The sequence below is a fragment of the Bos taurus genome, chromosome 21 (assembly GCF_002263795.3).
Source record: "Bos taurus isolate L1 Dominette 01449 registration number 42190680 breed Hereford chromosome 21, ARS-UCD2.0, whole genome shotgun sequence".
NCBI classification, from domain to species: domain Eukaryota; kingdom Metazoa; phylum Chordata; class Mammalia; order Artiodactyla; family Bovidae; genus Bos; species Bos taurus.
Window position 1 is genome coordinate 13,971,211 of NC_037348.1, and position 65,983 is coordinate 14,037,193.

Consider the following 65,983-nt stretch of genomic DNA (forward strand, 5'->3'; position numbering starts at 1 on the left):
AAGTACTGGAGTTTCAGCTTTAGCATCATTCCTTCCAAAGAAATCCCAGGGCTGATCTCCTTCACAATGGACTGGTTGGATGTCCTTGCAGTCCAAGGGACTCTCAAGAGTCTTCTCCAACACCACAGTTCAAAAGCATCAATTCTTCTGCACTCAGCTTTCTTCACAGTCCAACTCTCACATCCATACATGACCACAGGAAAAACCATAGCCTTGACTAGACGAACCTTTGTTAGCAAAGTAATGTCTCTGCTTTTGAATATGCTATCTAGGTTGGTCATAACTTTCCTTCCAAGGAGTAAGCGTCTTTTAATTTCATGGCTGCAGTCACCATCTGCAGTGATTTTGGAGCCCAAAAAAATAAAGTCTGACACTGTTTCCACTGTTCTATTTCCCATGAAGTGATGGGACCAGATGCCATGATCTTCATTTTCTGAATATTGAGCTTTAAGCCAACTTTTTCACTCTCCACTTTCACTTTCATCAAGAGGCTTTTTAGTTCCTCTTCACTTTCTGTCATAAGGGTGGTGTCATCTGCATATATGGGGTTATTGATATTTCTTCCGGCAATCTTGATTCCAGCTTGTGATTCTTCCAGTCCAGCGTCTCTCATGATGTACTCTGCATATAAGTTAAATAAACAGGGTGACAATATACAGCCTTGACGTACTCCTTTTCCTATTTGGAACCAGTCTGTTGTTCCATGTCCAGTTCTAACTGTTGCTTCCTGACCTGCATATAGGTTTCTCAAGAGGCAAGTCAGGTGATCTGGTATTCCCATCTCTTTCAGAATTTTCCACAGTTAATTGTGATCCACACAGTCAAAGGCTTTGGCATAGTCAATAAAGCAGAAATAGATGTTTTTCTGGAACTCTCTTGCTTTTTTGATGATCCAGCGGATGTTGGCAATTTGATCTCTGTTTCCTCTGCCTTGCTAAAACCAGCTTGAACATCAGGAAGTTCACGGTTCACATATTGCTGAAGCCCGACTTGGAGAATTTTGAGTATTACTTTACCAGCGTGTGAGATGAATGCAATTGTGCGGTAGTTTGAGCATTCTTTGGTATTGCCTTTCTTTGGGATTGGAATGAAAACTGACCTTTTCCAGTCCTCTGGCCACTGCTGAGTTTTCCAAATTTGCTGGTATATTGAGTGCAGCACTTTCACAGCATCATCTTTAAGGATTTGAAATAACTCAACTGGAATTCCATCACCTCCACTAGCTTTGTTCGTAGTGATGCTTTCTAAGGCCCACTTGACTTCACATTCCAGGATGTCTGGCTCTAGGTGAGTGATCATACCATCGTGATTATCTGGGTCGTGAAGATCTTTTTTGTACAGTTCTTCCGTGTATTCTTGCCACCTCTTCTTAATATCTTCTGCTTCTATTAGGTCCATACCATTTCTGTCCTTTATCGAGCCCATCTTTGCATGAAATATTCCCTTGGTATCTCTAATTTTCTTGAAGAGATCTCTAGTCTTTCCCATTCTGTTGTTTTCCTCTATTTCTTTGCATTGATCGCTGAGGAAGGCTTTCTTATCTCTTCTTGCTATTCTTTGGAACTCTGCATTCAGATGCTTATATCTTTCCTTTTCTCCTTTGCTTTTCACTTCTCTTCTTTTCACAGCTATTTGTAAGGCCTCACCAGACAGTCATTTTTCTTTTTTGCATTTCTTTTCCATGGGGATGGTCTTGATCCCTGTCTCCTGTTCAGTGTCATGAATCTCAGTCCATAGTTCATCAGGCACTCTGTCTATCAGATCTAGTCCCTTAAATCTATTTATCACTTCCACTGTATAATCATAAGGGATTTGATTTAGGTCATACCTGAATGGTCTACTGGTTTTCCCTACTTTCTTCAATTTCAGTCTGAATTTGGCGATAAGGAGTTCATGATCTGAGCCACAGTCAGCTCCGGGTCTTGTTTTTGTTGACTGTATAGAGCTTCTCCATCTTTGGCTGCAAAGAATATAATCAATCTGATTTCGGTGTTGACCATCTGGTGATGTCCATGTGTAGAGTCTTCTCTTGTGTTGTTGGAAGAGGGTTTGCTTACTCATTGTTTTATTCAACAAATATTACTAAACAATTCAAGATCAAGATAGTTCCTTGCTCTTATATTACATTACATTTACTGGGGTGACAGAGTCTGGGGATTGGATAGCAATGAATAAATTAGTGAGAAAACTATCAATTGTGATAACTGCTATCAAGAGAATTAAAGTTGGTGACTTCATTAATGGGCTTCACTGGTGGCTCAAACGTTAAAGAATTCACCTGCAATGCAGAAGACCTAGGCTCGATCCCGGAGTCAAGAAGATCCCCTGGAGAACGAAATGGCTACCCACTCCAATATTCTTGCCTGGACAATCCCATGGACAGAGGAGCCTGGCAGGCTACAGTCTCTAGGGTCTCAAAGAGTGGGACATGCAGGACTTAATAAATAGATGTTTCTGGCATTTTATACTGAGCTCTGAATAACAAAGAGGAGGAAGTGATGAGAGCACCCCAGGCACAGAAAACAGCTAATGCAAAGAAGGCCCTGGGGCAGAAGCAAGCTTTAGATGACTTGAATGGCTACAGCTGGGCCCTGCAGCTGAAGCAAAGTGTAAGAGGGCAGAGCAGTAGATGAGGTCAAAGACAGAGCAGGAGCTGGGTCTTGTGGGTTTGGTAAACCAGGGTAAGGAGCTGGGATTTGATTCTGTGTGCTGTGGGAAAGACATTGCAGGTCTCAAACAGGAGACACAATCTCGTTACTGTAGCTACACTTTACTCTGACTGCTGTGTGAGAATGGATTTGAATGCATGAGCAGAGGCAGAAAGCCTAGTCACGGGCTGCTGTGTTGGTTCAGCCAAGGCGTGAGGGTGGCCTGGACTAGGCTAGGAGGTGGAGAGGGAGAAAGTAGGTGCCGTCAGGACTGATTTTGGAGTTAGTACCAACAGGACTTGCTAATCGATGGCTGACTCCTGGAATTTCCCTCTTTCCTCCTGTTCCCATCAAATGCTTCCAGCTCTAATTCTGATCCTTTTCTACCAAGGTTCATGTATACTTCCTGCATTTGGGTTCTGTGGGATAACTTGGACCATAAACTAAATCTCCCTTTCCTCAAATCTAGCTCAAGCTGGTTTTCATTCCCTGCAACCTTGACTGAGGCCATCGAGCAATAAGAGGGGCACAGCAGTGGAAATAAGCAAAACTCTGAGAGATAAGGCAGCCTGTCCAATTAGGAACAGCAGAGCGAGGATTCAAACCCAGGTATTTGGAGCCCACAGCCAACACTTCCTTCTCTGTGCCATGTGCCAGACTGACATGGTGCTGCTAGCTGTTCACCAAATACCGCCAGTTGTCCACCAAAACTGAAGCTCCCTTGTTCCGTGGAAACAGAACAGCTGCCTAACTATATTAATTTCCCAGCCTCCCTTGCAGCTCGGAGTGGACCTGTGACTTCATCCAGTGGCACATTAGGAGAAATGATGATGCAAGCAGAAACCATTTATTTATGGCTTTGATTATGCAAGTCACCAAAAGGCTCTGGGGGGCATGGAACAATGACTTGAAAATAACCTGAATCCCAGAATGCGCACATGGAGTCTGAAGCGCCCACCAGGACTGTGCGAGAAAACATATATAAATTTTATTCTTTAAGTCATATTATTGTTCAGTCTCTTGATTACAGCACTCCAGCCTTAGCCTAACTGATCTATATGTTTTTGAATGCCAGTGGCCTCTTCTGTTAAAAAATAATTTAACCCCATAAACAGTACCTCCAGACAATGGGAGATCCTTGAGGGTCCCTACTCCAATCTGTGTCTGAATTTTTCTTTTTTGTGGACTAGATTCAATACCTGGTGTGCTCTCAGGAGTGCCTTTAAAACCCAGTTTGGGTTGGAAAACAAAATCAACAAGACCTCCACGCATGAGGTAGAATTTCTTTTTCTTTTTTTTTTTTAATGTACTATTGTTTATTTGTAAAAATATTTGAATTAAGTGTTGTATTCCTTGTTCTTTTTAAATGCTTAACAATTGATAACGCAAAGTTTAAAATCATGAAAGTGTTAGTCGCTCAGTCGTGTCCAACTCTTTGGGATCCCATGGGCTGTAGCCCTCCAGACTCCTCTGTCCATGGAGTTCTCCAGGCAAGAGTGCTGGAGTGGGTTGCCATTCCCTTCTCTAGGGGATCTTCCCGACCCAGGGATTGAACCTGGGTCTCCTACACTGGCAGGCAGATTCTTTACCATCTGAGCCACCAGGGAAGCCCCAAATCATGAAATCTAATATTAATTCAGCTGGAAAAGAAATAGATTTTTAAATTAAGTTTATTCCAGGAGGGCCAGGTTCTGGGAGGGTCAAGAGATCTGGCTTTCACATGTTAATGAATCATTTTACTGAAGATGTTGGTGAGTTAGTCAGGGAGCAAGGTGAAAACCCCAGTTGATCAATGAGAATTTATTTATATCAGTCAAGGAGCTCCTCTCCAAAGGATCCAAATGTGAACACCATCCTAAGAGCCACAGGGATGGCTGTGACTCAGTTACATCCTGGGAAGCACATCTGAATATTTAAAGGAACCCAGCAATCTGGCTGCCCTTCCCCTTGGTTCACAAACTAACAAAGACTTCCAAAACCTACCAGAACAACATCCCATCAGCAGATCTTGCTCGGTGAACATTGAGTGCATGTGGCTGGAGTGATAGCACTACATATTTCTCCACCAGCCTTGGCAGTGCTACCAAAAGTAGGCCCCAAGCTTGCTCTGTGGAGTTGTGGGCACTGACGTTTCCAGCTTAAACCTGAGCAGGAGAGGTGGAGGAGGATGGTCGGGAAAATGGGACACATTCTTAGTGGGAAATGCACTGTCTGGGGACTTGGACATGGATTCAGATCCTGACTATACCACGTGCTCATTCACTCATTGACTTCTCTGAATCTCAGTTGTTGATAAAATAAGAATATCTGCACCCTCTCAGAGGGTTGCTATGACAAAAAGCTATGACAAACCTAGACAGTGTATTAAAAGGCAGAGACATCACTTTGCCGACAAAGATCTCCTCAGTCAAGGCTACGGTCTTCCCAGTAGTCATGTTTGGATGTGAGACTTGTTGGACCATAAAGAAGGCTGAGCGCCAAAGAACTGATGCTTTTGAACTGTGGTGCTGGAGAAGACTCTTGAGTCCCTTGGACAACAAGAAGATACAACCAGTCAATCCTAAAGCATATCAACCCTGAGTGTGCATTGGAAGGACTGATGCTGAAGCTGAAGCTCCAATACTTTGGCCACCTGATGTGAAGAACTGACTCACTGGAAAAGACCCTGATGTTGGGAAAGACTGAAAGTTGGAGAAGGGGACGACAGAGGACGAGATGGTTGGATGGCATCACCGACTCAGTAGACATGGGTTTGAGCAAACTCCAGGAGATAGTGAAGGGCAGGGAAGCTTGATGTGCTGCAGTCCATGGGGTTGCAAAGAGTCAGACACGACTTTGCAACTGAACAAAAGAGAGCACTATGAGGAGGAAGGAAGCATCTATAACATAGAATGTTCTGGCACGGTCAGCATTCAGTAAACAATAGCAAAACCAAACCTGAACTGATCCTGCCTTGAGACAAAGAAATTGGCAAGCCTTGCCCTTCTGGCCATGTCACCATGAGGAGCTGCAGTGCCAGCTGCTCCCCACTTCCCCCATTTCTGAACTGTCAAAAACAGGCTTCTGTGGATGCTGTTGTGGGGTGGGTGGCTATGCTCGCCCACCACATTCCAGCTGTTCTCCTGCAGCTGTGGCTGCCTGAACCCTCCAGCTCTCCTCCTGGCTAAATCAGTCAGAAAAGCCTGCTTTTCCCACCACCTTATTCCATTGTCCCAAGGCACGAAACGACAGTAAAGAGAGGTTTTGTTTTCTTTCTATTCCTGAGCTGATGGTGTTTGCTTACCTAACCAAAGAAAGAAAAAACAACCTTTATTTTGCCTTACTTTGGTCCTGACAGCGGTGGCTGAGACGGTAAAGAATCTGCCTGCAATGCAGGAGACCGGGGTTTGATCCCTGGGTCAGGAAAAGGAAACGGTTGCCCACATCAGTATTCTTTCCTGGAGAATTCCATGGACAGAGGAACCTGGCGGGCTATAGTCCTTGGGATCGCAGAGTCGGACACGACTGAGTGACTAACACACCATCAGGCAGCAGTGACTGGCCTGTGGGGAGAAAAGCTGCAGAGGAACAATGAACTAACTAGGGCTGCTTTTCTTACAGTGAGCGCAAGCACTGGGTTTTAGTTTAAACTTACGTACCTGCTGTCAAATATGGAAAACTAAGTGATTTTCTCTATGGAATTTTGGGGCTCCCCCCCCCATGCAAAGACAATGGTGATTGGCCCAATCGCCATCTACCCCCTCCCAAGTTTCTCATAACTTCCCAGTCTCTGTAATGAGAACTCACCCCATCTGACACCGACCTTGATACTCCTCTGTCATCCACTTCTGCAAAGCATTTGTGTCTTCTACAGCTCTGTACCTCCCAGTACAGTCTTAGCACCCTGGGTCATGCTCCCGACAATAATGTGTCAAGATTCACAGACTCTTCTGGGTGGTTGCCCAACTCTTATCTCTCCAAACCATCTTTCATTGACCTGCCTAAAGTGAAGCTTCACTTTCGTTATTTCTCTACTCAGTAACCTTCGTGGTTTCCTATTAGCCCTTCTGCAGCTGAGCTTCCCTACATGGTGGCCCTAACCTCCTTCTCCATCACATCTCTATTCCAGCCCATAAATTCCAACTAGACTTAACCATTCCTTATTGAACTTCCCACATTTTGCTATCTCCAGGACTTTATTCATGGGGCTCCCCCCAACCCTCCGCCTGGAACACTCTCCCTGCTCCCCTAACATCCAGACTAAAATCAAGTCCACCCATCGGAGACCATCTCCAATGACACCTCTTCCATAAAGACTTGCTCCCAATCCTTCCAACCAGTGATGAACCTACCTTCTAAATCCTATGACACTGTCCACCCCTTACCTTGTAGTGTCAACTCCAGAGAGTCTATAGCGACTTATGAGCAGCAGTCTGGTTGGAAGGGAAGGCCAGAGTCTGGCCTTAAAGCTGCATTTTCACAAACACTCTGTGTCACTATAATTATATGAGGACAGAAGCTGATGAAATGAAAAATGGAGCTGCTGAGGCTCCGCCCCCCGCAAACCCCAGCTACTGAGACTTCACTGCTCCGCCTTCCTTTCTCCTGCTGGACTGCAAGTGTCTTACGGGCAGAGGCTGTGTTCCTCAAGTAAGTGCCTGCTGCAGGGTCCAGCACAGAGCCAGCTGTAGAATAACTGCTTGACACAAAACGCACTGGGTTTATTAGAGCAGGCAATGCCTCTGGGATGCAACCCACCCCGTGCCGCTTCTTCAGGTCTATGCCAAATGAATTAAGTCCTCAGCATCCACTTCCTCCTTGTGTCTCACTGAAGCCAGGTGTGGGACAGCCAGTCCCTCTCTCTTTAAGAGGCTCCTATGACAGCTCCTGACCTGCTTCTCCTTTAAGCTTCACTTTTACTTTTGAACCTGAATTTACCCGGAAAATCATGATGGAGTGGTACTCAATCCAAAGTGACAGTCAAGGTGCCAGCCCTCAGTGGAGAGTCATGCCAGTTCACTTCACACTGCTTTGCCAGCTGGGAAGAAGCCTTAATCAGTTTCATCGGGAATTTACTTTCAGAGGGTGCGCTCTTTCCTACAGGTGCCACCGCTCACCAGAAACAGCTCCGTGCTCCACACCCCAGTAACACAGGGCTCCCTGCACTGGGGGGTGGCGCCTCCACCCAAAGGCACCAGCCTGATCAGCCTCACCCACACGGCACACTTCCCAGCAGACTAAGGCTCACTGTGGAAACCAGAAGCTTGTGCAAGGGACTTGGGTTGAGCATCCAGGGCTGTACCTATCCCTTGAAAACAAGAGAAAAGAAAAAAGTAGCCGAGAAGGGGTGAAAACCACACCCCTCTCATTTTCCTCTATAAATGTAAAGCCAGATTTTAACCTCTCCCAGCAACTCTGTACATGGAACAAGAGAGAAACTTACAGATATTAGTCTCAGGCTGCATTAGACCTTCACTCCCCTCTCCACCCCTTTTTTCATAATGGCTTTAATTTTTTTTTAACTCTTGGACCCAGGTTAGCCCATTTCCTGTTCATCTTTTTTAAGGAATTCAGATCCTTTGCAGTAAAGAAAGACAAGCATTCCCTGGAACTTGATATCAGGAGTGTTTTAGATGGTTGGTTGAGAGCATGTACATTTGTTCAGTTGCACCCTAAACACACCCCATGGCCTCATTTAAGTCTGACTGCTCGTGTGTGCATTGCGACTGCCTTTGCCTGGTTCCAACTTAATCAAGCACTTTAATGAGTAACATTCATATTCGTTGTTGCCTCCATAGGAGCCGGTGCTCATCAAGGTAAATAGCAGCTAGCTGTCTCCACGACCTTTGGTTAAGCTGAGGATCGTCTGTCCTCATCTGGACAGTGAAGTGTTTGTCCCCCAAGAAGGGAAAACCCTGCTGGGTCCTTTCCAAAGGTTTCATTTTAAAATGTTTCCACTTACAGATCTTTGTAAAAATGACAAGGGAGTTGGACAAGCAATAAGAAATTGTCTATTTGGGTGATAGTGATTCAGAGATTCTTGTGGCATGCCTGTCAAGTGCTAGGCACTGTAGTAAATGCTGGGGATGCAATGAGGACCCCAGTGGTCCAGACTCCTGCCCTCAGTGTGCTTACAGTCTGATGGGAGGACACACTATGTAAGGGTCATGCTGACCAGTGCATAACTGCGAAGTGAGATCACTATTAGGAAGGGAAACATGTGGTGCTGGAATAGCCATCCCTGAGGAGAGGTTAGAGCTGAGTTGAAAGACAGAGGAAGGAAGAAATCAGTTTTCACCAACTGTTAGGGCTGGATCTCTCCCCCTCCGGCTCCCTCTCCCAACATCTAGCACAACTCCTCTATTTATAGGTGAGGAAACTGAGGCCCAGCAAAGCTAAAACTCTTGCCCAAGGTCAGAGCTAATTATAGAAACCAGCGATCCCAACACCCAATCTCTTCCTGCTAAATCACATGGATTTTATTTATATCCCAGCTATAGACTATCTCAATGCCAATAAAACACAGAACATAGAGTTCAAACCACATCCCTCAGGACCACAAGCATAAACAACGATCACGTTTTAATGTAGATAATACCTTTTTATTTTGCAAATCCAAAGAGGTCTCATCACATCCAAATCCAAAGACAGCTTGTTTTCTGTTAAAAAAAAAAAAAACACCAAGGGCATCACCCCGTCTGAAATGCTCTGGCCAATTTCTCCAGCCGCGCAACGCTAACAGGGGCGTGAGCTGTGTGCTCCGGCTGACTTCAGGGCCCAGCTGCAGTTTCAGATTTTGCGGGCGATGGGGTGGCTCCTTGTGTGTCACTGCAGGGATCCGGATCTTTCTCCGGATTCCGGAAGCCTCTGGGGAATTTATCGCAGCTCAAGTGGCCGTGTTCTCGCCAGTGTGTGCGTGCGCCGCGCGGTGAAACATTTCTTTTGAAAAGCCCGTGAGAATCCACTTGCAATCCGCGCGTGTGCGGGTAAAAGGGCAGAGCAAGGAGGAGAAAGACCCGCAGCGGAGCACACCCCGACCCGAGGTGACCGCTGGGGAGCGGCTGCAAGGTGGAGGGGACGTAATACAGTCGTCTTTATTCTCTAGATATGCCTCAGCTTTGTACGCAACAATGTATTCGTGCATTACACATTTAACATACGTGTGTTGGTTTTCCAACAGAAGAGTCTTAAACATCTCAGTCTGCAACAAAGGTGTGTCTCTGGAGACAGCAGCGGCATTTCTCCTGGAAGCGAAGGTCTATTCCAGAAACCTCAGAGCAACTGCCCCCGACCCCGCCCCGGTCCCTGACCCTTGGACCACCTTGGAAAGGATGATGGAAACGTGCTCTCCCGGGCATCCTAGAGGGAGATTAGGAAACTTGGAGGCGCCTCGAGGGTCGCCGCACTTGTCGCCCGCTCCCCCCTGACCCGGGCGCGGTTTAGGGAAGTCTCCATTTGCAGCGTTGCGCACCCCCAGCCCACCCCTCAACCGGTGCTGATGCGGGAAGGTGCGGCCGCGGAGGACAGGGCAATCTGAGTCCGCACCTCCGCCTCCTCTCCCGCCCCCTCCCCGCCGGCCCCGCCCGCCTCGCCCCCCGCCCGCGCCCTGGGCGCCCGGCCCACCCCCTCCCCTCCGCGCGCAAACGAACCTCGCGACGCCGAGCGCTCGGCTGCGGCGGCGGCGGCGGGCGGGGGCCGGGCGAGGGAGGGGGCTGGCCCGAGCAGCCCGACTCGGCAGTTGTCTCCCGAGCGCCGGCTGCGCCTCCCGAGCCTCTGGGCTGGGGAAGCACTCGCGGTTCGCTCTCGGGCCGGCTCCTCCAGGCGCTCGCAGGCATGCAGCCCGGGAGCAGGCGGCGCGCCCCGGGCCGCTGCTGAAACGGCCGGGGTGGCGGGGACCAGCGCCTGCCGAGCCCCTCCCACCTTGCCCCGGGGCCGAGAGCGGCGCCCCGGCACCCCCTCTTCTCCCGCCGCCCGGCCAGCGCCACCCCCCGCGGGCTGCAGGGGCTCATGCAGCCGCCAAGGTAAGCGCGCGCCGGGAGCCTGACCAACCCGGCTCTGACAGCCCCGAGGCGCCGCCGCCGCCACTTGCCCGGGCCACCGCACCGCTTTGGTTCCCACCTCTCCCCCCGCTCCAACCCTGCGTCTCATCTTGCTTTCATCTTGCCCAGATTTGGAGCTTTGCTGCGACTCGATCGCTTGAGCTCTTGGCAGCAGTAAAGTTTTTGTGGTTTGGTATTTGTTCTTTTTTTTCCCTAAAATGCTCTTCCTCGGCAGCCCGCAGCGCGCGCGGTTGGGCACACCCGGCGACCGTCTGTACCACTGTGCGCGTGCTGGGAGCTCCGTTTCTCCCGCGCTGCCACCTCCTCCTCGGGCGGCCCTTCCGATCGGCCCGCGGGGCCTGAGACCGAGCGGGCCACCCGGCCGTCCCGCCGTGAGCCTTCACTGGCCGGACTCGCCCGGGCCGCGTACCCCTGCCCTGCGCCAGGCTACCTAGTTAGAGCCGCGGCTCGAGTGCCGGCCCCGGGGGCATCGACGCTGCGCTCCGTGTGGGCTCGGGTCCGAGTGGTCCCTTGCCTGGAAGGGCAGGTGCGCAGGAAAATGAGGGGCTTGGGCTGAGTGCTTAAGGAGTAGGATCCCGGGGGGCCCTGGTGTTCCTAAGCGGACAGGTGGACCCGGCGAGCTCCGAGCAGAGAAGGCTCCGCGCGTGGTTCGAGCCGTGGCCCATCCAGCGGAAGCGCTGGGGCAGGGGAACAGGTGTACCCAGGGGGAGGGCCGATGAAGGGGGCGCCCCCGTGCAATTCTTGATTGCAGCCTGTTAATGTGATTGCGTTAGATTTGCTCGGACGTAGTCAATTCCCCCAGATTTAGTTTTTTTTTTTTTTTTTCTGATGGGAGCCTGCGAGCTGCTATTATGTGATGTGGTTTCGGAAGGCGTCGGATTGTATTTATTTTTATAAATCGGGTGTCTTGCGGACGGATTAGGGGACATCGCGCCATCTAGCGGAAATGATGAGCCGCGCGTTTCTTTTAGGCGTCGAAGTTGAATGTTCTCAAAGTGGGATACTCGGGGCGTCTCTCTGGGCGGCAGGAGCTAACCCAGGGACGAGTTTTCCCCGCTGTATTTATTTACCTTCCGGCTGAGCTGAAGCGCAGCGGCGACAGAGCTCCGCGCGCCCAGCTCACGGGTCAGAATTGCAGGTCGCACTGAGTGTGGCAGGCTTTCACCTGGAGAAGATCCATCACCTTCTCCTTCTGGCTTTAGGGTCCTCTCTCACAAGCACAGGGCTTCCCAGGTGGCTCAGTAGTAAAGAATCCACCTGCCAACGCTGGAGGCGCACGAGACATGAGTTCCATCCCTAGGTGGGCAAGATCCCCTGGAGGAGGAAATGGCAACCCACTTCAGTATTGTTGCCTGGACAATTCCCTGGACAGAGGAGCCTGGCGAGCTAGAGTACGTGGGGTTGCAAAGCATGGGACATGACTTGGCGACTGAGCACACAGCACAGACATGACCTAGAATGTCACCAGAGTGAGCCTGCGCATGTTCTCTGGACACGTGTCGCAGAAATTGGCAAAACCTGTGCACAGACTGTGATCTTCTCCTGTGCATCACAGACATGAATGATTTGTCAGGGGAGTCTTGAGCCCTAACCCCGTAGAAAAGAAGTGGGCTGTGCTCTGGAGGGCAGCTGAAGGAGAACTGGAAAAGAGTCTGGCACAAATCCATCCAGGAGAGGTATAATATACATAAATGGCTTTTTTTTTTTTTTGCCCAGAGACTTCCTGCTGTTCCACTACCAGGGCAGGCAACAAGCAGGCCTCCCTTATAAGGGACACGATCGCCAATTAGCAACTGGGGCAGACTTTGTTGGATGGCAAACAGAGCGGACAAAGGCTGTGGGTGGGGCACCCACACAGCCAGGCGGGCTCCACCGTCTGCCGGAGCCTGGTTTTTGCTGCCACCTTCCAGGGCAGATGATATTAGCAATGCGCTGGACTCTCCCTGTTCTGAAGAGTCAGCTGGTTCCTTGTAGAGCGGTGTGGTGCTCTCCTTGTGGGAAGGGTCCTTGCCCCCTCGAGAGCCTCTGAGCTGTGGTGGTGGTGAGGGAGGTCCCCAGCATCCTTTTTTCAATAACCCTGCTCCCACCCTTTCCCTCTCAGGTGGCAGACAGGGGCCTATGCTCTGAGCAAACATTCCAAACGAGAGGCGGCTTCTCCGCCCACTCCCCACGCTATCGCAAACTGTGTCCCCCTTTGCGGGTGTTTAGTTAATAACTAGATTTAGGACAAAAAGGGTCTTGCCGTAACCTGGCATCTTATTCAAAGAGGGCTTCTGTGATCTTCGCTAGGAAACCTCAGTCTGCTTTCTCTCCTTCCAAGCGTCTCTGAGGCCTGATTCAATCCCTCCCCAGTGTGTGTAATAATACACAGTGGAGGATGAGAAGCCCCTAGTTCACATGCCCCTTGACTTGGCTGTTAAACCAGCCTGTGGGGGCCAGATAGAGGAGTCCTTAGGTGAGGAGATACGAAACAAAATGATTAGGCACGGAGCATTCCTAACACAGGGACGGGGCGGCGGGGTCTCAAGTCACTCTCACAGTGATGCTGGCTGCTTCTAGGGAAGCGGTCAGGAAGAGGTACTGGCATTTCCGCCTCTCAAAACTGATGCCTAGCGAGGTGGAGAGGTGGAGCCAAGGTTCTGCAAGTTTAAAGGGCTTTTTTCCCTTCAGCCTTGCTACCAAGCGAATTAAACTCAAGCACTTGCTTTTGCCAAGTGTGGCCCCCAAATTAAGTCATGTCTTAGAGGGGTACTCTCTCCCAAAGTCTGCTGCCCAGGAAGAGAGGCAGGATATACCCAAATGAAACTGAGCTTGAACAGAGTGCAGGCTTATTGCCACCTCTTCCGTGAAACGAAAGGGCACCCCTCCTTAAAGATCACTGTTCTAGAATTTGACTTATAACATCAACTGTAAGTTCACCCAACTTTTAAGTGTCTGCAGTATCCTTGTGGCTCTCCAGGAGAATGGCTTTGCTTTTCAAACAACATTCATTATTCATTCAACAAACTTAACAGAGACTTAACTTGAAGAGGGGAGATCCAGCCTTTCAGATGACAGGCCTCTCCTTTCCTCCTTTTGACTGAGTGACAGTTTCAGCCTGCCTTCCCTTAGCAACGTTGCTCTGAAGAGCGATGAACAGGACGGTGGAAAAAATTTAAGGACTGCCTTGCCCAAGTGTGCAGACAAAGTCAGTCAGAAGTCAGTTTCCTTGGTGAAAAAATCAACATCTTTTAAAAGGATGACAGTTTCTTAGCCAGATCTGACCCATAAGGACAAAATGCGATATCACATTAGAGCCTAAGGATCAGGAGGCAAGAATGCCCACTGAGGTGTGAAACTTTATAATTCTAAGGGCTGGAGGAAAAAAATTTTGTGATTTGGGCAGAAATTGGGGAAAAAATGCCAAATGCAAATATCTTACAGCCCCCTTTGAAAGATTTAAGAATTTGTCTCTGTGGCTTAGAGGGTAAAGAATCTGCCCACAATGTGAGAGACTCAGGTTTGATCCCTGGATTGGCAAGATCCCCTGGAGAAGGGAATGACTGCCCACTCCAGTATTCTTTCCTGGAGAATTCCATGGACAGAGGAGCCTGGGGGGTCTACAGTCCGCAGGGTCACAGAGAGTCGGACATGATTAAATGGCTGACAGTTTCATCAATTCTGCAGCCGTTTTGGAGAAGGAAATGACAACCCATTCCAGTATTCTTGCCTGGATAATCCCATGGACAGAGGAGCCTGGTGGGCTCCAGTCCATGGAGTTGCAAGAGTCGGACATGACTTAGCAACTAAACCACCACCAAAAGATTAAAAGTCACTGCTACTAGACAAACATAAATGCATGCTACATACCTTATAAAATTATTATATCCAGATTTACTACAGTAAAGAATGAAAGTGCTGCAGACACTGTTTATGCAGAAAACTATGATAAAATTGCCAGTTGAGTTTACTTTTCTTTTTTCGATTGTTTTGTTTAAAGCAACACTCCAAGATGAAGAGCTTTCAGGAATCAGGATCCTGGGTTTGTCAGAGTCTGAAAATCTGGCAGAAACTTGAAAACAAAAGATTCCGTCAACAATCTGGTAAAACAGCCAAGTCTTTTAGATTCTGTGTCCTTCACAGGACACGCAGCGGGATGAGCGTATATGAGTACCAGTGCCCTACAGCTTGTTCACTTCTATCTCACTAGGGCATCTTCTGGGCTTCCCAGGTGGTGCTAGTGGTAAAGAAGCCACCTGTCAATGCAGGAGACAAAAGAGACTGGAGTTCAATCCCTGGGTTGGGACGATCTCCTGGGGGAGGGCATGGTAACCCACTCCAGTATTCTTGCCTGGAGAATCCCATGGACAGAGTAGCCTGGCGGGCCGCAGTCCCTGGAGTTGCAAATAGTGGGACACGACTGAGCGACTGAGCACGCCTGCACGCATAGGAACAAATCCGCTGGGCTGCTGAGGGTTTAGCTAAGCTACCCCGTGGTATCGCTGCCTCCGCATCTGTTTTGTTTGGTCAGGAGGCCTGAGGGGAGCTTAAATTGACACCAGCCCCCTCATGCAAGTGCATGCCCTAAATAACAGCCAGGGGTCATGGTCATGATCCACAGTCTCTCGTTCTCCCCAGGACCCACCGCTTGTGCCCCACTTAGCTGAGACCCCCTTCAGGCTCACCAGAAGCCCACATTTTTGGTTTGAATTGACCAATCTGGCCTTAGGTCAGGAACCCCAGCACCCTCTACCCACGGCCCCTAAAGGCGTGTGGCCCAAGTCCTGTCTCTCTGTTCGCCCTTGGCCGTGACCTCCCTGTGTGGCCCCCTGAGGTACACCAGGTCTGTCCTGCAGGACCTGTGAGTGGCCCACGTCCTTATTTCAGTTTGTCCCATGGTCTACAGGTGAACTGTGGCTTCCCACCCGGCAGCCGGTGCTCCACCGACAGTGGAAACCCTGCGTCAGAGTGGGGATTTGACAGGTCCTCGCACAAAAGCACGTGGGGATGCAAGTTTCATTCACAGAGTTGTAACAGCTACCAGGTTTCCTCAAAACAATGGGTACCTTGAAGAGAGTGAGAATTCATGTTTGTTTGGAAGTTTGGGTACATAACTTTCATTTGTGTGCTGTGCTGTGCTTAGTCACTCAGTCGTGTCCGACCCTTTGCGACCCCATGGACTGTAGCCCACCAGGTTCCTCTGTCCATGGGATTCTCCAGGAAAGAGTACTGGAGTGGGTTGCCATGCCCTCCTCCAGGGGATCTTCCCAGTCCAGGGATCAAACCCAGGTCTCCCTTATTGCAGGTGGATTCTTTACCGTCTGAGCCACATTTAATTCAATATCCTTTATGGAAAAGAGGTAAAATATAAATAATAAATAGATTTTTAATACAACTGTGTTTTCTCACATGGGCTTCCATTTATGCAAGCACAAAGAAATACAGAGCTTATAGGAGTTCCCAGGTGGTCTTGTGGTTAGGATCTGGCATTTTCACTGCTGTGGTCCAGGTTCAATCCCTGGTCAAGGAACTGAGATCCTGCAACCTTCGTGGTGTGGCCAAAATTTAAAAATGGAAACTGTAGAGCTTGAGGACTGGCTTACCTGTAGACGTGAGGAGGTCCGTGATCGCTTCCCTCACAGGTCCAGACCTGCTAATAACCCCTCACTGCTAGGTTTGGTAGGTCATTTCTGCCACAGAACAAGGAGTTCATGGGAGCTTGTGTCCTTGGGTATCTCAAGGTCATATGGTAAGGAAAAGCTTGACACGACCCTCTTCAGACATGTGGTGAGGTTGTACATTGCTTTGATTTTTCTCTGCTGAGAGCATTTTGATAGAGGAGATTCCTAAACTCCAAGCATCTGGTTTCTTCATGAGCAAATAGATGCTATTGGCAGAGTCTGCTGACTTCAGGGGTGCATTGCTAGGGAACGTATTGCTCCCTACATGTACACACCTGGGCCAAGAGTCAATGAGGGTAAAGCAAACCCAAGCCAAGATGACACCGAAACCAAACCAAGATGGCATCCAAGTCTTCCCGTTCTGGGTCAGTGACCAATTTCTAGATGGAAGCCCATCTGATTTTGAATTTAAGACAGACTCTGAATGGCTTGAAGTCTGAAGGGACTCCAGTGAATTGATATGGTAGATAGCATTCCCTAAACATCTTTTTGTGTAATATTTACCTGTCGGTCAGAGGCTGTCAGCTTCCCAGGTGGCTCAAGTGGTAAAGAACCCTCCTGCCAATGCAGGCGATGCAGCCAGGAGATGAGGGTTCAATCCCTGGATCAGGAAAGATCCCCTGGAGGAATAAATGGCAACCCACTCCAGTATTCTTGCCTGGAGAATTCCATGGACAGAGGAGCCTGGCAGGCAACAGTCCAAAGGGTCTCAAAGAATCAGACACGACTTAGCAACGGAGCATAACACACAGAGGCTCTTAAGCCCAGGTAAGTGCTCTATGAAAACTCAATGAAAACTTGACCTAAAAATACCTAAAAGAAAGAAAAAAAAATTCTCTATTTCAACTTCCTAAGTTTTTGTGGGGATACAGTAGGGGAGATGGTTCAGGAAATTTTTTCTTTTCTTAAAATATTTTAATATCTTTGTTTATGGAAAACAGTATATCTCTAAACATATGCACATCTCTAATCATGAGCCATCATTATATATATGGAGCATATTATTTGACTAACAGGAAAAAGTAAACCCTGGTGAGAATGAGAAATAACTATGATTTGGTGGGAAATACACTGGACTTGGCCCCACAAGACCTGGGTTTGAACCTCTCCCTGCCATTTATATTCTCAGTGACCTTGGACAAGTCACTTAATCTCCCTGAGTCTCAGTCTCCTCATTTTGACACAGCTGTGTCCATCACTTTGTTGAAATGACCCTACAGTTACGTGAGAGACTTTGTCTTATAGTGGTTGCTCAACAAAACTTGAGTATAACTGATAATGCACTTAGAACCCACCCAGAGGTCAAGGTTATCTAAAAGTCCTTGGGGACTAATTCAGAAAGATAACATGTACCCCAATATTCATGGCAGCATTACTTACAAATTGCCAAGATGTCAAAGCGTCATCTGCAGCAACACAGACAGAGTTGGGGGGCGTTGTGCTAAGGGAAGTACATCGGACAGAGAAAGACAAATACTGCATGATACCACTTATATGTGGAAGTTTAAAGATACAACAGACTAGTGAATATAACAAAAGAAGAAGCAGCAGACTCACAGGCATAGAGAACAAACCTGTGGTTGGCAGTGGGGCTGGGGGAGTGGGAGGGACAAAGCATTGGGTGTGAGATGGGCTGTAAGGATGTGTTTGTGCAACATGGGAAATAGAGCCAATATTTTGTAATAATTGTAAATGGAGTGTGACCTTTAAAAATTATATAAAAAGTAATTTTTTAATTTAAAAAACAAAATAAAAGTCCTTGGGGGAATTCTGAGGATTTCTCCCCAATTCCCACAGGTCTAAAGGCTTGTAACCTATAGTAGATACTTTGTTACCATCAAAACAATGGTTCTTGTTGGTAATATAAGAATGCTGCTGCTGCTGCTAAGTCACTTCAGTCATGTCCGACTCTGTGCGACCCCACAAACAGCAACCCACCAGGCTCCCCCGTCCCTGGGATTGTCCAGGCAAGAACTAACATTGGCAATTACTTATCGACACTTACTCTCTTCCTAGCATCTGTTCTAAGTGGTCTATCACTGTGTTAACTCATTTAATCTTCACAATAAGCCTATGAGGCAGCCAAAGTATATCCCCACTTTTCAGTTGGGATAACTGAGCTTTAGAGTATCTGTTCAGACTTTGTGCTCTTGGCCAGCGTGCTATACTGACTCTCTAATGTAAAAGTGAAAACATTCCGTCAGCCTCCAACAAATTAAAAAAAGAAAACCATGGTGGTAGAGAAAATGTCACATAAAGCAATAGATTGATTTTTTCCTAGATTGGCACCCTTCTCCGCCACCCATCAGCTGGGGATCTTCTTTATTTCAGCTTTGCATTAGCCATTCTAAACAGTTTTGAATTTGATGAATAACTTGGTTATCTGTTCCTATTGCTAAATGCCTATGGTATTTGTGCTTGGCACCAACTTACTTGTTCATTAATCCAAATACCGTGGCCTTCTGCTGGTTGGGGGAGATGCAGACACGCTGTCGGTTCAAACAGTTGCCATTTGGTGGATAAATGGGTCCAAGCTGGTTCTTCTCCCAAGAACTTACTGGAATGAGAAGAGGAACATACTGGGTGGCCTGTTCTCCCTCGTAGGAACCTGGGGCATCTCAGTATAGGCACCCAAAAGTTGTTTTAAAACAAGAGGCTACTGAGTGTTTTCAAGGTGTGGTTTCAGGTATATGGTCATATCGCTGGGAATGATTGCTGAAGAATTTCATGCTGGCACTAAAACATACAAATGTCACTTTTCAAATAACATTTCCTACTTGCTCATCAACATTTCGCTTGGGGGAACCCAGAAATGGTCCAGATGGGGCCCCAGAGTGGCTCCTCAGAGTCAGGTGTGGGCAAGGCCATTTAGTTACAGAGCTAATACCTGGTCACTGAATCCCTAGAGATACCAGACTGTGAAGCTGGGAGACACCACCCCCCAGGGGAGTGGGGCACCCAGGTCATGATTCTGTAGATTGAGAAGCTGCGGGTCCAGAGATAGGATGGGACAGGGGCCACGCAGCTAGACGTAGAACTGCCCCGAACCCCAGGTCTCGCTCTTTCTCCGTATCCACTTCAGTGTCTAAAAACTCTCAATCTCGGACTTCCCTGGTGGTCCAGTGGTTAAGACTCCGCACTTCCACTTCAGGGGGCGCAGGTTCGATCCCTAGTAAGGAAACTAAGATCCCGCATGCTGCACCGTGCTGCCAAAAAAAGAAAAATAAATAAAAACTCTCAATCTCAACACTGACAAGTAAGCAGTTCTCAAATGCTATCACTCCGTACTGGCCTTTGTAGGCAGGATTGGCAGCGGTAGACCAACTAGTAGGTGTGGGCTGGAGTCACGGACGAGAACTGGAGAGGAAAGTCAGGAAGACTTTCATAAATGAAACTCCAACTATATACTAGTTGACAGTCCCATCTAGGGAGAAAGGGAAGATGTAGCAAAAGAATGAACGAAGCTACTCCAGGAGCTTACTGAGAGTCTCAGCGGTCAAGAAGGAGAGGTACAAACAGGTGAAAGGAGGGGCTTACATTATGGAAATGCGACCCCAAAAACTGTTAGTAGATCATCTGAAGGCCTCCAGCTCAGCCTGAGATGAGACTGGGGCATCTCAAAGGGAATCCTTCTTTCTGTCCTGAGTAAGATGAGCACGTATTAATAGATGAACAAGGGTCAGTAGAGGCAGACAGAAAACCCACCATCTCTGTGCCTGGGAAGGGGCCAGTGAGCTCATCAGAGGTGGCAGGTGACGGCTGGGAGTCACCCAGACCTGCCCAAACCCCACTCAGCTAGCTGGATGACCTGACGCAGATTACTTACCTTCCACCGTGTGCTGCTGCTGCTAAGTCGCTTTAGTCGTGTCCAACTCTGTGCAACCCCATAGACGGCAGCCCACCAGGCTCCCCCGTCCCTGGGATTCTCCAGGCAAGAACACTGGAATGGGTTGCCATTTCCTTCTCCACCGTGTAAGTTGCAGTAAATGTGGATTTACTAACAGATGAGAGAAGACAGAATACGTGTTTTTGAAAATGGGAATTAAGTCCAGGAGAAAAAGAGGATGTAATTTTGGTAAAGGCAGTTGGCATTCCTCACGTGGACTATTTTATTTATTTTCATTTATTTTTAAAGTGGGGTATAGCTGACTCTGCCGACATAGGTCCATATAGTCAAGGCTATGGTCTTCCCGGTGGTCACGTACAGTTGTGAGAGCTGGACTGTAAAGAAGGCTGAGCACCGAAGAACTGATGCCTTCAAACTGTGGTGCTGGAGAAGACTCCTGAAACTCCGTTGGACAGCAAGGAACTCAAACCAGTCAATCTTAAAAGAAATCAACCCTGACTACTCACTGGAAGGAGACTGATGCTTAAGCTGAAGCTCCAGTATTTTGGTCACCTGATGCAAATAGCCAACTCATCACTGATGCAATGGACATGAGCGTGGGCAGACTTTGAGAGATGGTGAGGGACAGGGAGGCCTGGCGTGCTGCAGTCCCTGGGGTCGCAAAGAGTCGGACACAGCGGGGCGACTGAACAGCAACAGCGACATAGCTGGTGCACAGTATTATATGTTAGAGGTATATAATATAGTGATTCACAATTTGTACAAGTTATTCTCCATTATTCTCCATCTATAGTTATTACAGAATATTGGCTATATCCCCCATGTTGTACAATATACCTGAAGCTTCTTTTATGCTTAATAAGTTGTATCTCTTAATTCCTTACCCCTGTTATGCCCCTCTCCACTCCCCTCTCCCCACAAGTAACCCTTAGTTGGCTCTCTGTAAATCTGAGTCTGCTTCTTTGTTCACATGGACTGTTTTATATTTAAATCTCTCTCTACGGACATATATCCCCTTTAGCTGGGGAACTCAGTTCTTAGTCTCTTCAGCTCCTGCCATGAGTGGAGGGATTTACAGGGCTATTTCACTGAGAGACAGAATGAAATAGGAAGTACCCGCTGGGGAGGGAGCATTTGGGGGCTTGCTAATACTTTTTGGTAAAATGATAGCTAGCTAGCTAGAGAAATCGATTGATTGATTGACTTTATGTGTGCTTATTGCATATAGAAATATCTAGAAAGATACACATGAAACTGTAAATAGTCATGACCTCCAGGGATAGTGAATTTATTTCATTTAACAGGAAATTGATTTTTTTTAATGTATGTATAATACTGTTTCAATTTCTTGAAATAAATTTGATATTAGATGGAAGGAAACAGAAAGTCCAGGAAATTTGCTCTCTCTCTGTTTTCTTTAAAAAAAAAAAAATCCTTTTTATATCTCTCCAGCATCATGAATATGCACATACATGTCTACCAGCAGGGGTGTGCTTCTGGAAGGTTCTGGGGCAGACACTCCATGCAGATGTCCCATGCCAACCTGGTCCTCCAAAGAGGACCTCTGAACAGGGGGACTGGAAGAAACACAAGCTGGAATCAAGATTGCCAGGAGAAATATCAATAACCTCAGATATGCAGATGACACCACCCTTATGGCAGAAAGTAAAGAAGAACTAAAAAGCCTCTTGATGAAAGTGAAAGTGGAGAGTGAAAAAGTTGGCTTAAAGCTCAACATTCAGAAAACAAAGATCATGGCATCCGGTCCCATCACTTCATGGGAAATAGATGGGGAAACAGTGGAAACAGTGTCAGACTTTATTTTTGGGGGCTCCAAAATCACTGCTGATGGTGACTGCAGCCATGAAATTAAAAGACACTTACTCCTTGAAAGGAAAGTTATGACCAACCTAGACAGCATATTGAAAAGCAGAGACATTACTTTGCCAACAAAGGTCCGTCTAGTCAAGGCTGTGGTTTTTCCAGTGGTCATGTATGGATGTGAGAGTTGGACTGTGAAGAAGGTTGAGCGCCGAAGAATTGATGCTTTTGAACTGTGATGTTGGAGAAGACTCTTGAGAGTCCCTTGGACTGCAAGGAGATCCAACCAGTCCATTCTGAAGGAGATCAGCCCTGGGATTTCTTTGGAAGGAATGATGCTAAAGCTGAAACTCCAGTACTTTGGCCACCTCATGCGAAGAGTTGACTCATTGGAAAAGACTCTGATGCTGGGAGGAATTAGGGGCAGGAGAAGGGGATGCCAGAGGATGAGATGGCTGGATGACATCACTGACTCGATGGACATGAGTGTGAGTGAACTCCGGGAGTTGGTGATGGACAGGAAGGACTGGCGTCGTGCTGCGATTCATGGGGTCGAAAAGAATTGGACATGACTGAGTGACTGAACTGAACTAAGCAGGGGTGCCACCCCACGGGGCAGTCCGACGTGCTTTGTTCACAAGGTGGAATTTTGACAGATGGTGTTGCGGTCTTGAGGCCAGTAGTGATGTTGCTGTCACCATAGCTGTCACCATACCTGGTGCTAATGATGTCTTGCTCTGCAGTCAGTGGTCCAGTTCCTTAAAGAAGCTACTGACAGAGACCCCAGTTCTGAAAGACTCCCCAGCCTTGTTAAGTCCCAAGTTGATTTGTGGCAACCGAATGGGAAATAAATATGAGGCTCCTGAGACACCACACAAACACCACCCTCAAGAGTCCTCAAAACTAGAATTCTTCATCTCCACATCTGACTGCCCCCCCAGGGTTCCAGGAGGGGGGTGCCGAACTGTCTGCTGCTCATCTGAGAACCCCCAAAACCTGCTCAGAGCCCAGTACTCAGTGAATGTTTGTTGAATGAATGAAACAGAAAAACTGATTAAAAGAATCTGCCTTGTAGCAGTGGAGGGATCTTACTAACCTGATCATAGACATTAAAAGACACGTGAAGAGTATTAGTTGTTCAGTTGTGTCCAACTCTTTGCGACCCCGTGGACCGTAGCCCACCAGGCTCCTCTGTCCATGGGATTCTCCAGGCAAGAATACTGGAGGGGGTTGCTATTCCCTTCTCCAGGGCATCTTCCCCAACCCAGAGACTGAACCAGGGTCTCTTGCATTGTAGGCGGATTCTTCACCCTCTGAGGCATTGGGCAAGCAAAAGACATGTCCAAGAGCAAATAAAATCTGCTAATGTGTTTTAAATCCATTGAGAGGTTTCAAAGTGAAGGTGAAATATTCATTCAGTTTCTAAAGAGAGCCATTGGAATGTCAGGGAAAGGTGTGTTTCAAAAATCCATTAAAATATTGTAAAAAAAAAAAAATTCTGTGTGTTTTAATTAGTACAAATAAGCATCCCTCGGGGTGAGGGACAGAGCTCAGAACCAAGAAAGCCGTGTGCACACAGAGAGAAAGGAAGCCTGAAGCAAAGGGAAAAAAAAAAAACAACAAGATAAGCCAAAACGGGAACACACTATAAGGCTTTCCAGAATCAACGGTAAAGAGGTTTCCTGATGCCAGAGTAAGGACAGTGAGAACCAGACTTTAGAAGAAGAGAAGCAGGGAGATTCCTGCATCGTCATGGCAACAAACAGGTCAAGGAAAGCCTGGGGCCCTCTACCCCAGGACCATCTGGAGGAAAGGGAGAAGTGGCAATTAAAGATGGCAGTCATATCTCGGTGGCCAAAAAAGGCAACTTTCCTTCCACACTGGCCCTCGCCCAAGGGCCTCCTGCCCACAAAGGAAGCCCACCCATCCAGGAAGGGTCACATTTAATAGTCACTTTGGTGGAACAGATACTAAAAAGGTAGTGTCAGCAGGCACTTTGTAAAGTCCTAATTAACTGGCCAAAGCACAACACACTTTCTGAAAAGAGAACGTGAAATTGGACCAATCAACTATTAGCATTCCTCTAGGAGGTAGAAATAGGCCTGGAGAAACACAGGGAAGAATTATGTTTAGACGTTCAAAATTCCTTCTGACAAAGTTCCACCCCAAAGGTCATTTCCAACAGTAAGTTCCTCCAGAATGCAGGGGGAAATCGCCATGAATCGGAATTGTCCTTAGAGATAGGAAACAAAAAATATGATAAACAGGTACTTTTCTAAACGAAGAATTATAAACAGTGGGGATCCCCAAGGATTGCCAGTGCTCCCAGACTTTGTTTAAATGTCCATAGATCATCTGGAGGAATGAATGGTTCCAGGCCTGCAGATGAAATGGTTCCAGACTCTGTGGAGAGATGGCAAACACATGGTGATTAACTGCAGGACCAGTTTATGAGTTTACAAGAAGATGCATATTAAGCTTTCACAGGGGCAAGCCTCATCCAATGCACTTAGGAAAACATAATCCAAATTACAAAAATAACGGACTGTGTCCAGAAATAACGGACTGTGTCCAGGCTGTTTATAGCTCCCAAGGAATCTTGAGGGTCTTTGCAAAATGTTTGTTTGCTAAAGGCCATGCAGGACCAAGCATTCAGAAATGGTATTGGACACTAAGCCAAAAATAGTGCTCTCCCTGGGCTCTACCCAAACCTGGCAGTTTTATGACCTTCTCCTAGAGAAGATATCTCAGAACTGTAGGAAGGTGAGTAATCACCCAAACAGAAGGCTTTCCCAAGAAGCTGGCCTGCTTTGTTCTTGAAGGATGTCAGCGTGGAAAGATGAAGCCAGAAAGGTGATATGATCAAAAGTCTATAAAACCTTAAAGGTTACGCACAGATTGAGCAGCTCTAGTTCATCAAATCTGAGATGGCCAGACTCAGTGTAGCCCTTGAAGTCTGAAAGAGGAATTTGAGCTGTATGATGCAGGGAACTTAGATCTGGTGTTCTGTGACAACTTAGAGGGGTGGCATGGGGTGGGAGATGGGAGGGAGGTTCAAGACAGAGGGGACCTATGTACACTCATGGCCAATTCATGTTGATGTAGGGCAGAAACCAACACAATATTATAAAGTAATTATCCTCCAATTAAAAATAGTTTTTTAAAATAGAGGAATTTGAGAGATAATTACAAAAGAGGATTGGGTCCCACTAAACAACTGAGTTCCTCAAAATGTGGTACAGGGAAAATTTACTCACATGTGAGGAGTGGAGGAGGCTCAAGAAATTTTGCCAGTAAATGAGTTTTTCCAGCCAAAAAAAAAAAAAAAAAAGAGCGCCATTTCCCACTCCAGGGGATCTTTCTGACGCAGAGATCTAACCCTCGACTCTTGCATTTCCCGTGCCTCCTGCACTGGCAGGCGGATCCATTACCACTAGCGCCACCTGGGAAGTCCCGTGGATTAAGAGCCATTGACAACACAACAATGGAAATTGTGACAGACTATTTTCTTGGGCTCCAAAATCACTGCAGCCATGAAATTAAAACATGCTTGCTCCTTGGAAGAAAAGCTATGACCAACCTACACAGCATATTAAAAAGCAGAGACATTACTTTGCCAACAAAGGTACGTCTAGTCAAAACTATGGTTTTTCCAGTAGTCATGTGTAGATGTGAGAGTTGGACTATAAAGAAAGCTGAGCACCGAAGAATTGATGCTTTTGAACTGTGGTGTTGGAGAAGACTCTGGAGAGTCCCTTGGACTGCAAGGAGATCCAACCAGACAATCCTAAAGGAAATCAGTCCTGAATATTCATTGGAAGGACTGATGCTGAAGCTGAAACTGCAGTATTTTGGCCACCTGTTGCAAAGAACTGACTCCTTGGAAATGACCATGATTCTGGGAAAGATTGAAGGCAGGAGAAGAAGGGGACAACAGAGGATGAGATGGTTTGATGGCATCACTGACTTGATGGACATGAGTTTGGCAAGCTCCAAAAGTTGGTGAAGGACAGGGAGGCCCGGCATGCTGCAGTCCATGGGGTCACAAAGAGTCGGATACAACTGAGTGACTGAGCTGAACTGACAACACATCCCTGCACTTCTGAGGATGGCAAAAATACTTCCTGGGACCAGAATTGGACCTTAGCTTTCTCCTGGTTGGTCAGGAATATGCCTAGACATGAGAAGACCCAAAATCAAACCAATTTCAGCAAAACTAGGACTTTGTTGGCTCCCATAGCTGGAACAGGCTCTTAGGTGGCTCCAAGGAGCTAAGACAAAGCTTCAGGGAGAATCACACGCTAAAGAGTGATGTGGGGACGGTTAGCCCTGAAAATCTCCATCAGTTCCTGAAAAGCTCACCAGACACAATTCAAGTTTAATAATAAAGATATATATATGCCAACGCTGCAGATACAGCTTCAACCCACAGCACTCATCAACACTTGCCTTCCTGTCAGATTACCATCCCCAGATCCATCCTACAGAGGAATCAGAAATCAGAACTGGGTGCTTCCTCATGGCAACAGTCTCAGGACAGGTGCTGATTGGTCAGCATGGGTCACATGCCAGTCTCTGCTTTAGTGAAAGCGATCATTGGTTTCTCTGTCTTTCCTGGACTTTAAGTCCAAGAGGATGAACTGATTGACTCAACCTGGGTCTTATGTGCACCCAAGGTTGATGGAGGGTGATGGAACTTAAAACTTACAAGTCCCTAACATTTGTCACCTGGGAGAGCTCATTAAATATGCGGACACCCAAGGCTCTACCTCCTGAGATTCACATTCAGATGCTCCAAGTGGCGCCTGCATGCTAAGTCGCTTCAGTCGTGTCTGACTCTTTGCCACCCTATGGACTGTAGCCTGACAGGCTGCTCTGTCCATGGGATGCTCCAGGCAAGAACACTGGAGTGGGCTGCCATTCCCTCCTCCAGCGGATCTTCCCAACCCAGGGATCGAACCTGCGTCTCTTAAGTCTCCTGCTTTGGCAGGCGGATTCTTTACCACTAGCACCACCTGGGAAGCCCTGAGTGGCACCTGGGCATCTGTATTATTGTTAAGTCCTCTGAGATGGTCTACCAAAGGAATAAATCCCTCTTCTTCAGGAGGCTTTGGGTGGAGCTCCTGATTTCTAAAGATGTACACCGTAGCAGAGCATGTGCTGGCCTTGCAGAGGCTTTCCCAGGCTCGTACTCTTTCTGTAGCCTCACCTCTTTCTCCTATAGCCATCATCAAGATCTTCCAGCTCCTCAGACAAGCCACACCTTGGTAAATGGTATCTTTGGTGTTCCTTCTACCTGGAAGCCCTGCCCTGTGCCTCCTCCCTTGCCCACCATCTTCCCCTGGCACACACCCACACTGGGAGAACTTCCCACGCTGCACCCTAGACTGGGCTGGAGGCCCCCGGTGCCTATGGGCCTCCCTGTCAGAGTCTGTTATTCCTTATTGAAAGAGATTGTTAAGTTTATCTGTCTTGCGTTGACTTTAAGCCCAGTGTGGACTTGCTTCATTGGCATGAAAGACACATACAGCATGTCAGGGATGGGGTTTGGTGTGGCTGGCTCTGCAGTTTATTAGCTGGTAATTGGGTGAGTACTTAAGTTCATCCAGCCTCAGTTTTCTCATCTGCAAAATGGGGATAATAATAGAACCTGCCTTAGCGTAAAGTGTCTAGAAATGTGACGCACTTAGCCGGCACCTGACATAATGTGGGAGCACACTGAAGCATAAGCCATTATTATTATCATTCTTTTCTAAATTGTATTTATTTATTTGGCTGTGCTGGGTCTCTGCTGCTGCGTAGCCTCTTCTCTGGTGGTGGCAAGCAGGGGCTGCTCTCTGGGAGCGGTGCACAGGCCTCTCATTGAAGCAGCTTCTCTTGTTGCAGAGCACAGGCTCTAGAGCGTGGGCTCAGTCCTTGTGGCCCGTGGGCTTAAAATTGTTCTGAGGCATGTGGGATCTTCTCAAATCAAGGATCGAACCTGTGTCTCCTGCACTGGCAGGTGGATTATTTACCACTGAGCCACCAAGGGAAGCCCCTGTTGCTATCATTCTTACTGAAAATGAATCTTTGAAGACACCTTGCAAGATTTTGGGTCAAGTCTTCCCCGGGTAGTCAGCTGTTCACTTCTGACCTCTGCTTTCTCCCCTCACCTTCCTCTAATATCTATTTCTACCAGCAGTTCAGAAGACAGGAGTTATCTTATTGATTGCTTTGTCCCCCAGGGACTAGCATGCTCTAGTCCTAAATATGTATTTCTTGACCGATGACTCAGGCCCTGGAACTTGAGAACACCCTGTTCATACCCCAGAGGCTGGGAAGCCAGAAATCCCTGTCCCAGGAGGGCTTCAACCTTATGTAGACCTTGCCTTCCAGGAGCCCTCTGCCCATTCATCACACAGCACGACCACCCCCCAAGGTGGAAAGGGAGAGACGGAGGGATGATGGTTCAGTGGAGCTGCCTCCAGAGCCAAGACTGAGGGAAAGGGAGCCGAAGCATGACAAAGTCTCCAGGGAAAATGCAGAGGTGGTCAGAAGGTAACGATAGCTGTTAGTCTTAAGTCAGCTACACGCAGAGTTAAGTGAATTTCTATGGCAAACAGAGTGCTAAGTTCCCAAACCCTACGTTTCAAGAATTTCTTATTTTTGCAGAGAGCCGGGGAGTTGTCAATAATAAGCTGGTTGGTTTGGCCAGTATAGACAGATTCCTCAAGGTCAACACAACCCCATATTGCTCTATTTGTGGCTGGATTTCTCTTCATAGTCTTAGCTGTGTGAAAGCCAAATCTCTACTTTTACGATGTCCAAATTCAGCCTCACACATCTCTCCTTGTGAGAAGGAAGCCCGTTGTATCCCCTGCCCAAATGATGCCCTTATGCTGTAGGAATTGGATCTCCTCCCCAAATGGCGGCCAGGCCCCAGCAGGAATGCTGGGGCGCGCCCACGGCCCAGTGTTCCTCCCGGATTGTACAGGCACACCTCGTATTATTGCACTTCACAGACACTGCTTTCTTACCAAAAAAAAAAAAAAAATTGAAGGTCTTTGGCCACCCTGCATCCAGTAAGTTTATCAGTGCCATTTTTCCAACAGCATTTGCTTCACAGACTTTGTCTCTGTGTCTCATTTTGGTAATTCGCTCAGTCCTTCAACCTTTTTCTTTACTTATACATTTGTTAGGTGATCAGTGATCGCTGATGTTACTCTTGCAAAAAGATTCCTGACTCACTGAAGGCTCACTCAACGGTTAGCATTTTTTAGCAGCAAAGTATTTTTGTTTGTCTTGGTTTTTTTAAATTTATTTTAATTGGAGATTAATTACTTTACAATATTGTGGTAGTTTTTGCCACACATTCACATGAATCAGCCACAGGAGTACATGTGCCCCCCATCCTGCCCTCCCTCCCACCTCTGTATACCAATGCAAGTGCTTAGTCGCCCAGTCGTGTCTGTGACCCCATGGACTGTAGCCCGCCAGGCTGCCCTGTCCATGGGACTCTCCAGGCAAGAATACTGGGGTGGGTTACCATGCCCTCCTCCAGGGGATCTTCCCACCCCAGGGATTGAACTTGCGTCTTTTATATTTCCTGCATTGGCAGGTGGGTTCTTTACCACCAGTGCCACCTGGCATACATATTGTCTTTTTGACATAATACGATAGCATACTTAAGAGAGTACTGCTGCTGCTGCTGCTAAGTTGCTTCAGTCTTGTCCGACTCTGTGCGACCCCATAGACGGCAGCCCACCAGGCTCTGCCATCCCTGGGATTCTCCAGGCAAGAACCCTGGAGTGGGTTTCGCCATTTCCTTCTCCAGTTAACAGAGTACAGTACAGTGTAAACAACTTTGATGTGCATTGGGAAGCAGAAGAAAAAATCACATGACTTGCTCAGTTGCTTTGTACGTTTGTATTCAGTCGTGGTCTTGGGGTGACAACATTATCAGCCTGCCCCTTACAGATGAAGACCCTGAAGTGTAGAGGCTCAAAGTCCTGCAGCCAAAGGCCCCCACTCTTGGGCAAGGACAGTGCCTGCAGGGCCTGCTCACAGGCCTCCTTCTCAGCCTCCCTGCGGGGTTCCCGAGTCCCATTCTCTGACCTGGAGACGCTGCAGCTGTGTGGGGGTGGGGCTGCTGGGAATGCTAATGGACCCTTTCTCTCTCATTAGCGAGAAGCTTTAGAACTAACTTGTGAAAGGCAGGATCTAGGGGAGGGTGTTAATTGGTGGACCTCAAAGGTGCCTCTGTGCAGCCTGGTTCTGGGCCCGCCTCACTGTGTTGAGGCCATCCTGCGATTCTAGAGAATAAATTGTGGGTCTGGCTCCCAGTCCGGCCAGGCCTGAGAGGAATGCAATCTGAGACCTGGATTTTGAGGTGGTGGCCTTTCCCTAGACGAACCTCTAGCATTTTGCCAACCGGGGCTTAAAATAAATCCCTTCTTTTTTTTTTTTTTTTTTTTGAGGGGGGAGTGGGTAATGATAATTAGAGCCTGTTGGACTGAGACCTAAATTTCTGAAGGAAGTATGGTGGTGCTCCAGATCGTAAGGGCCAGCAGTGGCCATCATGGCATTTTGCCCTGAGGGGACAACGGCTGGCTTTTGCCCCGTGGCCTGGCTGCTTGAGCTGTTACGTCCTCTTTCCTACCTGTTTTGTGGAAGCCAGGTTCAGCACTTTGACTGCTTCCGGTTGCATACAGATCTAGGGTCCTCTTCCCATCGCCCAGAGCTTTCTCCGCTGCATCTTCACTCCCTTGGAGGCCGGCAGCGTCCCAAAGGCAGACACGCAGCCCTGCGGCCTTCGCGGCCGGCAGCGAGTGACCGACTGCCTCAGTGCTTAAGAGAAACATCGGAGTGGGATAAAAACTCAGAAGTCTTTTTCAAAGAACCAGATGAGTAGGCTTGGAAGTGAGGTGAGGGGGTCGCTCAAAGAGTTTGACTAAACACACTTGCACCGGCCTATTTGTGTTCCATCCAAAAGACCTTTCTCAGGGGAACTTGCCAGTCTCTTTTAAATAGCCCAACAGCCGCAAGACAGCTGCGAGGTCTCGGGAATCTTGAGGAGGAGACATTTTACTCCTGGAAAAATAAGTGACCAAGTTAAAGGAAGTCACCACCCTGATGCCCTCCCAGGAGCGGCCTTGGTGGCCTTGCCCTGGCAGTGCCCGGCGTCTGGGCCCTGTGCACGGACCGCAGCATCCACGCCTCGGGGTGGGCGTGGGGGCGGGGGTCGCTACCCTGCCGCCCCAGCTCGGGGGCCACGAGATGGGGGGGTGGGGAGATCCGGAGGGCCACCCACCCGCCCCACCCCGGACACATCAGAGGTGGATTTTTCAGCCTCCTGCACCCGGGACACGTCGGAGTGAGAGAAGAGCCCGGGTGTCAGTGGCGACTTTGGGACTGCAGTCTAGTTGTAAAAGGGTCCTGGGTTGTTTTTTTTTCAAGCTCAGTTTCTACTTAGGCTGGCCACTTTTAGGGAAGAAGTGGGGGGCGGGGGTGCCGCGCGGCCATCCTTGCACTCTGCGGGGCTTGGCCGTCTCGGGGAGGTTGGGGCCTTTCCCGGGTGTACAGCCGCGGGGTTCGGGGCGCCGCGGCGCGCCCACAGTCCCCGGCTTCCCCGGGTCCCCGAGGCCAGCGCCGCCGCGCGGTCCCCGCCCAGCTCCTCTCCGCCCGCCCCCCGCGGGCCGCGCTGAAACCCGAGCTCGAGGGGGCGGGCCGCGCGGCGGCGGGGGCCGCGGGGCCGCGCCGACATTGGCGGGGAGCCGGGCGATGGCTGGCGAGGGAGGGGCGCGCGGGGCGGGGGGGCGCGCCGGGCGCCCGCGGCCGAGGTGGACCGAGCCTCCCGGCTCGCAGCTCCCGCCGGCGGAGCGAGGCCGCCCTTTCTCGGCAGCGTGATTTATCTGCTTCTTCTTTTTCTCCTGAACTCTTCTTCCAGGGAGAGGCTAGTGGTAACAGGCCGAGCTGGATGGATGGGTATGGGGAGAGGGGCAGGACGACCAGCCCTGGGATTCTGGCCGACTCTCGCCTTCCTCCTCTGCAGCTTCCCCGCAGGTAAGGCACTGCTCCAGCCCGGGAACGGCCGGCTGGGCGCGCGGGGCCCGCTCCCCAGGTCTCCTCGCGGCGCCGGGCCACAGGTCTGCGGGCGAGTCGGAGCTCAGGTTCGCCGGGCGCCCTCGGGCCCCCGCCTCGCGTTTCCACGCGTCTTTGTTTCTCCCGCGTCCAGCCGAAGGCGCGATGGATGCGCGTGGGCACCTGGGGTTGGGGGAACCCTCTCAGGTTGTAATGAGAAAGAGCCAGGCGGGGAGATCACAGGCGCCGGGGACGTCTCCCAACTTCCCAGAAAAGGGGGTACCCGGGACGTTCCCCTTAGGGGCCCCGGAGAAGGGGGAGAAAGGGAGGCACGGACTCGGATCCGGGGGGCACTTTCTCTAGCTTCTCGTCCCGCAGTTTGCAGACCTGTCCGGTGCCCAGGGGTGGAGCCGGGGGCGCCTCTGAGGTCCCCGCCGAGCCCGGACCGCCCCCTCCCGCGGGACCCCGTCCCGCCCCCACGGGCTTGCCCACGCGGGGAAGCCCACGGGCTGGGCACCGCCGGCCCCTTGTTCCTGTGTGATAACATCCCGCGTCGGCCCCTGTTTGTTTTTATTGTGTCAGAAAGGGAGAGAATTTCAGAATTAAAGCTGAAAAAGCCCATCTGTTTCCAATGAATCCCCCATAGTTTTTCACAATGTTTTTGGCAGATCGCTGCTTTCAAATTCCTCCGAGCCGGGACCTCTTGTTTTTGTTGGGGGAAGGGAGACCAACTCCACAGAGAAGCATTTGTTCCTTCCCAAACGCTCCAGTTTCTTTACTTTTTTTTTTTTTCCTTTCGGGGGGAGGGGGAAGGCACGAAACTTAAATCCCGGGTCTGTTTTCTTTATAATGTTTCATTAAAGTTTATTCCATTTTTGCCATATGCTACTCACAGCCTGGAAACGCCAAGCTTTATATCCATTTTCCCCTTGCTAAAAAAAATACAAATAAACCCAGCGTCACGGACCAAATGGTCCCCGATGCAAGGCGGGATTTCCCGGCCACTTCCATTGTGCTGCGGGGTTCCGAGGTGTCTTTTTGCAAAGAGCTTGCCTTCGCTCGGCAGCCGGAACGAATCCGCAGCCCCCGCGCACTCCCGAGCTTTGCAAGAAAGGACTTGAGTTAGACCGGGGATTGGGTTGTTTTGTTTTGCTCCTCAGCCAACTGGGTTTCAGGAACTGGCAGAACTGGGCAGTCCGGACCCGGCCTGGCTGTAAGTTGGGGCTCCCGGTGGGAGGACCGTGCCGCAGCGGTAAGGGAGAAAGGATCCGTTTACCTTCCCGCCCCAGCCTGCTTCGGGGCGGGGGACCCCCCTCCCCGGAACCCACCCGGCCCTGCGCGCCCCAAGGGCGTCCCGGGTGAGCCGCAACCTGCTTGTAGCCCAGGATTCCATTGTGAAGGCCCCGGCCAAAGACAGGATGGAGGGTGTCAATGCCTCAAAGAGCCCTTGGACCCATCCGGTGCACCCTCGCCCTGGAATATTACAACCTCCATACCGGGTCAAGCAGCAGGGAGTCCTCCTCCTCTTCCTTTTTTTTTTTAAAGGCAGTTTCCACCCCTCCTGCTTCCCCCCATAGAAGGGTCTGGCTGATTTGGTTCCCTCCCAATAACTAAGAAAATAAAATTTGAAGCGACCCTCCTCTTTCAAAAAGAAAAGAAATCCCTCCTTTTGGAGGAGCAGGAGTTTGCAGTGTGTGTGCATCTCTATTTGGTCCAGATAAAGATCCAGCCCATTGGAGGTTTTATCAGATGGGTTGATAAATGGCTTTTGTCCCTTGGCTGCCATGGGGGATGTGATCTCAGCTTGGAGCTGAAATTGAGAAGGGGGGCTTAGAGGCCCTTAAAACAACACCTTCCCGCTCTTAAAGCGGCAGCACTTGTTAGCTTCTTGGGCTGGAGGGAGAGGAAAGGAAAGGCTGGCAGGAGGTACTCAGAGGTAGGAGGGAGCTGCCAGGGTGGTGGTGAGGGGTGGAGGGGGTTGCTGTTTGATTTCTCCATCTTAGAAAACTTTAAACATCTCCCCCGTAGTCTGAGGAAAGCTGGTGGGTTATATAATGCACAGCCCGAATTCCATCACTTGTTTCCAAGAAGCCCATTTCTTTTTGGCTTCAAGGCTGGTAACTAAAACCTGGCAGATAGAGCAGATAGCTGTTGCACTGTCATGCCAACTGGCTAATGTTTCTTCTAATTTGAGGCCTTGACAGGCGCATTTAGTCAAAATTGCCCACCTTGCTGAAAACTGAGCTTCCAGTATGCCCGCATGGAATACACCCGGGGGCTCTGAGAACGTGTGGGCTCCGGAATCCTGGGTCAAGAAGAGAGGCTCTTAAGAGGTGAAATGGATCATTTCCACCACAAAGGGATGGACTATCATATTCTTGACCTATGGCAGAGGGGCTGCTTGGGGATAAAGTCAGAGAATCTGCAGGTCTGGTGGGGAGTGGGGTGGGCATTTGAGAAAAAAGAAAAGAAAGCGCTGGAGACAGTCAGGGGCCCTGTGTGCCGGCTTCTCCCTCCAAAGACAGGTGGAATCCTCTGGAACAGCCGCATGAAAGCATAGGCTTGTTCAGTGCTAGTTGACTTGAATGGCGTCCAGGAGTAAACCCATAGGAGTGCAAATTAAATTGGACATAGTTATGTGGAGAAAGATGCCTTAACCTCTTGCTAGACAGAGAGGGCTTGTGAGAGTGCTAACATGTTCTCAGCATGCATGGCGCATCTCGTGCGGTCCTGACGTGGGGACAGAATTGGGGGCCCTCATCTGAGCAAGGCTGGCGTCCACCTCCAAGGTCTGGTGGAAGGACAAGGGCCCTTCCATGTCCCTCGGCTCATCAGGGTGTGTGCGGGCACGATGCTGTACTTTCAGCCAATGGACAGGGTGGCCACGTCTAGTTGGGAGGGGGGTGCGTGGCGGGAGGCCAAGAAAGGCTTCTTAGGAGAGTCTTCCACTAATAACATCCACTTCAAAACACAATTAATAGATACTTTTTAAAACTCTGAAACCACCTTGACTTAATAAAACAGATTTCCAAGAGGAACTCATCAAAGTCATATGTTGTAGACATGTTGGCACGCTTCCCGTTGGCTACATATGGATGCTGTACTCCAGCTCCGGTGGTTCTCAAAGTGTGGTCCTTGGACCAGCAGCACCAGCCTCCCCCGGGAACGTGTTAGGAACTGACTGAAGCTGATGCTCTGGGAGTGGAACATGCAGTCTGTACTGTGACAGACGTTCCAGGGGGCTCTGATGCACCTCAACTGTGAGGATCAGTGTTGGAAAAATTATTGCCCTGTGCCTTCCATGTTTCCTCCTGTCTTTCCCTTTCCTTTTAAACTGCAGTTGTTTTAGAAATTAATCCTCATGGGGAAACTAAGGCTTGCAAAGACCCAGGCCCTGTGTAGTATCCAAGGACATCCATGCCATTCTAGAGTTGAGAACGTTTATCTGAGAGCTGCCATTCAAAAATGTGCAAGCAAGTCAACCTGCTTATCACATCGTTGTCCTCCCAGGAGGACTTTGTGTCCCAGAGGGAGAGACTGAAATGAGTCCCATTGCCAGAGCCAGGTGGCAGTAGAGCCAGCCTGCAGGCTGGTGCATGACACGCCAAGGGATCTGCAGGGCTGAGCCCTGGCTCCCAGGGAGGGTGGGATGTAAAGTCCTGTGGATGGTTGACCCTTTGGCCCTGAGGATGAGCTGGGGCATAAGGAGAGGATCTCTGGTCGTCAGGTTTAGGAAGGGAAACTGCTGCAAGCTTGGAGGAATTGCTAGCAGTCACCCCAGTGCCAAAGGAGAACTGGGCAGAGACGATCAACAGGCTCAGATAAGGACACTCTGTGAGATGGGGCAGTTGGGTCTAGGTCTCTGTGGAGGTGAGGGAATCGCATGGGGACCACTTTCTGTGTTGGAGGTCATACGGTTCCTGCTAACGTGTCCTTCTTGGGTGCAATGTGCCCGGCCCTTGTTAGAGGATCCAGGTTTTATGTTTGGTTGAGGGGTTGGGGCGTCATACTGTTTCAATGCCTGGCTGCATTCAGCCTGCCTGAAATTGAGGGCACTGTTTCTTTAGGGCAACTAACTCATTCCAGTGGAGCCAGGAATTTCTAGTCTTAAAGTTGGGAGTCCCGTGTCTTTAGAAGCCCCCTCAGTCCTGGGTACCCCAGGATGGTCGGTCTCCCTGGACTCTCCGTGTCCTGGGACCAGGGTTTGGCCTGTGTCTGTTAATCCTGCCGCCGCAGACAGTTCAGTCCTGGGTGTAAAGGGCCTCTCCTTCTGTCCATTTGCCCGGCGCTGGGCCTCCTTCCTGCGCCCTGTCCTGCCTGTCTCCGCTGGCATCTGCCTCGAGCAGCTGAGCCACCCCAGGACCTGCCTCTGGGGTGACCCCTGCCCCCGCCCCACTGTCCAAGTTGCTCAGGAGCTCAGGGCTCTGCATGACCCTCTCCCGAGCTCCCAGAAGGGAGAGCCCGCTGACATCCAGTTCCACACTCCTCTCCAGCCTCATTCCCATGGCCTCTGGCATGCCCCTGGGCTCCAGGTCCCTGCTGGTCTCCGTACCTGCCACCACCCACCCACCTTATGGGTGGGCAGCCGCTAGGTCTTGCTCATGCCATGCCTGGTTTGGAAAGGGAACGCCCACTGGCAAAGCCCAAGGTCAGTGCCACCTGGCGGGGCCCAGCGCCGTCCCTCCGATGACCTGAGGACCGGCCACCTGGGCTGCTAATACCTGTCTTCCTCGTGTCCTGGTTGCTTCCCGAGTCTTGGGTTTTTAATCTTCTTCTAAATCACTGGATCTGTTTATAAGGGCAGGAACCCCATTTCCTGTTCCTGCGTGCACTTTTCTCTGAGATGCACCCCAAACACGCCTGGCACAATCCCGGAAATTACAGGACCGTTGCGTTTCTTTGTGTTTCTCTTTGTTTTTTTGCTCCATGGACCGAGATCGCAGATTTGGGGAGGGGGGTTGTCCAGATATCTCAATCATTCTTTCCAAAAGATGTTTTTCTGTTTATAAAGACAGTACTCATTTTTAAACCTAAAGATAGAAAAGGATACATAAGAAAATGGAAATAACCAAAATTCCAACCTCCCACAGGCGCCATCACTAGTTAACACTCATGAATAGCCTTTGAGACATGGTACTGTTATATTCTAAACAATATGATCATTTGAAGGAAAACAACAATTTTTTAAAAATTTATTATTTTGTATTGGAGTAGAGCCTATTAACAATGTTGTGACGGTTTCAAGTGAACTGCGAAGGGACTCAGCCGTACATATACATGTATCCATTCTCCCCCAAAACCCCCTCCCACCCAGGCTACCACATAGCATTGAGCAGAGTTCCATGTGCTGTACGACAGGTTCTTGTGAAAAACAACGTTGAAAATATTTATTTATTTATTTGGCTGCGTCAGCCTTAGTCGTGGCCCTTGAGCTTAGCAGTTGTGGCACACAGGCTTAGTTGCCCCAAGGCATGCGGGAACTTAGTTCCCTGACCAGGGATCGAACCTTCATCCTCTGCATGGCAAGGCAGAGCCTTAACCACTGGACCACTGGGGAAATCCCCCCAGACAACAATTTTTAAAGCTCTCCCATTTATCCAGTGACCAGAGCATCCAAGGTATTCTGCTAAATGTTTGAAATGTGTCACCTCATGAGATGGGCACCCCTCCCCCCGAGCATCATCATTCGCACTGTGTCGATGAGGAGACAGAGGGTCAGAGAGGTTCCCAACATCACACAGCTGAGTCAGCGGCAGAGCCAAGAGGAGAACTCAGACCTCTGTGCTTTTCCACACGCCAGATTTTGGATAAACACCCTCATTGAACGTGCTCTGTAGCATTTCAGACTCTGAGCTGTGTAGCATACAAGGCTTTATGATGAGAGGGGAAAAATAAGAAACTTTGGAGATATGATTGGATAGCAGAATGAAGAATGACCACACTTTCCCACGGCTGTCACGTTCTTGCCTCTTCCCAGAGACCCTCTCCGCTCCCTGTCCATCCCCGACTTAGCATTTCAAAGCAGATGCCACTTTGGCAGAGCTCTCATGGTGCAAATTTTCCCAAGTCAGATTTATGTCTTTGGGGTTTTTGCTTATTTATTCATTTCATGCACCATTTCGCCCGGGCAGTCGGAATACCGAAACGCCTATTAAAGTGATCCCTCTGCGCCCAGGTCCCTGCAGAAAGGAGCCATTATTGCTCCCCGTGCTAAGGAATGTTCCAGGAACACAGGCTCACACACGTGTGTGCACCAGCCGGGCCGGTGTCCTCCCATTGCTCTAGGAAGGTGGAAGAAGGGCCTGCCTGCGGAGGGAGGTGGGGGAGCAAAGCCACTTCACGTGGATTTTGACCCGGGACAGCTGAGCAGAGGAGCGCAGGGCTCCTGGAGGCAGGACCAGAATGGAAAATTGTCATCTCTGAAGTCAGCCTTACCTAGACTTGCTCAAGAGGCGTGGGTTCAATCCCTGGATCAGGAAGATCCCCTGGAGGAGGGCATGGCAACCCACTCCAGTATTCTTGCCTGGAGAATCCCATGGACAGGGGAACCTAGCGGGCTATGGTCCATGGGGTCACAAAGAGTCTGACGTGACTGAGCATAGCAGCAGCTACCTAGACTCAGGAAAAGGGAGTGTGCCTCAAAGCAGGAAGCCCAAACTGCTCACCCGCAAGCTTCATTTATACCTGAAAAGTGACACTTTTGCCCCCAAACCATCCTCCCTGTGGAACCCAGGCTTGCTCAGCTCTCTGCCCTCCTGGCAGGGTGGTCTTGGCATGGGATCCCACACCCGGCTCCTGCCTGCTGTGGGCCCTTCTGACCCAGAGAAGCCCTGCTGACAGGCCCACCGTGGCCCTCTTGGCTGCAGATCCGGCTGCGTGTGGCTCCAGGGGGAGCTGGGGGGTGGGGAGGGTGTCCAGTTGGGAAAGCTGAGGTGTGCCCTTTTCCTTGGCACTCGGCGTGGTTTCCTGCAGCGACTTGGCGTGTGTGGAAGCTGGGACAGAGAAGCCTGGCTGGGTGTGACGAGGGGGCAGTGCCGCCTGCCCAGCTCGGCAAGTGGCATTCAGCCACCTCTGCCCACACTTAGCAGTGAGTTAGTTAACCCCCAGCTCCCCTATGGCTCAGCCAGTAAAGAGTTCACCCGCAATGCAGGAGACACAGGAGCTGGGAAGACACCCTCCCCCCCACACCCCCTCCCCCACCCCCCCACCCCCCCCACCCCCCCCCCCGCCACCGCCAGAGGAGGAAGTGGCAACCCACTCCAGTATTCTTGCCGGAAAAATCCCAGGGGCAGAGGAGCCTGGCGGGCTGCAGTCCCCGGGGTCGCAGAGTCAGACACGACTGAAGGGACTTAGCACAAGGGCACACATCCCCTCCTGCCTTCCGTCAGCCAGTACAGATGCTCTGAGAGGCTTCCCCCTGCCTTCATCTTTCTCAGGTCAGCCGGTCCCCAGAGGAAGTCCCCAGTGCTCTCAGGGGGGCCAAGAGGCACGCTGGAGTCCCGGGCAAGGGCAGTTCCTTGGACCGTTCTCAGGCTGAGCTGGGAGGAATACCTTTGAGGAAAGGGGATCATTCTGGCTGCTTGTGGGTTAAGTAAGGCAGGGTCCTCTGCACCTGGTGAAAAGCCAGTCCCTTACCTGGGTGTGTGCCTCTTTGGTGTCTGACGCCAAACACCTGCGTGTTTACGCCAGGACGATGGAGCAACAAGCCTGGCAGCCCCAGGCACCTCTCAAGCTAGGAGACTGCGGAACACTGCCCAGCCAGAGCTTGCCAAATTCTGGCACTGTATCCGTCCCCTGTCCCCTCCCAGCCTCGGTGCTGGAGAACAGGAGAGGGTGGGGAGTGGCCCGCTGCGCCTGCTTGGTGCCACAGTGCGGTGCTTCTGGTGCTCCCAGAGAATGGGAGCAGATCTCCCACCTCCTTGGGGATCCGCATCCCAACTCGTTGCTAAGAGACGAGCCTCAGCATCACTGCTGCCCCGGGGCAGGGGCGGGGGGGCTCTCACCCCTTCCACTTTCTCCTTGAAGCTGTTCTCCCTCTGCTCTGCCTTCTCCTACCCTAATTAAAGCCACCCTCTCTTAGTTTAGGCCACTCCCTAAAATAGCCTTCTCATCGTGCCACGTGCGTACTGAAAATTACTTGGTGGGCTTCCCGCTTTGAGCGGGATCCGACCTGAAATCCTTGGGCTGTCTTATCAGGGTGCAGTCAGGGAAACAGAAGCCACACAGGGTGTTGCCACAGGGGGGAGCTGTTACAGTGGATTGTGTCTAGATGGGCAGGGGAGGAGGGGCAAGGCCACGAGGGACCACGGAGGCAGACACAGCGTTGCAGGAGGGGACTTCCACTCCTGCGACTGAGCGGACTGAAGAGGACCTTGGGGGCCCGGGGCTGTGAGGAGGGCTGCTGCTGCACGGCTGAGCTGGGTACTGGAACAGCAGCAGCTGGAGGGGAAGAAGAGGCAAGGCTGGGTTGTGATGACCGGGTCAACTTGGCTGGGCCTCGTGTAGCGCCGCCTTGTGGTGGAATCGGGCAACTGGGAGCTGGGTGAATGGGGACACAGGGTTTGCACCGGAGCCGAGCAAAGCAGTTTGAAGTGAACCACATTCGCTTCATCCCCGGCTTTCACTCAGGGCTTCCGTGTCTGGCTCCAAACTCCCAGCGCACTCTCACCATCCGGAATTTCGCCTTCCGACCCGTGCCAGCTGCTTCGGAGCCCCTTGGACTTATGTACCTCTGCCCCACATCACCTGGCGAATCCCACTGCCCTTCCAGACCCCGTGGAACGGCTGCTTCCCGGTACTATCTGTGCCCCCATCCTTCAATCTCTGTACACGTGAACCTTCTCCCCAGCATCCCGGTGGTTTTTGTAGCCGACTCCACCTGAGCTTGTTCCAGGAATGGCAGGAAGCACCTTGCCTGCACGCAGCGGACTGAGTCCAGAACCTTAAGCTAGTATACGAACCCAGGCAGTTACCCTGCAGACCACAGAGCTGGGCAGACCCAACGTGATGGGCGGGCTTGCCTTCTAAGACGCCTTACTCCTTTAAGAAGAGGCAGGTTTTTTCTCTTTCCTGGCTCACCCCACCCCTCCTACACCGCCAGTGAAACCTGATCTAATCCCTTTGCACGAGGGTAATTTATTGGTCTGTTGGGCTTTTCTCTGTGGCAAATTGCATTGTCTTTATTCTCGGGTTCAGGCGCAGGAGCGGCTCCACATTCCTAAGACTCCTTTCTCGGGGCCGGGCCTTCGCACCCCTCGGCACTCGGCGAAGAGAGTTTTATTGGGCTTTTTTGTTATGCAAACAAGGCGGTAATAATCAGGCTATTATTCTGAAAGATTGGGCTTGATTAACAGTTCAAAGGAGGTCTCCGAAAGCAGCTAATGCCATGGCGGTGCATAAATATCTCCATCCTGCCTGGGTCTGTACAGCTGCTGCTCCCAGATCCCGGGACCCCGCCCCCTGCCCCCCGCCTTTCTGTTCCAAGAGGCTCTGGGTTGCTATTTAAAGGAAAAGAATTAAGTCAGGCAAGCCGTGTGGCTGTGATTTCTCTCGCTGCTGTGTCTCAGACCTCGAGGAAGGTAGTCTGGAGCCCGTGTGTGCATGCTCAGTTGCTTCAGTTGAGCTCGACTTTGCGACCCCATGGACTGTAGCCCTCCAGGCTCCTCTGTCCATGGGATTCTCCACGCAGGAATACTGGAGTGGGTTTCGATGCCCTCCTCCAGGGGATCTTCCCAACCCAGGGATCAAACCCACATCTCCTGCATTGCAGGCAGATTTTTTTTTTTTAACCACCAGGCTGGATCCCACCTCCCCACAAAGTGAAAGATTACAGAGGTGGGGTACCAGGGGAGGGGGTACAGGTGCTTTGAGTGACGAGTGCGGGAGTCAGAGGGTTCTCAGGGGATCTGTGGGCACGAGGTGGCACCCCAACTCAGCCGTAGATGGTTGACACAGTTCTGTGAGGCCCAAAGAAGGCGGCCCAGGAAAGCCAAGGGGCCATCTCCAGTATCTGCAGGGTTACCATTGAGCCCTTTCCCTGTGGCTCTAGAGAAGAACCAGAGCCCCCACCCATCTCCCTCGAGCGGCAGACCTGGGGTCCACAGCTGGAGCTGTCAAGAGCAGGAGGGGCTGGCCCGGCCCAGCAGAGGTCCGGTGGCCCTTGAGGCCGGACTGCCGCCGGGCAGGGGGCTTTCCTGCCGCGGGGGCTGGCTGGAGGTGCAAACTGTTGACCTGTGGCTGCTCTCAGGCCCGGGGTTTTAAAATTCCATGCTGCACACTAGGAAGCTGACCTGGAGTTTGCCCACCAAGCAATCCGTAGTTACAGTGATCTCGACGAAGCCAGTTGCACGGAGAAACAGAAGCCCTGAGCCTCACTGCACAAATCGGGAGCGAATGGATCCCCGGGGTCCCCAAGTCCTGCTGTGGCAAGGGGACCCTCCTCCAGGGCTGAGCGTGGGCTCTTGTCTAACATTTACAAATGAGTTGTCCAAGGAGACACACATGCTGATGAAGCGAGAGACTTTATTGGGAAAGGTGGAGAGCAGGAGGATGAGGGAGCCCAGAACTGCTGCCACGTGGCTGGCAGCCCCAGGTTTTCCCGGGATGGGGTTGGTTTCCTGGTTGTCTCTGGCCCCTCATTCTGACTCCGCGTCCTTCCTGGTGGTACATGCATCGAGAAGGATGGATTCCAACAAGGATTCTGGGAGGCTGGTAGGACATACGGACTGGTATCTCCTGTCTCCCTTTGACCTTTCCTGCATTCTTCCAGTTGGTGGTAGCTTCTTAGTTCCTTGTTCCTTACCAGGACCTCCTGTTGTTAAGATAACTCATGCAGGTGGCTACTATCTTCCCTGGCCAGGGCGGGCAGTTTCGTTCAGTCATTTGGTCCCATAACAGCCCCAGCCTGCGCCCCACCTTTTGAGCCAAGTGTCCAGCATCATGGGGCACCGGAGGGAATTTCAGGGGTTTCCTAGTGGTGACCTGGGCTGGCCAGTGTCTTTGCAGGCTCTGGATTCTCCTCTGTTTGTTTCTTAGTAGCTAATCCCCGAAGTCCTAAGTCCCAAGAGGCTTGAGTCAAAAACAAATCAGGTGTCCTAGGCTTCCGAGAAGTCTGTGCACGGTCTTAGCCTTTTCCTGGGTGCCTGAGATGGAGCTCCAGGTACCCAAGGTTAGCACGGGCTCCCTGAGAGCCGCCCCCGCCCTAGGACAGACATGGCAGCATCTGAGATGGAAACAGGAGCTCAGGAGAACTTTGAGGCCCTGGCTCTGCACTCTTCGGCTGCCTCCTGGCCGCGTAACAAGGTCTGCAGGAGCCAGGCCGGCCTCACTCAGAAAAGCTCACCTCCTCCTCCCACTCACAGTAAGATGTTTCAAACTCTCAGACTTGCCTTCCTTCCTTCCTTGAACACTCACATCAGAAAAGGCTAGGGTTTACTGCCTGGAATTCAGGTGGTTTTGACTTTTTTTTAAAGATACAGCACATAAAAATCAGCCGCTTTGGGCTCTCTCTGGCAGGTGACGGCCCATGCAGAACTTTTCCTATTGATGCTGGGCCAGATTACACCAAGTCTCTGACCTGGGAGGTGGCGGTGGGGGGAGCTTCCGCCTGTGATTTACAGAAGTGGACACAGGGCGGCAGGATGGCCCCATGGGGGTCAGGGCCCCCTCGGCTCCCCACCCTTGGGGACTGTCCAGCTCTGGCATCCCTAACGCCCTTCCCTGGGAACCCCAGCCCCAGGAAATGACAGCAGCCGGGCTGGGAAGAGCTGCACGACCTCCTGGAGAGAGGGCAGAGGGGAACGGGTCCCCCACCTCTGGCCCCCGCTCTCATTACGCAGTGGCCTCTTGCATGTCCATTACCATGAGAGCGCCTGGGCTTCCTCTTAGATACCAGGAAGATGTGCAAGGCCCGAGGAGACCCAGGACATCGGGGATGTGTGGCCAAGGCATCACGGTCCTGGCTTGATCCAGGTGGGGCTGGGCCTTTGGGTGTGAGTGGACCCAGGAAGAGCTGCCCAGACTCTGATCTGAGTCAGGGTGGAAGACCAGGTTCCAGGGCCAGCCAGGGCCCTGACCTGAGCAGGAGGCAGTGGAGTGGAGGCTGTGGGTGATCCTTGGGTTCCCGGGGAGGAAGCAGGGAAGGTGCTGGCTTTCTTCCAGGCCCCTTCCAGCCCTGCCGCATGATCTTTAGCCTCTGACCCCACGGGGATTGTATGTGTCCCCCTCCAAGACTGTTGGCAGGGACTCTGATCTAGGTAGTGCCCACTAGTCCCAGGCACTGCCCATCCACCTCGTCAGTCTCCAGCAGGCTCTGAGGCTGGTGCTGCCCCCACTTCACAGATGTGGAAACAGGCCAAGCCCCTCCCCACAAGTGCTAGGAGGGGACAGAGCGGGACCTCAGGCCAGACCCCTGCCCAGCACCGCGCACGAGCAGCGTCTCCTTCAGATTTCTCCACTTTTGCCCCAGTCCCAGGTGACAGCATCGCAAACGTTCTCCAGAAACTTGAGAGCTTCGAGCTCAGCCCCACCACCACCACCCTACCCAGATGGAGGCGGAGAGCAGGGCCCTGGACCCTGGGCGCAGGGAGGGCAGGAGAGCACCCTCTGCTGCCACCTGGGGGGCGGGCAGGGCTGCCATCCCCCCCAATCCCCATCGCTCCCCGTGGCTGAAGGCACCCGGATGAGCAGGGATGAGCATATGAGAGCTGCCTGCCGTGGCCACTCTGCGTTGGCAACTGGGCTCCCTGCTGGGCTTGCTCCTTGCTGCCCCCCAGCCCAAACCAAGTTCCCAGCGCACACCTCAGACCTGTGCATGTGGCGGTGGAAGGGGTGGGGAGTAATGGCCCCTCTGAGGCTGTGACTGTTGACAAGAAAAGAACCCGCTCTGGCCCCAGAGGGCCTGGCGGAAATGCAGATTTCAGGACCAGGGGGCCAGTGGGGTCAGAGCCCCCTGGTGGGCACAGGGACATCTGAGGAGCGCTCTCTGAGCAGATCCCCGAGCATCTGAGGGACTCCCTTTGTGGGGGCACCTTAAGGGGGATTTCAGTCATGGGTTCCAGACACACCAGAGAGCTCTGAGACACGGCTCTGAGCCTGGTTTTCAAGGCTGTGGAGATAGCAGGACAGCCCCCCACTACTGCACATTTGGGGGGGATGGAGCCACACATGATGGGAGTGAGGAGTGCCCCCCGACATGTCCCACACCATCTGAGTGCAGGCGGGCCCTGCCCTAGGCACCTTCCTGACCCCAGCCTTCAAGTCCCTGCCTGCTGCTGGCTGCACCCTGAGAAACAGACCCTGGGAACCCGAGTGTGGATGCAATGCCACAGAGCACGTGGGCCTCCTGGTGGGTGGGGGCCTCTCAGCACCGCAGGCGCAGTCACCCTGAAGCCCACGGAGGGGGAGTGTGCCCGAGAACCACCCAGCGGCCGCTGGGGGGAATCAGGAAAGCACCAAGTTTATCTGAAGCCTTGGCGCTGCTGAGGGCCCAGGCCCTCAGGACCCTTAGGCCCTTCAGGTCTGCGACTGTGCGCGCTCAGTCGGGTCCAACTCTGTATGACCCCGTGGACTGTAGCCCCCCAGGCTCTTCTGTCCATGGGATTCTCCAGGCAAGAGCACTGGAGTGGGTTCCCATGCCCTCCTCTGGGGGATCTTCCCAAACCAGGGATCGAACCCACGTCGCTTGTGTCTGCTGCATTGGGAGGAGGGTTCTTTACCTAAAGGGCCAAATTCAATTCCTGCTTCTTCCTCACAGTGGAACCTCAGGCAAGAAAGCCAGCCTCCCTGAGCCTGGCTCTGCTCCTCTAGGAGATGGGGTGCTGTAGTGCCTGCCCACAGGGCTGCCTGGGACCTTGAATGACGTGGGACCTGCGGGGCCCAAGCCACCAAGCCTGGGACACAGTCAGTTGACTGGGACTTCTGTCTCTGCCACCCCAGCTGAGCTCTGTAGGAGAGCTGAGGCCAACGCAGGCCTGCGTGTGCTGCAGCAGTCTGGCTGTAAAGGGACAGGCACTGTCTTTCATGTCCTTTGAGCATGGTAAGGGCCAGAGGGGGGCCCAGGGCTGGTGGGCAGCAGACGGAGCCACAGCAGCCACCATGCAACTCGAGGCTCAGTCCTGCCGGAATGGTTTCCTCTGAGATGCCTTTTCCAGAATTCTGAGAAGGCAGCAGGGCAGGGCAGCTCACCTGCTTCAGAATTACTGAGGCTACCGGAGTGAACATCGCGCAGACCAGAGGTGGAGGGTTGGGGGCTGCATCAGCCAGTTCCTCTGACCTGTGTTCCTCCACGTGGCTTGTTCTGCACAATCCCCTCCACACCCAGCCCTCCGCCTCGAGAGTCTCCTTTACCGTCTCCCACGCAGGCCCTGGTAGCATCTGCAGCCCACAGGGAGGTTGGGCCCTTGGGCCTCTTCCACAGGTTGGAGAATCATGAAGATGGCAGGCCCGGAGAATCTTCTCACAACCTTTTTTTTTTTTTAATTGATGACTGTCCTGGGTCTTCCTTGTTTGCACTGGCTTCTGTAGTTGCGGAGAGCAGGGGCTACTCTCTTGCTGGCGGTACACGGGCTTCGCATTGCAGTGGCTCCTCTTGTTGCAGAGCACAGGTCTGGAGCACGCAGGCTCAGTAGATGGGGCGCACACTCTTAGTTGCATGTGGAATCTTCCTGGACCAGGGATCAAACCCGTGTCCCTGCGCTGGCAGGAGGATTCTTATCCACTGCACCACCAGGGACATCCCTTCTAGACGCCTTTTAAAGGAGCCCTGGGCCAGGAACATGTCTTTCAGAGAGGGCAGCCACACGGGGGTCTCCCTGGCCGGCAGCTGTTCACGGCCCTCACCACCTATCGTTTACCAGGTCCGCTTCTTTTGGTCGGCACGCTTCTTCAACTTAAAATGGGAAATCTGTAGCTCTCCTGTCAAATCTATTTTATTTTTCCCAATACATATTTAAGTAAATATGTAACTTCTCAAGTTGAAAGAAGACTGCTCACCCAGATACCACCTGAAATGGCCTTGTTTACCAGCAGTGTGACAAACACAGGTCACGTTAGAGGAAAAGCCTGGATTTTAGGACGAGGATCTTGTTTCCCAGCTGTGTGACTTAGGCAGGCCACATCTGCTCCAGGAGCATGGTGTCTGCTCCTGCAGAGGTGAGCGAGCGCCTCAAAATAGGTTGTCCAGGTATGGGGCTGGGCGGCAGCCTATACAGTGCTTTTGGAAGCCTGCCCCCGTGGACTTCTGTCCCTGCTTTTAATCCCCACTTGATTGTATAGGTAAAAAGCCAGTTGTTGAGTGGTTCAGTCATGTCCAACTCTTTGTGACCCCATAGACTGCAGCATGCCAGGCTTCATCTCCTGGAGTTTGTTCAGACTCATGTCCGTCAAGTCAGTGATGCCATCCAACCATCTCATCCTCTGTCGCCCCCTTCTCTTCCTCAGCTCAATCTTTCCTAGGATCAGGGTCTTTTCCAATGAGTCAGGTCTTCACATCAGGTAGCCAGTATAAGACAGTAAATAGACTTTTCCAAGGTTAAGAGCCAGATTAGCGGCCCAGGCAGGTGTGGCTGGAGCCAGAGCCCCCCTTCTCCTCTGCTGACTGGGCTGCAACGCCAAACGCTGGGCCTCCTAGCTGGTCTGCTGGCCCCATAGCCCCGGAAGTCAATGTAGAGGCTTCCCTCCTGCTGCCACGTGTAGTCTCCATGAGCTCTACAGAAGAACCCAGGAGGCTGGGTGGGAAGGGCAGCGTCCGTGTGTGGGGGGTGCAAGATTCAGGTGTGTTAAAGTCACAGTTCTCAGGCATGAGGTGGAGCGGTGGTAAAGACTCCGCCTGCCAATGTCAGAGCTGCAGGTTCAATCCCTGGGTGGGGAAGATCCCCTGGAGGAGGAGACGACAACCCACTCCAGTCTTCTTGCTGGAAAAGTCCATGGACGAGGGGCCTGGCGGGCTACCGTCCATGGCATTGCAAAGAGTCAGGTACAGCTTAGTGACAACAATAAAATTGTCACTAAGGTCTCAGAGCTTGTGAGTGACCTTGGGGGAAAAAAGCATGAACTGGAGCACGTCCAAGGTTATCACTCTTAGTTGCTTCCCAGAGCAGGATAATGGTGTGCGGAGCTACAGAACTGAGGGGGAAGCTGCCCTTAGTCTGTGGAGGAAGCCGGGGAACCAGGGCTAGTAGAATAATCACAGTGGCCAACATTCATTGAGTCTCTGCTCTGTGCACCATGCAGGGCTAAGTCCTTTAGCACTTGAGCAACCTTATAGGGTAGATACTGTTATTACCCCACATTCTAGATAGATACAATGAGGCAGGCAGCCTTCCCAAGTGGCTCAGTGGGGAAGATCTCCTGGAGAAGAGAATGGCTACCCACTCCAGTATTCTTGCCGAGGAAATCCCATGGACAGAAGAGCCTGGTGGGCTGTAGAGTCCTTGGGGTCACAAAAAGTCGGACAGGACTGAGCACCCACTGAGGCACAGAGAAGCTAAGTGATTCGTGCAAGGTTACACAGCGGCAGAGATCAGAACACATACTGAATAGTGGGGCTTCATTCCCTGCCAGGTTGCTGTTGGTGTGAATGTGTCAAAGGCACAGGGTGGGCGGAAAGCTTGGGGGGCTGGGCTGGAATAGGGAAAATAGGGGCATGCTCCCCCAACCCTTTAAGCCTGCGGAGGGCTGGCCACCCAGGGTCGCTAAGGAAGGTAGGCAGGGCCGACCTTACACTGGACCACCTACCACCTGCGGGACCTGGGAAGAGGCCGCCTTCCTCCCTTGCACGTGCCTGCCGCCCTGGCCTGTTGCGGGGGTTCCGGAGGCCCGGGCTCACCATTTCCAACCTGAAGACAACCCCCTCTTCCCGTCCCTGCAGCCTCCTCCTCGTGCAAAATCCTCAAGTGCAACTCTGAGTTCTGGAGCGCCACGGCGGGCAGCCACGCGCCGGCCGCGGACGACGCCCCCGAGTTCTGCGCGGCACTGCGCACCTACGCCCTGTGCACGCGGCGGACCGCGCGCACCTGCCGGGGGGACCTGGCCTACCACTCGGCGGTCCATGGCATCGAGGACCTCATGAGCCAGCACAGCTGCTCCAAGGATGGCCCCACGTCGCAGCCACACCTGCGCACGCTGCCGCCGCCCGGGGACAGCCAGGAGCGCTCGGACAGCCCGGAGATCTGCCACTACGAGAAAAGCTTCCACAACCGCGCGGCTGCCCCCAACTACAGGCACTGCGGCCTCTTCGGGGACCCGCACCTCCGGACTTTCACAGACCGTTTCCAGACCTGCAAGGTGCAGGGCGCCTGGCCGCTCATCGACAATAATTACCTGAATGTGCAGGTCACCAACACACCGGTGCTGCCCGGCTCGGCGGCCACTGCCACCAGCAAGGTATGGGGGAAGCTGGGGGGCCGGGGCGTGGGGGGGCGGGGTGTCACAGCACCAGGTCCTAGGATCAGGAGGGCCCAGATTTTCCCCCACCAGAGCCTGACACCTCCTGCACCCAACATTTTCTTATTGTCAGTCAACGAGCTGAATATTTAGGCAGGAATTTTCTGGTAGCTCAGCTGGTAAAGAATCTGCCTACAATGCAGGAGACCCGAGTTTGATTCCTGGGTGATCCCCTGGAGAAGGGATAAGCTACCCATTCCAGTATTCTTGGCCTTCCCTGGTGGCTCAGACAGTAAAGAATCTGCCTGGAATGCTGGAGACCTTTCCTTCGATCCCTGGGTTGGGAAAATCCCCTGGAGGAGGGCATGGCAACCCACTCCAGTATTCTTGCTTGGAAAATCACATGGACAGAGGAGCCTGGCGAGCTACGGTCCATGGGGTCACAAAGAGTCAGACACAACTGAGCAGCTAAGCAGAGCACAGCACAGCACAGCAAACCACCCTGGAGGGCTTCCCTGGTGGCCCAGTGGTCAAGAATCCACCAGCCAATGCAGGAGACATGGGATCGATCCCTGGGTTGGGCAGATACCCTGGAGAAGGAAATGGCTACCCACTCCAGTATTCTTGCCTGGAGAATTTCATGGACAGAGGAGCCTGGCGAGTTACAGTTCATGGGGTCACAAAGAGTCAGAAACAGTTTAGTGGCTAAACAACAAAACACCCTGGAACCACCTTTGCCCTTTGCCTAGAGTGGGATGTTTCTTTAACTGCCAGCCACCATCCACTAGGGGGGTCTTTGAAAGCAACACTCTAGGGTCACAAGCTAGCACATAGGCATAGAGTTGTTGGGGGAGGGGGGTGGGTGGGCAGAGTAGAACAAGATAGCAAAACCTAGCCTGCCTTATGGAGAAGGGAATGGCAACCCATTCCAGTGTTCTTGCCTGGAGAATCCCAGGGACTGGGGAGCCTGGTGGGCTGCATAGTCCAGTCTATGGGGCCGCATGGAGTCGGACACGACTGAAGCAACTTGGCAGCAGCAGCCTGCCTTAAAGGCAGTTTGTGAATGCTTTGTCAGTGGGAGAGTAAACATTTAGGAAATTTAGCTTCTGTTGTTCATGTGCATGCACATTGGGTATAGATGTAAGATAGATTTTTTCCCTGCGGTTAATAATCCGGAAAATTTAGAAACACTCCCAGAGCATTCAGTTTCAAACTTTTGGAGTATTCTTCTCTTGCCTCAAACTGTATTTTGGTAGAAGCCCAGTGTCAAATCCTGATAAAGAGGAGCCTCTATGCAGGTATGTTTCTGCCGTCGTCATCACTGCACTTTCTGTCCAATAGGGGTCAAACCCCACCCCAGACAAGTGGGCCTGACAGCCTCCTGGAGGTGACGGCCCTACCCAGGGATTCCCATTGCGGCTGCACGTTTACAAACTAAGCAGACTTTAGAGGATAGTGGTTCTGGAGCCCCCAAGCCAGTCTGACACCAGATATCTGGGTGGGGATCAGATGTGTTGTTTAAAGCTCCCAGTGATTCTGGGGCATGAAGGGCATTAAAGATGCTGGCTGGAGGACGGGGCTGCAGCGTGCTGCCAGGGGCATCGGGAAGAGGGAACAAGTGAGGATTAGGCATCAGCCCACTGGGCACCCCAGGGGCCACCCAGGCAGCCTCCCCAGACGGGGGACCTCCATTTGACACATCCAGAACTGAGGCTTCAAGAGGGAAAGCGGCCTCCCCACCCAAGCGCGTTCGGCTGGAAACCGCGCTAGGATTTCACCCGGGCCAGGGGACTCCAGAGCCCCGCAGGTTCTCGCTGTCAGGAGAGGCGGTTCCCACCTGGAAGCCCCCGAGGCCGCCGAAAGCCAGTCGTCTTCTGATCCAGGGAGGCTTCAGTGTTTGGGTGGCAAGACCCGAGTGCTGCTCTCAGAGCCCCACCCAGAGGCAGCCCCGATGTGGCCGGGTCCCAGGCCATGGGACATTCCAGTCCCCTCCAGACTCTCCCCCCGTTTGCAGGGAGGGTCTCCCATGATCTCACACTCAGACTTAGCCAGAGGACATGGTCTCAAGTCCAGGAGGCCCAGGGTGATCGGAGCCCAGGCGACACGGACACCTCTGCCTCCCCAGGGCATGGCCCTCAGAGTCCCCAGGGCTTCCGATCTGGCAGTGGGTCTGTTTTGCCAAGAAGAGCACGTTGCAGGGCAGTGTGTGGAGCAGCGCCAGGCTGGCCCACAAGGGTGTTTCTGTTTCTTCTCATCCCTCCACACCCCGGGGTAAGACACCAAGGTGACCTGGCCGCCAGGAAAATTCCTGCCACCTCCCTCTGCGCCGGTGGCCCCCGCCTGCCCACAGGGATCTCTCCGGGGACCAGCTGCTGGGTAGAAAACAAGCTGGCCACGGCCCCCGTGGGTGCTCTTACAAGCCTCTGGCCCCGGGGCCATGAAGCCTGGTGGGTGGCCTCACCTCTTCCCCACGCCCAGCCCTCTGCAGACCAAGGGGGGCCCCGAGGCAAGGTCCCGGCTGCTCTCTGCGGCCCCTTCCCCTACCCGCCTTTCTCCCAGGAGCCAAGATAAATGAGTGTCGGGAGCCTGAGGCTGTGGCTTCTAAATCCAGCAGCAAACATGCCGTGGAGGGGGACCCCGCCTCCCCGTCCCGTCCTGGCAGGGAGCAGAGGGAGGCTCCTGAGGGTGTGAGAGGGCTCTGGGCCTCGGGGGACCTGACCCAGCGTGGCGTGGGGATCAGGGGTGATAACAGACCTGGGCGGGGTTGTGCTCAGTGACCAGCAAGGCGGGGCTGCTGGCACCTTAGACTGCGGGGGATGAGGTAGAGAAAGAGCCTTTAGATCATGTATCAGGGAGTCCTACAGGCCAGGGCGAGGTGCCTGGCTGTAGAACGCCTCGATGCCACCCTGGGCTCTCTGTGGACACTCGGTAGGACCCTTAGCTCAGCGGCGGTTCATTCCTTCATTCATTCCTTCTTGCGTTCCATTCATTCATTCATCTGGCCCACACGCTTCAGATGCTCGCTCTGTGGCCGGCTTACTGCTGGGCACTGTGGTCGGCAGAGCTGCCTAAGCAGACTCGGGAGCACCTCCCTTCCTCTTGCAGCGTGGAGCCTCCAGATGGGCCTGGCACTCTGCCGCAGAGCCCCCTAATGAAGGCAGCCCCTTTCTGCCATGACCCAGGGTCACCTCTGTCTTCCTGGCGGGAGAAGCACTTGAGCAGCACCCTCTCTGATCTCCCTGTCAGCCAGAAGGCAGCGCGAGCGCTGCTGGAGGCTGAACGGCCACAGGCTCCCAGTCTGTGGCCAAGCCCCTCCCGGGCCGCAGGGCCAGGTGTGCCCAGGCGAGAGACACCAGTGGCTGCTTTCCAGCGCTCTCGGCCTGCCTCGGCCTGTTCTCCTGTGGGCCTTCAGTCCTCAGGTGTGTTTGTTTCTCCGCCGATTCAGAAAACATCGGCCAGACAGCTCTTTTGTGCCAGCCTCTGTGTTCTGCGACGCCTCGCGCCCAGCAGCCCCTGGGTTAATGGTGGACGGCGAGATCAGCCCTGAGGGTGCTCGAGACGGGGGGCTGGGGCAGCGGGATGCTGAGGGTCTCGGGGTCGGGGCGTCAGGTGGCTCCACCCGGAGCCCTGGGGAAGGCCTCCTGCCTGTCCTGGCCCTGAGCTTACCCCCGAAGCAGGCGGAGTACAGGCTTATCCCCAAGGTAGTGGAGCCCCGGCATCACGATCCCCAGTTCCCAGGTGGTGCTAGTGGTAAGGTATCCGCCTGCCCAAGCAGGAGTCATAGGAGACGTGGGTTCGATCCCTGGGCCAGGAAGACCCACTCCAGTGTTCTTGCCTGGAAAATCCCCATGGACAGAGGAGCCTGGAAGGCCACAGCCCGTGGGGTCTCGTGGAGTTGGACACGACTGAAGTGCCCTAGCACGCACGCACTCCCCAGCCACGGTACCTCACCCAGGAGCTGCTCAGCCCTGCTCGGCCCGCCCCTGCCCCGTTCTCGTGGAGAGTCCGGATCTTGAGTTTTCCAGCCCAGGCTGACAGTTCAGCTTCCTATTCCCTTGGGGCCTGCCTCCCGTTCCTGCCCACCCGCCTGCGCTGCTTTTTTCTTTCCTGCCGTGCTGGGGGCACCCCACTTTGAGCCTCAGGGAGGAGAGGAACTCGGGTCTCCGTGCCCCCGCCCCGTGCAGGCTCCCCGGAGCACCCGCATTCCCAGCATCTGTCACCCGCTTGGCCCGTGACATCACGCCCCGCCCCCGCAGTGTGGGCCCGTGAGGACCGGGGTCGTGGACTGCCTCCTCCCGCGTGTGGACACAGCCCCCAGCCCCAGGTCTAGCCCCACAGGTCGCTTGATGACACGGGGCTCCGCCCGCCGCCCGGTGGTGGGGGGGCGCGGGCCCCCAGGGAGCGGGGCGTGCGCTGTGGGAGCGGCAGCCGCGCCCGTGGCCGTGTTGGCAGCCGGCCGCCCCGCTTTCGACAGGCCCCCTTCATGCTGTTACTTGTGGTTGAGTCCCAGGCCCCGGTGCCAAGAGGAGGCGAGCAGCCTGTCAGCCTTCCAGCAGACTGTCTCCGCGAGCGACGGTGGGGAGAGTGAAACCAGCCTTTCCTGTTCCAGGGAGGCCGATGGCAGCGGGAAGGCTGGCCCGCTCCCGCCCGCGGCCTCCGTGTGTCTGTGTGGCCCTGCGCACCGCACCGGGAATGGACCCCCGGGCCCCGCGGCCCACGCCCCCTCCCACCCCCGGGGCAGGACCACCCACTGCCCAGACCACCCTGGCTGCTCCCCTCCACCGCCCCCCGCAGGCAGGCGGCCTCCGCATGGGGTGAAAGCCTTGGATGGAGGTGAGGCAGCCAGAGGTGGGTCCCCGTGCAGGTCTGGGTGGTGGGGGAGTGGCCGCGCCGTGGGCTTGCCCGAGGCGCAGGGCCTGGGCACAGTGGTGGGGCTGCAGCCCTCCTGGACATCCCTAAGTGAACCAGAGGACCGCCTCCCCAGACCAGCTATGACCTCCCGGGGGAGATGAGGAGACGGAACCCCCGGGCCCAGGGAGCTAGGCACGCGGGCCCCCCACCCCCACCGCCTGATGTCGCCCTCTGTGGCTCGGGCAGCTCCTCCAGCCTCAGCTTCCGAGCACCAGCCCCTGCTTGCGTCCTGTGAGGACCACACGGTGCGCCCCCTTCACACGGTGCTTCCAGTTCCCACCCTCCTCGTCATCCGCCGGCCCCGCAGCCCCAGCGCCTCCGCCCCTAGATGGCTAGGGCCCATGAAAAGGCTTGCCTTCCTTTTAGAGCCCGAAGGAGAAAACCAGTGTGAGCCAGCCTGGACTATATTAGTCTTTACAGCCATGCAGTCACAAGAGGCGGTTTTTTAATGTTTCTTTTTTTATATTCATTTATTGGTTTGGCTGCACTGGATCTTTGTCTTTGCACGTGGGATATTTGATCTTTGTTGCCGCATGGGGGATCTCATTCCCTGACCAGGAATCGAATCTGGGCCCCCTCTGCGTTGGGAGTGTGAAGTGATAGCCACTGGGCCACCAGGGAAGTCCCTAATTTTTACCATTTCTGATGGAGGCAGGGATGCAGGAAGGCCCAGGGGCCTGGAGTTCCCCCAAAGTCATACTGTAGTCAGCCTCTCTCAGACATCCTCACATTTCTCAGGAACAGGGTGAGAAGGGCCGGGGTCTTGTCTGTGTTCCCCCCGAGGGCCCTCATCCGCCGCTGGTCACCCCTGGGCTTTACACTACGTGAGGGGACCTGCAGAACAGTGGCAAAACGCAGCCGGGGACGCCTCCGTGGGCTCTCGCTCTTTCTGCCCTGTTGGTTTGCTCAGCCCAGAACCTTCTGTAGCTGCTAGTCTTCCCCCTCCAGTCCTTGGGGCTCTCAGCCCCTGCTCCCAAGGCCCCCAGCTGGGGCCAGCTCCCCTCGGGCTCCAGGCTGTGCCCCTGGCCCCCCCCAGAACTGCAGGCAGACGGGCCCCAGCCTGTGCCCACCACACACCTGCGGTCCTGGCTGCCCCTCCCCGACCCTCCTGCCCTCGCTGCCCCGTTGCCGCCGCTCTGGGTTTTCTCTTTGGTGTCCAGCAGGTCTGGGCCCTTGCTCCGTTGCACGCTCACCCTTAGGCCAGACACTCCTCTGGTGCGTTGCTACATTGCCCTGGGCAGGGAGAGGGGTACAGACCACCATCATGGCCTTCAGCCACCACGCCGCCCCCGGGGCCCAGGCAGAGAATTCCGCCAAGGCCAACCTCATGCAGCGTCAGCAGTGCCCTGCCCTTTGCCGAAGCCCCTTGGGCCTGCAGACATCACGAGGAGGCAGGGTGCCCCAGCTGGTGAGGCTCTTCTTCTCCAGGCTTAGTGGGGGTGACAGGGCAAGGCCTGAGAATGAGGGCCCAGGGGCCCTGCAGAGGTTGGGGGTGGGCTTTTAGCCAGGGACCCACAAGGCCTGGGCACCGTCTTACCCCCATCACCCCTCCTCCCTGCCTGGCTTCAGGCTGCGAGTCCAGGTTCCAGCTGCCCTTGGTCCAGGTGGTGCCATGGCTGTCAAGGCACCCAGAGCCACCAGTGGTAAAACAGCATGCCCCTGGCAACAGGAACAGGCATGGGGGGCTTCCAGCTTCACTCATGTCTCTGCCCCCCACAGTCTTCCTAGTTACATCAGGAAGGAAAGCATAGCCACGCGTCTCACCCTTGATGATGGGGAGACAGGTCACTCCGTGGGCTGCTTGTCTCTTGTCCTTCTCCCAGGCCGCCCACACTATGACTGTTTTGGCCAGAAATGTCCGGCGGCTGCAAACCAAGAGCCCAGTCCCAGCTCTGCCTCCTGCTGGCTGTGTGACCTTGGGGCCAGTCACTTTACTTTCTGAACCGAAACGTCCTCATCTGTAAATCGGGGGTATTGTCCCCTCCCCTGCAGCACCATACGGGCGTGTTAGTAATAAATGCAGCGAGTGAGCCTGTGTTTGTGTTCTTAGGAGGAGAGTTCCTGATGGAGCTTCTTGGCCTTCTGCTGCTTCTGCTTCTCCAGCAGCTCAGCGCAGCCCCTGCCCCGGCTGCAGGCTCAGCAGAAATGGGCCTCCCTGCTCCCCTGGCCAGAGCTGCCCTTTCTGCAGGGAGCACCCGTCTCCCTTCTGCTGACCAGCACCTCCCTCCCCCACCGCTTCCTTCTGCTCGCCAAGGCCGGGCTGGGATACCCCTCGGGCCAGCCCCGCCACCGTGGCCTCTGCTGGCCTCTGCCTCGTGGACCTCGCCTGCTTGTTCTTTCTGTGCACAGCAGTCTCCTTTGTTCTAGCTGCTGTGTTGTTCAGCCCGGGGCTCACCGTCCTTTGGTTGTGGACTGTATCAGTTTCCTGTCACTGCTGTGACAAGTACCACAAACTAAGTGATTCAGACAGAAATTGAGCCCCTTATACTCCTGAAGGCGAAAAGTCTGAAACGAGTCTTTAAAAAGCTCAAGATGGGGACTTCTCGGACTCTGTGCTCATAATGCAGAGGGCACAGGTTCGATCCCTGATCAGGGAACTAGATCCCACATGCCAGAACTGAGAGCTGGCTCAGCCTAAATAAATAAATAAAATAGCCTAAATTAAAGAAAAGAAAAAAAGCTCAATGTGTTGGCCAGGCCAGTCCTTCTGGGGGCTCTGGGGAGAGTCCGTTCATTGCTTCTTCCAGGCCTCTGCTGGTTGCCGGCATCCTTCAACTTGGGGCCAGGTCCCTTGAGTCTCTGCCTCCGTAGAAATACTGCCTTCTCTTCTACGGTCAGATTTCCTGCCTCTGTCTTACAAGGACACGTGTGATTACGCTTAGGGTCCATCAGGATCATTTCTCCATCTCAGTGTCCTTAACCTAATCCCACCTGTAAAATCCCATCTGCCATTGCTGTTGTGGTCCAGTCGCCAACTCTTTGCGAACCCATGGACTGCAGCACACCAGGCCTTCCTGTCCCTTCCTGTCTCCTGGAGTTTGCCCAAGTTCATGTCTGTTGCATCGGTGATGCCATCCAACCATCTCATCCTCTGTCGCCCCCTTCTCCTGCCTTCAGTCTTCCCCAGCATCAGGATCTTTTCCAGTGTGTCAGCTGTTCCCATCACGTGGCCAAAGTATTGGAATTTTAACAGGTTCCAAGGTTTAGGGCATGGTATCTTAGAGGCTGTTATTCAACCTACCATAGTGGATAAAGACCTTTTATTTTTAATTAGCCCTGCTTGTCGTTTTATGATTCTCCTCTGCATATAGTAAATGAGCTGCTTTTCTATTTAGAAAAGTAGTTTCTAAAGTTCCCTTTATAAATAATAAAAAAATTAAGCAAATTGTCTTAAAGAAAAATATTAAATGCATAATAGCACAGGTCTCACCGAACAGGGACCAAAACAGGGAAGGGACAGTCCAGAGCGTCCTGGGGCCTCCGGCCTTCCGTGTGCTCCGTGCAGAGCGTCATGATGAGTCCAGGGCTGGGCCTCGTCCCCCTGCAGTCACCAGCACCATCTCACGCCTCTCTGTCTCTGTACCTTCTGGCCCACAGCTCACCATCATCTTCAAGAACTTCCAGGAGTGTGTGGACCAGAAGGTGTACCAGGCTGAGATGGACGAGCTGCCGGCCGCCTTCGCAGACGGCTCCAAGAACGGTGGGGAGAAGCACGGGGCCAACAGCCTGAAAATCACCGAGAAGGTGTCGGGCCAGCACGTGGAGATCCAGGCCAAGTACATCGGCACCACCATCGTGGTGCGCCAGGTGGGGCGCTACCTGACGTTCGCCGTGCGCATGCCCGAAGAGGTGGTCAACGCCGTGGAGGACCGCGACAGCCAGGGCCTCTACCTCTGCCTGCGGGGCTGCCCCCTCAACCAGCAGATCGACTTCCAGGCCTTCCGAGCCGGCGCGGCCGAGGGCCCTGGCGCCCCCCAGCCGCCGGCCGCCAGCCCTGCGCCCCCAGCCCCGGACACCTTCCCTTACGAGACGGCCGTGGCCAAGTGCAAAGAGAAGCTGCCCGTGGAGGACCTGTACTACCAGGCCTGCGTCTTCGACCTGCTCACCACGGGGGACGTGAACTTCACACTGGCCGCCTACTACGCCCTGGAGGACGTCAAGATGCTTCACTCCAACAAGGACAAGCTGCACCTGTACGCGAGGACTCGGGAGCCGCCAGGCCGGGCGGGGGCCGCCCCTGGGCCACCCCCGGCCCCCTGGCCCCTCCTCGGCACCCTCCTGCTCCTGGCCTTGCTCCCCGCGCTCCTGGGGGCCGCCTAGGACAGACCGCGGGGGCGGCCCCTCACTGCACGGGGTCTGGTGGCTTCCTGCTGGCCCCGTGGGCCCCACGGGGGACAGTTACGTCCCCGCCGCCTTGGGCTGCCTGCTGGCGAGGGCTGGGGGCATAGGATGTCCCCTCTCTGCCCCCCCGGGGGACCGGCTACTGGGGGTGGTGGCGATGGGTGCTGTGACGTGTGTCACCTCCAGCTGTGCAGAGAACAAGCTGCCCCCCCCCGCCCCCGTCTCCGCGCGCCCCACCGTGTGAATGTGCAGATCAGAGCCCCAGCCCCCACGCGAAGCCCCCACCCCACGCCAGAGACCCTGGACGGGGCAGCATGTCAAGCTGCTCCCACCCCTGCGATGCACTGAGAGAGGCCCGGCTGACTGCTGCACACGTGCCCCCCGGGGCCGCCTGCGCCCACGCACGCACACACACTACACACTCGCACACACGGAGGCGGGGGCGGGGGCGGGGGCGGGGGCGGGCCCAGGCTGGACCCCCGAGCAGGGCATCCCTTCCTGCTGGGCCTTTAGGACACGCCCCAGGGCGCTGCTTGGCGTCTGTAGAAAACTGGGGGAATCCTTTGGCCAAAACGTTGCACCCTCCCCATGCCTTCCTGCCCGTGGCCTCCCTGTGAGCCCAGCAGAGACCACCAGGCGCCCCCCAACTGGGCACGGGTTCAGGCCCCCGTGACCAGGCCCCCTGCGCTCTGAGCAATGACCTGCTCTGGCCCCTTACTCCCACCACCTGTCCTTCCGTCCCCCTTCCCGTCTACCGTCCTTAGGAAGTCGAACCTTTGTTTTTAAATTGTCTGGTCCTCCCCAGCAGGTGGTAAGATCCAGTGGGCAGGGAATCTGGGGCTGCAGGCTGTGGACCGGGGACCCAGCGGAGAGGGCTAGCTGGCCTGCCCTCATCCTCTGCTTTCTCCTCGCTTGCCCCCACCCCCAGAGCCCTGCTCCCCACCCTGCCCACCCACACATCTGCCTTCCGGGGCGAGGAGCGGGAAGATATCTCAACGCTTAGCATCGGTGGCAGGGTCCCCTCTGGCTCGGACTTCCTCTTAAGCCCCGCGGCCACACGGAGACTTCCCCACTATACGTCAGCCAGGCTGTCCATCCGAGGACCCCAGACCACTCCCGCCTCCGCTGCTGTTTCAGAGACCCCCAGAGGCCGCCGCGGGCTGGGCTCCGCCCCCAAAGGCGTGGCCGTGCCCCCGAGGGCCCCCTTCCGCAAGCCCTGCACCCCCCATCACTGTCCCCCCGCCGGCCGCCTTCTGCTGACCCCGGGGACCTCTCATACACTGGCCCAGGAGGCTGCGGACTGGTCCCCGCCTCCCACTCCAAGAGGTCCCCTCGGAAGCCCTGCCAAGCCGCGGGCTGGGCGGGCGGTCGACGGGAGTGTGGCCTCGGCCCCTCCCTGCTGGTTTTTAGATGGTACCTATGTTGGAAGTAAAAAGTGAAGCACTTTATTTTGGTTGTTTGATCACGTTCTGCTTGGAAGTGGGGGCCCCTCACTGTGTCCCGCGTCTGCGACCTGTGTGGAGTGTCACCGCGTGTACATACTGTAAATTATTTATTAATGGCTAAATGCAAGTAAAGTTTGGGGGTTTTTTTGTTTTGTTATTTTCTTTTGGACTGTGTGTCAGAGTTTGTTTTCTGAACGGATGTTGGTTCCTTCGGAGATGGTGGGTGTCGGTGGTGGGTAGCATATGGGTGTGTGTGAGAGAGCTGAGTGCCTGCAGAAGAGGAATCAATTAAACAACCAAAGCCCCCTACTTCTCTGAAATTACTTTCCTTGCTATGAGCTGTCTTTGGGGCTTGAGGGGTCCAGGTTCCCTTGCAAAGCTGGCATCATCCCCAAAACAGATGACTATGTGCTGGAGGAACGTGGAGGGCCGTTGGGCTGAGGTAGGGTGGGCTGGCCTGAGATCCAGGAGGAGTCATCTCAGCTTCTTCCATCAGTGTGAGACCCAGGAGCGGGGACTAGCTGCCTCCGGTCCAGAGGTGCCCCCTCACCTGCAGCCCAGGTAATGGCTGACGGCACTGCCAAGGGCCCATCGGTGAGCAGAGGATCAGAGCCTGCCGGGGCCAGCTTCTCTACTGGCTGTGTGCACATTGCATCCAGGGACATCCCTGGGCTTCGCAGTTGGCTCTCTGGTAGAGAACCTGCCTCCCAGTGCAGGAGACACAGGTTCGATCCCCAGGTCGGACCATCCCCTGGAGGAGGGCATGGCAACCCTCTCCAGTATTCTTACCTGGAGAATCCCACGGACAGAGGAGCCTGGCGGGCTATGGTCCGTGGGGTCGCACAGAGTGACATGACTGAAGCAGCCAAGCACAGCGCAGCACAGGGACTTCCCTGGTGGTCCAGACTTCACCTCCCAGTGTGGGGAGTGCAGGTTTGATCCCTAGTTGGGAGCTAAAATCCCAAAAAACATAAAACATCATAAAAGACATACAGCATCACCAAAAAACATAGAAGCAATATTGTAGCAAAATCAACAAAGATTTTTTAAATGATCCCTATCAGAAAAAAAAATTATTAAAAAACACATAGTCTCATCCCAATTTAAAGCTATCCAGTGAATCAGATGTGTATATGGGCGTGTAAAATGCACGCCCATTTTACAGACTCCAAAAAGAGGCTCAGGGAGATGGACTGGCCCAGAGTTCCTTAGCAAGGGCAGGGCCAACATGTACACCGAGGTGTGTTTTGCCCCCCCAAATCCCTGCCAGTCCGTTATACCAAAGGCCAGGTGGCAGACGAGCTGCACTGTGACGCCAGGCCACGTCCCAGCCTTTCCACTTTGCCAGCTCCGTGACTTTGGACCAGTCACTAACCGCTCTGAGCCTCCATCAACTCCCTTAGAAAGTGGGGGGTGCCCATCCCCTAGGGTTGTTTGACGATTCAGCAAGTACGTTCCTGTGAGGCACCAAGGACAGGGCCTGGCACAGCGCATGCCTGGCGTTGGTGCTGCTGCTGCCCTAAGGCCAGAGGGGGCGAGTGAGATGGTGGGGGACGGGAGGGGAGCGGGCCGCAGAGCCCTGGAAGCGCGGGAGCGAGGTCAACCAAGACAGTGCGCCTGCACACCACCCCAAAGCCGAAGTAGAAGGGGAGCTCTTTCTAAGCCTCGTGCTTATTTAAGCAGGCTCCCAGAGAGAACCAAGGGCCTCCCAGGTGGCGCTAATGGTAAAAAACCCTCCTACCAAAGCAAGAGACTTAAGAGAGGTGGGTTCCATAGGGTCCGTGGGGTCACAAAGTGTCGGACATGACTGAAGCGACTTAGCACACACATTACTGGGCTTGGTGGTGGGGCTTCCCCAGTGGTTCAGCGGTAAAGAATTCACCTGCAGTGCAGAAGCCACAGGAGATGCGGGTTCAACCCCTGGGTTGAGAAGATCCCCTGGAGGAGGGCACGGCAACCCTCTCCAGTATTCTTGCCTGGAGAATCCCATGGACAGAGGAACCTGGCCGGCTACAGTTCACGGGGCCGCAGAGTCAGACAAGACTAAAGCGATTTAGCACACGCACACCAGAGAGAACCAGGAGTCTGGGCTTTGGGAGGAAGAACCAGCTTAGAAGGGACACAAAAAAGCTGGGACATCCCACACACGCCTTACCCAGTTACCCAGCCGCCCAAATTGATAGGCTGCTCACCCTCACTAGAAACTGGAATGAAATGAACACTAATGGTGGGGGGTGGGGGGGGGAGGGAGTACCACCAAGAGCTGTTGGCAGTCAGCCAGCGCAGAAGAACAGATTATTAAGAAGCCGGGGCACACAGGAGAGAGGAAAAAAAAAAAAATCAGGAAAAAAAAATCAGGCCATCAGATGAAAAGGCTACGGCGGTCGCCAGATAAGAGGCTTGGTTTGGAACGTGTTCAGGACCTTAAACTCTACCAGCTGGAATTCCTTCCAAGTACCATGCCACTCGCTGCCCTCCTGAACACGGAAATTTGCACTTCATCGTGAATATGGAACACTGAGTCGTGAGTTAAATGATTCCCAAGAAGCGGCTTCCTCTGGCTCCGCAGGCTGGGTTTGGAGCAGAGACACTCCAAGGCCCTGCGCCTGGAGGTAAATGCATTAGCAGACAGAGCTCGGGCCCTCTCCTTGCCCCATCCCCACTCACCGGGAGCTTGGACATCTTGGCAAGGCAGACTTCCTAAGGATGGAAGACAGGAGAGAAAGGGCCGTTAAACACAAAGGAGCATGGGTTGTTCATAACGAAGAGGGCAGATTCTGGGAGGAAAAGCAGTGGAGCCAGGCCAGAGGGGTCTCATCAGAGTCAGGCCAGTGTGCAGGGTTGGGGCGGGCTGGCACAGAGCGGGGGTGGCCCTGGTCCCGGGCGGCCGGCCGGCTTGGCATCTAGATTGGCTCTGCCCGTCGCTGACTGTGTGGTCTCCCTTGCATTTTTTGAACCTTGGATTCCTTATTTGTAAAATGGAATTATGAGTACCTACCTCCCAAGGCCATTACAGAAATCCAATGAGCTAACATTCATAAATCGCCTCGCACACGGGTCCCGGCGCCCTGGCAGAACAGAGAGGCCGCCAGACATGGCCCTCATCCTGCCTTTGCCGTTGCGCGTGTCCCCTGATTGACTGGGTTCCATGATCATGGGTGCTGGGGGATGCGACAGAGACCAAACACTCTACCTTATGTTCTCCTTGGTGAGACGGGTCTCTAACCAGGCAGTTCGTAACCAGTAGCCATGCTGTACTGGGCTTCCCTTATGACTGACAGTAAAGAATCTGCTTGAAATGCAAGAGACCAGGGTTCCATCTCTGGGTCAGGAAGATCCCCTGGAGAAGGCACCGGGTGCCCACTCTAAGAGTCTTGCCTGGAGAATTCCCTGGACAGAAGAGCCTGGCGGGCTACAGTCCATGGGGCCTCAGAGCTGTCTGAGTAATCTAACACTTTCATTTTTTTCTTTTTTTCAGCCATGTCTCACTATATGTTCATCCATCAGTCATGCCTGACTCTTCGCGACCCCATGTACTATAGCTCCCCAGGCTATTTAAAAAAATGGTCTCAGAAGGATGGGCTTAATTAAGAAACTGTATGGGCCAGCAGGTGTGCAAGGCATGATGTGTGGAGGTAGGCATGTCCCCCAGCGTCACTCCAGCCTCACCCAGAGTCGTGCTGGGAAGCCTCATGGATTCTTCTGCATTTGAACTCACTTCTGTCCCCTTCGTCCCTCCCTCCCACAGGAATCAGAGCCCTCCCCAGGCCACCCCCTGTAGCCAAAGCAAAGGAGTCTGGCCAAGCAGATCTGCCTGGGGAAGTACACACCCGAATCGTCTGCTGGAAACAGGCTGGGGCCTGGGTCTCAAGTTCACTCCAGGCTCCTCTTGCACACAAGCCCAGTGTCAGCATCGGCTGTCTCTGGGGCTGGGGCACTTTATGAATGTGGGTGAGCTGGCTCGGGCTAAGGGGGACCCCCTGAAGGCGATTGGAAGTTGGTAGAGAAGCAGTCCGCAGCTCGTCGGAAAGGAAACAGAAACAGAGTTTGGCTGACTGGATCAGGCCCACCCGGCCCAGGGCCAGGCCCTCAGCTCAGGGCAGGGCTTGTGCCTTGGGTTTGGTGGGCCTGGATGGCAGCTGGCATGTGGACATCTGGACAGAGAGTCCCCAGCCCTGTCCCCTCCTGACTGTGTGATAGGTGACCTGGGATGGCTCCCAGCCTCGGCGCCCTCACCTGTAAGGGAAGATGACTGTATGTCCTCTGCAGACAAAATGCCAACCTCTGCACCTGCCCTGAACTCACAATTGCTGTGACCATTTTCACAAGAGCCCTAGAAAGCAGATGCCATCTGGTTTCCAGGTAAATCCCATGCCACCCACCTGCCCCTCCCTTGAGGATCCCCAAAGCAGGGGTGGCGTCAAGCCAAGGTTCTGGTTGCTCTGGGGCTGGCAGGGAATGGGGCCAGACCCTCACCTGCAGGCTGGGCACATAGAGGGATGTCGATGGGCCCTGGAGAGAACAAGGAGGGCAAAGAGGGTCCCCCAGATCTGAAGTCTTCGAGCCTTGGGATCAAAGGCACCTGTGGATCCTCGGCGGGGTCACCACCGTCCAGGGGCGGTCATCAGCACCCCCAGCTGGGGGACAGTCTTGTTGCAGCTGCCAGTGCAGACCCCACTCCCAAACGCATGGAGCCTGGAGCCCCCCACCCTGCCCCAGCCAGGGCCACCTGCCGCATGCCAGGTACCCTGCCGACTGTCTTATCCAAGGACTGGAGGGTCACCAAGGAGCCCCGTCCAGCTGCCTCCTTCCTGAGGCTCAGGTGACTGGACTCCTGGGCTCCATCAGATGGGCCTGGTGAGCAGGCAGCCCTCAAGTCAAGGCTGGGGAGTCTGGACCCCCAGGGTCAATGCCATGGCCCTCAGGACAGGGCAGCCCCAACATCTGCCTCCTTGAGTTGATGCATCCTTCCTGGGTGGGAGGAGGTGGGCGGTAGATCCCTCCAGGAAGTGCCCAGGCCCCTCCCTCTGGAGGGGGTGTCTAACCGTCCCTTCTCTCCTGTCTGCACAGACCCTGGTAGGCGTGTCCCCTGCATGTCTGCTCCGGGACACTTCATTTAGTCCACACGCATTCAGTGAGACCCTATGACGTGTCTGGGGCTGAGCCCTCTGTTGGGGACACAGCAGGGATCCCAGGCCACCCACCTGGGACAGATCACAGAGGATGGAACTGCAAGGAGGAGATGAGAACTGCCGGGGGAAATGGCCCAGCGCTGGTCCTCACGTTGCTTGCCTTGTTCTCTGGCCTTGAGCCAGCCACATGCTGGCCCCGAGCCCCCATCTCTAGTCCTGGGGAAGGACCCGGACAGGGTCTCAGGGCCATCAGGAGGATAAGACAGTACCCGTCGGAGGCACTTGAGTGACAGTCAGAGAAGTCACTGGATGGGCAGGAACCAGCTCTGCCTTTAGAGGCAGGAGCAGCTGGAATGGAATCTGAGCGCCACCACTTCTCTTTGTGATCTCGGGTGAGTCACTCCAAGTCTCTGGGCCTCCGGATCCCCAGCTGGAAAATGGGGGAAAATCCGACCTCGTGGCAATTTCATGAGGACTAAAGGAGAAAGCAGAATAAAGCAACAGGCCCAAAGTCCAGCACCCGGTAACCACCATCTGTAGACGGGGGCTTCTGCCCACACGCCTGTAGCTCAGGTGGCTTCATTCACTCACAAGTCAAGGTCACGACCAGCTCGGGGCTCCCAGACACACATGACATCCAGATGCTTTCTAGGGGCTAATATTTCCCCGGGCCCCTCCAGGGCTGAAGTTCATTTGAT

General features: G+C 53.4%; 1 protein-coding gene across 1 annotated transcript; it reads left to right on the forward strand.

Moving 5' to 3' along the window:
* Positions 1-10,363: 10,363 nt before the first annotated feature.
* RGMA (repulsive guidance molecule BMP co-receptor a) lies at positions 10,364-60,315 on the forward strand. The gene is made up of 4 exons (XM_002696508.7): positions 10,364-10,648; positions 31,941-32,056; positions 48,942-49,456; positions 57,965-60,315. Exons 1-4 carry the CDS (start codon positions 10,635-10,637, stop codon positions 58,685-58,687), a joined length of 1,368 nt encoding a protein of 455 aa, XP_002696554.2. The 5' UTR covers positions 10,364-10,634; the 3' UTR covers positions 58,688-60,315.
* Positions 60,316-65,983: the final 5,668 nt, after the last annotated feature.

Excerpts from the sequence above, each read along its gene's own strand:
- RGMA (XM_002696508.7), top strand. Across the intron at positions 32,057-48,941 it reads CCTCTGCAGCTTCCCCGCAG|CCTCCTCCTCGTGCAAAATC; the intron begins GTAAGGCACTGC and ends CCGTCCCTGCAG. Across the intron at positions 49,457-57,964 it reads CGGCCACTGCCACCAGCAAG|CTCACCATCATCTTCAAGAA; the intron begins GTATGGGGGAAG and ends TCTGGCCCACAG.